At 42.4% G+C, this 72,089-nt stretch overlaps 2 protein-coding genes across 2 annotated transcripts in view; one reads left to right on the top strand and one right to left on the bottom strand.

Annotated features, from left to right (window-relative positions):
- MRPL11 (mitochondrial ribosomal protein L11) overlaps positions 1 to 9,667 on the top strand; it is a 23,710-nt gene extending 14,043 nt beyond the window's left edge. Inside the window, exons 4-6 of the mRNA XM_063437247.1 lie at positions 5,520 to 5,613; positions 7,957 to 8,116; positions 9,354 to 9,667. Of these exons, the coding sequence (XP_063293317.1) occupies positions 5,520 to 5,613; positions 7,957 to 8,116; positions 9,354 to 9,462 (363 nt within the window). The 3' untranslated portion in view covers positions 9,463 to 9,667. The remainder of the gene's footprint in view (positions 1 to 5,519; positions 5,614 to 7,956; positions 8,117 to 9,353) is intronic.
- A 14,463-nt stretch (positions 9,668 to 24,130) lies between these two features.
- Positions 24,131 to 29,837, bottom strand: NPAS4 (neuronal PAS domain protein 4). The gene is made up of 8 exons (XM_063437250.1): positions 29,534 to 29,837; positions 28,830 to 28,981; positions 28,211 to 28,313; positions 27,592 to 27,841; positions 27,374 to 27,483; positions 27,122 to 27,257; positions 25,791 to 27,013; positions 24,131 to 25,177 (listed from the first exon to the last, which is right to left on the bottom strand). The coding sequence occupies exons 1-8, from the start codon at positions 29,706 to 29,708 to the stop codon at positions 25,152 to 25,154; spliced, it is 2,175 nt and encodes a 724-aa protein (XP_063293320.1). The 5' UTR covers positions 29,709 to 29,837; the 3' UTR covers positions 24,131 to 25,151.
- Between the last annotated feature and the right edge of the window lie 42,252 nt (positions 29,838 to 72,089).

The following is a 72,089-nucleotide window of genomic DNA, read 5'->3' as shown; positions in this document are numbered from 1 at the left end:
GGGGCTGTCACGGCACATACTCCCCCAGGAGGGACCCAGGGCCCATACCAACCCGACCCACAACTGGGACCCGGCAAGAAGCGCCCCGTTCTGACCGCGGAGCACCACACCGATCAACTACGCCTCGGTTACCACTTAAATGGGAATGAATCCCAGAACAAGCCTCAGCACTCCCAACACCTGCCCACACTGTCACACCGAGACATGGAGTACCACACCGGGACACCTCTACTGCCTCTTGATACACCAACTGACGAGACCAACACCCAGGACCTGGAGAACTCTTTCCTTCTCTCATGCTCTAACTCTTACGGAACAAGGCCTAAGCACCGGTTACCCCGGGAGACTCTGAACTTACGACTGTCATGCCAAAGATAGTCCATCTACAGTAGTATGTACATAGTTATTGCCCATTTAAATGTCAACTAATCTACTTTTTCAGCCGTTCACACCTCTCAGTCACATAGTCAACATTTGCTTTGGCCTGCTCTATTCTGCAGTAGCTCAGATGAGTCCCAGATATCATGGCGAATATCTGACAGTAAAACGCAGTTGACATACCCACACTCTAAACCACGCTGACACAACTTTCCAACTGCCATGCACTACACCCAGAAAACCTATGCATCCTCTTTAAGTCACTAACCTGGGGAGTTGGGGCCTCCCAGCCTAAACACACACGGCACAGGATACCTGAGTAATACATAGCAACTAGACGAAGATGCTCTATAGAACTCAAGACGTAGCAGACCCAAAGACTACACACCGTACACCTCTCATCATATTGTAATGTACCTTCCCTCCATCCCACTGACACATTTCTTTAGTTAAACTTAGCAACTATATAACAATGGTCAGGCCACTATTTACCTAGTCCCATGCCAATATGTCTAAATTTTTAAATCTGACGGCAGCATTAGGACATAGTTGACTTTGTATGCCTGAGAGGGTCAGGGCAAGTGTGCTCTACATCTAATAGTAGGGTATGCCAGTATTGCCGAAGACCATAACCTATTGTATATTATGTGCTATCACTAGTGTGGAAGGATTTCTGCGTGCCTACACGCCACTTAATACCTGACTGCTCTCGCATAGGTTAACCTAACATGTCAATGGGCAAGCAAGCATATAATTATATAAGCCGGTTTATCTCTCACCCTGTTACATTCTTTGAATATACATATTACACTTAGCAAGCACAGCTCCAACCTTTTGAGTTGACATATTTTTCACTTGCCTAAATGCTGTCCTGTCAGAAAGACTAAGCCATAAAGGAAGCACAGATTTAACCCTTTGGTTATTACATGCAGACGACTGTAACTAACATGCCTAGCTATTTCCTACATTATATTGCATAGTTAGGTTCATTTTTACCAGGCTGTGTAACTCTCATACCATTACTTTCTTGTGCAAAAAAAAAAAGGGGAAAAGTGCAGTGCGCCATGCTCATTCACAAATAAGCTTTGTTCCAGTCTCTAACGCAAAATGTCATAATGGAAAATTGTGTGTTGAATTTTGAAACCGCACTTCAAAAATACTCTTAGATAACGCTCTATGTTTAGGCAATGTTATACCTATCTTATAGCGCATGTTTCGCTTATGCTTTAACGTAACTACTTAACACAACAAGCGCACAATAAGCATAAAAATTAGCAGTAGCATTTCATGCCTAGCTAATATAACACTACGTTAGAATGAATGCTCACCCAAGCCGTATTAGCAATATAAGCCAGATTAGCAAAGTTTTCAGCTTTTGTATTAACTTTATTTCATGTTGTATTGTTCAACCTTACTATATACCACACCTTCTCTAAGAAGCAGAACTGATGAAACTACTAGACAAACGACAATAATACGTATAAAACTGTGCAGTCTCTTCTAATGCCTCACTATTGTAACACTATGTCTGAATAACTGCTTACCATAGCTGTTGTGGCATTGTAAGCCTGATGTGATATAACCCTGCACAAATAAAATAAAGAATTAAAAAAAAAAAAAAAACAGTCCCCACTGTCTGAAAAGTTTCTGGTTTCCCTTAAAAAAATAAGTGCAAGGGGGGCGGGGCCTGACTCTCAAGCAGGCCAGACGTGTTTGCTTGGAGCTCCTGCAAAGAAAAGCGAGAAATAACTAAAATAACGGGAATTAAAACCTGCAAACAGCTTTAAACCAAGCACAGACCACTAGCAATCAAGAGGAGACATTAAGCAGCTCAAATATCTCCGCAGGAACCAGCACAGACGCAAATCTGACCGAGTTACCTACCGGGGCAGCAGGCCTCCGGCCTAGGAGAGGCGGCCGATCTCCAGCCGGGTGCCGAACACCCTGAATAGACCTCCTTGGCGCCCTGTCACCCCCCCCCTTTGGACCGGTGGGGGATATCCCGGTCCCCGCTGGGATCACTACCGCAGCACCAGTGGACCCTCGATACTATACCGGGGCTCAGCTACCCGATACGCGGCCCACACGGATGCACCAAGCCATGGTAAAGCGGCCTAAGATGGCCGCCCAGCAAGGGCCCAAGAAGCGGAGCACACAAGCCCATCCACCCACGGACCCCTTGGGGGACTTCGATAGGCTCTGTGCGGGCCTATGGACTATACTGCATAACCGCGGGATAGCCTTCCACCATGCGGTGAAAATAGTGGCCACGTGGATTCGCCCAGCAAGCAGACGCCGCCATTACAGGTACCCGCCACAGTCGTCCAGAAAAATCACTGGGCCACACACGCATTAGCGTTCCCACAAGCAGGCGAGGAAGCCCTGTAGCCCAGACACCGGGGCTTGCCCCCACACTCCTGAGAACGGGACCGCTGATTCAGCCACACACGAAACAGCCTCGCCTGGAGTGGGAGCTGGCGCCCGGTGCGCTGCACCTCAGCCCCTACACGCTCCAGCCACAATCCAGGGAACCGCGCAGCAGAGCACCGGTGCCCCTCTCCAAACGGCACTCACCAGCTTCCGAACCCCCACTCGAGGAGACAAGACCGACCGGAGTGGTATCGACCACACACGAGTCCCCGGAGGGATCCGACAGCACGAACTACCGCAGATCTTCACCTCTGCAGCACCAGCAATGGAGAGAGCAACCTCACATTTCCCGACACGAACAGTTGACAGCGACGCTCACCAAGATGCAGCACGGACTCCCACTGGGGAGAGAAACGGGAGAAGGGGCCCTCCACGATCCACGGGAGAGAGGCTCACTGGGGCACCGAACCTGCCTACAACCACACAGGACAATACACCGACCTGCCCTGAGCTTTCCATCCCTGGGCATAGGCTGACCGACTGTTTGCATGGCAGAGCTGAATCACCTGGTGCACCATGGACTTACCGGCCTGCGGCTGCAGACGCCCGATCCTATGCAGATTGCATCACTAATGAGTATTTTGTTCTGCCGCATATGTCTAGGTTTATTTTGCCTTTGTTTTTTCACCTCTATCATTTACTATCATCCAACAACTAATCGCTTACCTAATTTTGTAGGAAATGTCGGCACTAAGATATAGCTAAGCTTACGAGTTTACTGTCTGTTAAGCAACTCTGATAGCCCAGTAACCCCTGCTTTACTTTACTTAAGGAAACTCCCGTGGCTAGCGTCTCGGATAACTGTTAGTCAGCTCTGTCCATGGTTTCCAGCCATCTATTACTATGTTGAAAGCTTGTTTATTTTGTACTCTTGGTCTTTTGTAGCTTAATGTACATATTCTGACTAGGCATGCCTCATACAGCTAATCGATATGACCCAACTAATGTACGACTTAACGTAAACCGACATACTCAACACCAGCATGTGAACCATTTAAAACTGAAAAATGCTTAGTCTAACATGTTTATCTTAAATATAAAATGTGCAGTCTTGTTTAAAACAGCCATGAAAATATATAATGTATACTCTTGTTCGTGCTATTGTGGCACACCATGCATGATTGTAATTCCCTGCACGCTATAAATAAAGAATTAAAAATAAAAATAAAAAAAATAAGTGCAAGCACTACAATGGCCGCATTTATAAGTGCCCCTTGGAAGATGTTGCTTTAAAGGTTTACTCAAATTTCTACCCCTACTTGCTGTTACAGAGGGGAATGGAGTGATGACATGTTTTATGTGAGGATCAGAGGCAAGAATCTGCCAATAACGTTTGAGTATACCCATCATTTTTGGCCAGCCAGCATCGTATGTCGCTATACAGCATACTGGATTGGGCTCGGGGGCTGAGATGTGGTCTGTGAGAAGAGAATCCCTATCCACACTGATTGCTCTAAGATAGGCTCTCCTGAAGACCCAATTGGGATAACCCTTCTCTTTGAAGGATTTCCAGAGGTCCCATGCCTTTACTTTGAAGTCCCCTATAGAGATACCAGCCTATAGTGGTTGTGGATGGTAACTGGTCCAATTCAGCAAGCCGTTAGGCTGTTTTTTGCGATGCAGCGTGGTAACAATCTTGCCCTGTGGTTGTATAGAAATCGTGAGGTCCAAGAAATATAAGTTTTTACCCCCAATCTCACTTGTGAATTTCAAGTTATAATCATTAACATTTAGGAGTTTAATAAATTCTTCAGAGTCTCCAATAGACCTTACGAAGATATCATCAATATATCTTTTCCAACAGTATACCTGCTCAAAATAGGTTTGTAGAGAGGTCTGTCATGATGTGGTTTTCCCATGTTCCAAAATATAAGTTTGCATAGGAGGGGGCACACGATGTCCCCATGGCATTGCCCCATATCTGTTGATAGTATCATTGAACAGAAAGCTGTCTAAGAAGTTCTGAGTTGAAATCAATGTAAGGAGTAGGTGCATTAAGTTCGCTTGCTAAGGTAGTTCTTACATTTTTAATCCCCAGTGTGTGAGGTATGGAGCTGTATAGTTTTTCCACGCCTAGACTACCTAGTGTGCCTTGCTCCGGTTCTTTCAGGTTCTTCATAAAGTTCAGCATTTTCTCACACAGGAACATCTGAATGCAATCAAATATGGATTAGCAGGGGTATATTTACTGGGAGTCTAGCCGGCTTTCAAACATTGCAACTGACGTCAGCGTGCCGACCTGCCAAAACGCACGTCTCTCCCCCTTGTGACTTTACTTTTTTTTTTTTTTGTCCTATCATTCCTTAGAATTAATAAAGGTAGGGTTTCCTTTCCTACTTACTTCAGTCGCTCTCCTGTCCAGGACTCCCTATTGAGAGTCCTTATGCAAATAAAGTACAAGTTTAAAAAAAAAATTGTCTCAGCGCCACGTTTTCAGCAGTAGCAATATTAAATTTAACAAATGAAAGCAATATGTATTGGGAAGTTATCTAGAGACTGGCAAATGATGTGCCTGTGTCAGCCATTTGAAAACCTGCTTTGAGACCAATTTTGAGTCCTCCTTGTGTATAAGAACCATGGTTTTAGTATATGTTTTTAATTGTGAAACATACAATTTTTTTTAGTCAATTTGAGCTTTGCTTAAATAGCATACAAGAAATCATATGAAATAAATAGTATTTTTCCATTCTTTTTGTTTTTCACTTTTACAGCCTGATAGGAGTTATGATATGAAGATTGGTCAGCCACCGGTGTCATATTTTCTAAAATCTGCTGCTGGGATAGAAAAAGGAGCATCCCAGACAGGTGAGAAGGGAATCTTAGAAAATGGGAATTTTTATGTTAAAGCAGTTTTTTTTTTCTTTTCACGGAGGTGCATATGTACACTAGCTGCTAGTAATTTTCTGTGTATATGTTACAAGGCACTTGTATGTGTGTTCGGTATTTCTTACAGTGGTTTGCAATACATTCATGTGTACTCGTCATGATAGACGTCACGTTTTATAGGAAAGTCCATATAATGGCACCTATTCATTTTACTACTAGAATTGCTAGTAAATACATATTATTAAAGGAGCGTAAATGAGAAAATATTACCTTCACTAACCGTTCAATCAGTACCCTATAGAATGTACGCTCATTTGAGCAGAGTCCTCTTCAACCTATCGTTCCTGTAAGTTGTCTTGTAATTGTCTTCTTTATAGTTAAATCCCCCCTCTCATAATATTGTAAAGCGCTACGGAATCTGTTGGCGCTATATAAATGGCAACAATAATAATAATAATACTCTATCCGAGGCAATTCTGGGATTTATTGATTACATTCTGGACTGCTATGAAAAACATAGGAATTAACTGAAAGGGAAGAGCATGAGAACCGTTTTACAGGTGGTTTTCCTGATTTACAGGAGCAGCAATGTATAAAACGTTTTTTTATTTTATTTTAAAGCCGAATATGGCTTTAGTTTTGATACGCACTTTGTATACATATCACAACATTTAAATATGAATATTAATATTTTTTTAAAATGGGGGGGGGGGGGGGGAGAGACAAAATATTTTTCTCCTTTTTGAATTTAATAATTTTTGCACAATTGCATCAAATAAAAAAAATAAAAAAACCTCTTAGATTCACTAATTAGTCCTGTATGCCTTGGATTGCAATAATTGTTCTGTAGTTACTGAAAAAAAGTATTGAGTTAAAGGGACTCTCCAGCCAACCCGTTTTGCTCACCTGGTTCCAGCGCCGGGAGCCTCGTGAAGCCGCGCCCCCTATTTAGTTAAAATGACGAAATAGGCCGGCGCGAGCAGGGAGCAATCAGACTCTTCCATTTGCAAGCGTCATTGCTCCCTTGTGCGCATGTGCGGCTTTGCGCACATACTTCATAGGGCGGTATTCATGCCGCCCTATGAAGTCCTGAGCAGAATAACGCGCGGTGTGCGCGGCCGCGAGCTGAGCTGACTGACAGCTCAACTCGCTGTCTTTGCCCGCCCCCTCTCCTCTGCTGACAGGCAGGAGAGAGAAGGCGCGCACACTCTCCTTCTCTCTCCTGCACACGTCAGACGTATTTTAAGACTGCCTTTTTTAGGGCCATGCATGATAGGAAGTCCCTCTGGTGGCCGTCTGAGTGACGGCCACTGAAGGTATTCCTATCAATCAATGTAAATACTGTATTTTCTCTGAAAATACAGTGTTTACATTAGATTGCCTGCAAGGAGCTATAGATCTCACCTGAACAAGTACATTAAGCTGTAGTTGTTCAGGTGACTATAGTGTCCCTTTAACTCTAAACCTTCTCAAAATTTGGCATGCTGAGATTATAACTCTTAATAGTCACAAAATTAATAACGACTACATAAAAGTAGGTCTGCCTCCCAGCATTTTGACACTTTTCTTTTAATTATTTTATCACCAACCACATGTATGTTATTTGACACCACAAGTCCCTCAAACATGACCTAGCATGCCTCTTTGCTTACATAGTTGGGATACTGTTTCACCATACTGAGCAGAGTCAAGCATTGCCTTGCCACTATTTGTAAACCTAACCTTAATTTCAACAGTAACTGTATCTCTGCCTCAGAGGGATTTTCCAGATTGCACAGGACAGAACGATCTGTGCTGTGTTATGCAGAAGGAGAGAGAGAGACCCTGCACTGCATGCTGTCTATCCCGATCACACTGGTACTAGATAGAAGGCACAACCAAGTGCCAATAATTTTGGCAGGGGAGCGTACATGTAGACCTACCAGGTCTTTTTAGACCCCAGGGATCTCACTCTTTCCCATCGAAGCGGAATATAAAGGATACCAAGCTAATCACAGATGCTGAACAGCTGCAGGGACTTAAAGGGCTGTGTACTTGAAGCATTGAGCACAGCTCATCTGTCAGTCTGGGGCCACAGGTACAGAATGATACCTGGTGCTTCATAGTACCAGCAGGGTTCTAGCCCTGCTGATACCTTAAATGTATGTCATGATCTATGCCATCATCGGGCAGTAACCGCTCTGCATTGCATAACGGCATAGACCATCATGCAGACGTTAAGGGTTTAAATTAGGTTTTTACAAACCGTTTATCATGAGCACAGCTTATATAAGGATTATTTACAAATCTATAACATTTTGGTTTCTTCTCTTGTGCCATTAGGTCATGAGGTGGCAGGAATGGTTACACTGAAACAGCTATATGAGATAGCTTTGGTGAAGTCAAAAGATGAGTGTTTTGTGCTGCGGGATTTGCCTTTGAAAGAAGTAGTGAAATGCATTCTGGGAAGTGCCAAATCACTGGGCATCAAAGTGGTTAAAGAGTAAGTGTGTATTTTTGTGTTGTGGACGATTTTTTTGGCTCTAGGAAAACCTCTGCCCTCCCCACTAGCGACCTTCCAAAGCATGGCCCACCAGGTATACAGGGTTGTCCATCTCAACTGAAGAAGCACCAATATATGATAAAGGGTCAGTACCCTCAAACTTACCTTCTCCTGTTTAATTTTCTCTTTCAGAATCTGTACTTTTCTTAGGTACTATTTTGTCTTTTATGTATTTTTCCTAATATTGATAATGGGTGCAGCTAAAAACATGCTCTACTTATTTTTTTAGGTAAGTGGAGCTTTCCCTAGCTCCACCTTTTATGAAGATTGTCAAGCAGAGGAAAATTACATTACAATTAGACAAAGTAGTGAGAAATAGATCAGAAAATAAGAACAGATTCTGGAAGCAGAAGAGAAAAGGAAGCAATATGAGAAACAAAGGCACATTTGAGGTGATGGGGCCACTTTAAAACTAGATCTGACCAGGTTAATGGGTTACTTAATACAATAAAGCTGTAGTGGTTATGATGCCAGTAGTACCCTGGTGGTGTTCTCTTATAAGGGTGGGAACTGTTTTACCCTCTTACTTGGGGCCCACTAGGCTCCAAGCCTCCTTTGAATGTCTGCTAACCAGCACCTGACTTCTGCAGGAGCTGAATGCCAAACAATCTAATAATGCATAGACTTAGCTTTCTCAGCCAATGTAAGCTATGCACAGAATCAACATTAGCATCAGCCATCACCTTTTGTCATAGCTAGCAATGGTTCTGAGAAAGAGGCATCTTCTTATGCAGTGTGCAAGTTTGATCTCTGGAGGATCCAGAAATCCTGACTAGAGACCTCTTGCTTATGCATGAGAATATAGCAGTGACATACTCCTTGTGGATTAAGCGCTAGGAGACAAAGAAAGAACAAGGTGGCACCTACGAGAGAGCTTTAGGATAGTATATCTGCATTTAACTTAATTTTCCTGGCCTCCACACACAAAGCAGAAATGTGTCTTTGCAAAGTGAAATAAGACAAACATGCGGAATTAGGGTAAATACAAAATGTGTTTGAAATCGGATTTAAATAGAAGTACATTTTAAAGTGCCCTGGTCTGCTGTAAAACTTCTGTGCCTGGGGTCCATGCTCCACATTTAATTCATTTTCTATTCTGTTTTGTAAGAGGGGGTCGTGTTTTAGTGAGCAAAAACATCTTACAGGTACATCAGTCTTTTCTTATGTTTCTCTCTAGTTTATCGGCAGAGGAATACGGAAAATTCTTAGAAGAGCGGCGCCTTGTTCTTCAAGCGGCAGCTGAAGCTCAACTTGCAGAAGCAGCGATCACTACGAAAAAGAAATAATTCCAAAATGACATGACTTTGAACTTTATTGCATTTCCCAGGGACACAAAGGGCTCTCTCCTTCTTTGAGGCAAACTACTTTGGGTATAAAAATGGAACTGGCCATTGGAATTGTGGACTTGTGTTCCAGAGACCGCTTAGAATGGAGAATGTTAGTGTTTTCTGTTCCAATAAATAAAAGCTGCCAGCCAGCTGATGCCTTTTTTTCTAATTTTCAGAATTATTTCCTTCTTAAAGTGTTAGTGAGAAGACTAGGGTGGATGTAGTGCAGGGTAAGACTTTATTCTGGAGTCTATTCTACCCCTACAATCTGACCTAAAGACTCTGGAAACATCCCAACAATAGTCACCATTAGAGATAAGGGGTTAAGACTAACTGGTGTAATTTAAGCCATTTGACCATACTATTATGTGATATATTTTTAAAAACATTTTTTTTAACAAAATACTATACTATAACTTTTAAGTTTTTTTTATAAAGATAGTTTTATTTGAAATTCCAAAGGAGACAGATATACCAAACCGTACCGTGCACAAGGTTTAGGCAGGTGTTAATATTTGTATCCATTAACAAAATACGTCAAGTCAAAAGTGGTCTTCATAGAAAACTTTTAGCCAAAAAGTCCACGTGTCTCGACTATGCGTATAGGAGGAATAAAACCCATTAGGACCAGTCAAACACTTACACTGTGAAGCTTCTGACCGCAGTTAAATGTCAAAAGTCATACACCATGGCAAGGCTGAGCCCTGCAACAAGACAAAAGGTGCATCTGCACAGAATTGGTAGAAGTCTGGTACACCCATCTACTCTCTGGAGAACTCGAGTCAGAAGTGGTCTTCATAGAAAACTTTAAGCCAAAAAGTCTCACTTGGAAACAAGTTCACGTGCCTCAACTATGCACAGAAATGCAAGCATTAGGCTTCAGAAATTGTCAGCAGGTGCTCTGGACTGATGAGTTAGTATGAGTATATTTGGCTGTATCACAAGGCAATTTGTTTTCTGAAGGGCTGGACAGCGGTACAAGAATGAGTATCTCCAGGCAACAGTGAAGCAAAAACAAAGAATATGAGAACTCTGAGAATGGACAAAAGCTTAGAGACACTCAGTAGCTTGCCCTTTGGTAAATCTCCACTCAGATCTCAAAATAATTTGTGCTCAAATGTGCCATTACAGAGAGAACATATCTGAAGCATATCCGACTGGTCCCACACTTACGGGCAGTCCAGAAATGCCAGCAAGTTCCCTCTGCATGTGAGCTACAACAACCCCAGACTATCGTCTCAGACTTTTTTGGGGCCTTGTCAGTGAGGTGTAGCGGTTACCTCTCTATGCACAGTGAGCACGGGGTCCATGTCTGGATTAGCCTTTTAACTTGGGGGAGAGCCAAGTTGATGCAATGAAGCAAAAACAAAGAATATCAGAACTCTGAGAGCGGACAAAAGCTTAGAGAAACTCAGTAGCTTGTCCTTTGGTAAATCTATACTCCTGTCTCAAAATAATTTTTGCTTGCTGCAGTGAACAGGGAAGCATAGTAGAGGTTTCTTGCAAGTTTGGAAATGCAGTAGGGGATTTAGTCAGATTTGGTGTTCTCCTCAATACTGAGAATTGCAGACTCATGTCAATGTGCACTTCACTCAACATTAAATCTAGTTAATCTCTGCATAGTATAAATCTGAGCTCTCTTGATCTGTCACTTTTTCTCTTTAGTCTCCACTTTCTCTTCTCTCAAGCTACCTCATACTACAATTATGTCCTATTTACCACTCTAGACGTGGCTGCACGCCTTTAACACTGTCAAGCAAACTCACCCGCTATTTCCAACAATATTCCCAAACTGTAGAATGTCCCGCACCACACCTGACTTCTTACATTATAAATCTATGCTACATTTTTGTACTCCCACCCTTTCCGTTGCCAAGAAAGTATATTTTAATATTCTCCTCTCCACCTACTTTCATGATCGCAAACTCCTTTCTCATATTTTTAATGGCCCACTGCAACCCTACCACTAACTAAACTATGTGCATGTCACAAAACTGGTGAGAATAACCAAATTAAAAATACAGTCCCCACCCTCTTTCCGCCACTCTACTATGCTGCTTTCATTGTGTTTTCTCTAACACTATTAACTCCTTCCTCCCTGTCTGAACAAAAGGTCTCTAAACTTCTGTCCTCTTGCCCCAAAACATGATCTCTTGATCACCCTTCCTTCTTTCCTTATCCAATCTATTTACCTTAGTCTGGTTCCATCCCAAAGTCATATTTTCAGCCTCTTTATGTCTTCTGGCACATCGCTCTCTTTTAAACATGAAACTGTAAATCCCAACCTTTAAAAAAAAAAAGGCCATATCTTGACCCTTCTTCTAACTACCTTTCTCTCTCGCTACTCTCCTTTACTTCTAAGCTTCTTAAATGGCTTGTGTTTATCTAACTCAATACTGCCTCTCTGCTCACTCCATTCTACTGAAACTGCTCTTACAAAATTCACTAATTTTTTTAATCTCTGCTAAATATAGAGGTCATTATTATGTATCCTCCTCCACCTCATACTGCATTTGATACGGTTTGCCAGTTGTGGAGGGTTTCAGCGTTGTGGAAGGTTTGAATAAGAGTGTTCCTGTCCTTTTATGGTTTTATACTACCTTTCTGAATGCTCAATTAGTGTATACTTCTCTGGGGACACCTCCTCTCCATGCCTCTCTGTTGTCCATTTACAATGCCTCCCTCTGTAATCTTATTAACTCTTTGCAATTTAATACCATCTTCATACAGACGATACTCAGATTTACCTCCTCCCTGCCGTCCTGAAATGTGTCACACACTGTGCCTTCCAACTGTAAAGGGATGTCTTTAAAAAAAAAAAATTTTTTTTTTTTTTTTAAATAAAACTCAATATGTCTGTCTAAAACTGAACTCCTCATCTTACTACCCTAACTCCTGAAACTCACTGCCCTGGAATGACTTTTTACTCAGGTTGTTCCATTTCTTTTCACATCCAGTCTGTCTCAAATCCTGTAAATCCCACCTTAAAAATATTGCACGCATTTGCACTTTTTTAACTTAAGATACAACCAGGGCACATGTTCACGCACTTATAATCTCCTGACTTGACTTTTGCAACTCAATAGTCATCGACTTTCCAAGTACCTGCATTGTCTCTCTGCAGTCTGTAATGAATTTCCTGAATGCTTTCTATTACCACACATCACCCTTAAAAGGGACACAATGTGCTGTATCCTCCCCAATGTGCTTAGCACTAAAGAAATCTGGTCTGGATTCCAAATATACACAAAATTAAAAAAAAAAAAAGAATTAGGGGACAAACCCAGAACATTCATTTCTGAAGTGTACACTGTTGGCCAATTTTTTTTTTTACTTTGGTTTGTCTAAATATTTTTTCCCAAAAGGTTTGCATGGACATTCGAATGACTGAAATGCCTAAAAAAAAAAAATTGAGAGCAAACTTGGGGATCGACCGATATTTATTTTATAGAGCCGATACCGATCATCTGTGAACTTTCAGGCCGATAGCTTTACGATATTCTGTATATGCCTGTCAGATTTTTTTAATGTTTTCAAGAATATTTATATATATATATATATATATATATATATGTGTGTGTGTAGTGGATGCAGTGAGAGCATTTGATTAGTAAATGCAGTGTGTGTGTGTTTGTGTAGTGGATGCAGTGTGTGTGGATGCAGTGTGTGTGTTTCTGTGTAAATTTGTGCGGTAGGACCTCCCCATTCCCCTTAATGTTCCTCTCACTTCTCTTTTAGTGCCCCCCCCCACCCCAGTGTTCCTTTTCCCATCCCTCCCTCCCCCTAGTGTTCTTTCCCCCATCCCCTGTCCCATAGTGTTCTTCACCCCCCTTCACTGTCCCATAGTGTTCTTTTCTCCCCTTCCCCTGTCTCATAGTGTTGCATAATGTTCCTCCCCTCCCCAAAGTGTTCCTTACCACCCCTCCTCCTCCATAGTGTTCTACCAGTTCTACCACCCCTGTCCCATAATGGATCTTACCTCCCCCCGTTCCATAATGTGTGTCCCATCCCTCAGTGCCCCTCTCTCTCTTTCTATCTACCCTCCCTGGTCCCCGGTGTGTATCCTGGTAGCGTGGCCGAGCAGAGCAGTGTGCACCACGGTAGAGGAGATTCAGTCTCCTGTACCCGGCTGGACTGACAGGAAGTGCTCTCTCAGTGAGCACTTCCTTTCAGTCTGGCCGGGTACAGGAAACCTAAGTTCCTGTACCGCTGTGTACACTGCTCCGCTCGGCCACGCTACAGAGAGTGCCTGGCAGGAGGGAGCGCAATGCGCCCACCTCCTGCCGGTCACTCCGATCTAGCGCCCCCCAGGCCAGTGCGCCCTAAGGCGGACGCTTGTGTCGCCTTATGGATGCACCGGCCCACCCATTCATTATCGGTATTGCCGGTAGTTATCGTCCAATACCGATACTTAAAAAAAATTTAAATATCGGCAAAAACGATAATCGGTCGATCCCTAGACAAATTGATTTGGACAAACTGAATTATTATAATTTTTTTGCTGTGCGTAAGTCTACTTTGTAGTTCAGATTACTCTTTGCTGTCAGTGGGTGATGTGTAATAAAGAAGTCTTTTCTGGTGTGAGGGGATGTGGCTTAGAAGGAAGGACTACAGTTCAACATTCTGCAAAAAATATATTTTGCACAAAAACTATCAACGTATGAGCTTGCATAAAATACACCGTATTAGTGAGGCCAAACCAATCAAATGCTTTGAAGTTTTAGTGGTGCCCACAGTGTCCCTTTTAAGTATATATACAGGTGATACTCGAAAAATTAGAATATCCTGCAAACGTTCATTTATTTCAGTAATGCAACGTAAAAGGGGAAACTAATATGATAGACGCATAACATGCAAAGCAAGATAGTTCAAGCCGTGATTTGTCATAAGTGCGATGATTATGGCTTACAGCTCATGAAAACCCCAAATCCACAATCTTAGTAAATTAGAATATTGTGAAAAGGTGCAATATTCTAGGCTCACAGTGTCCCACTCTAATCAGCTAAGTAAGCCATAGCACCTGTAAAGGGTTTCTGAGCCTTTAAATGGTATCTCAGTCTGGTTCAGTAGGAAGCACAATCATGGGGAAGATTGCTGACCTGACAGTTGTGCAGAAAATCATCATTGACACCCTCGATAAGGAGGGAAAGCCTCAAAAGGTAATTGCGAAGGAAGTTGGATGTTCCTAAAGTGCTGTATCAAAGCACATTAATAGAAAGTTATGTGGCATGGAAAAGTGTAGAAGAAAAAGGTGCACAAGCAGCAGGGATGACCGCAGCCTGGAGAGGATTGTCAGGAAAAGGCCATTCAAAAGTGTTGGGGACTTTCACAAGGAGTGGACTGAGGCTGGAGTCAGTGCATCAAGAGCCACCACACAGACGGATGCTGGACATGGGCTTTAGATGTCGTATTCCTCTTGTAAAGCCACTCCTGAACAACAAACAACGTCAGAAGCGTCTTACCTGGGCTAAAGAAAAACAGACCTGGTCTGTTGCACAGTGGTCCAAAGTCCTCTTTTCTGATGAGAGCAACTTTTGCATCTCATTTGGAAGCCAAGGACCCAGAGTCTGGAGGAAGAATGGAGAGGCACACACTGCAAGATGCTTGAAGTCCAGTGTGAAGTTTCCATAGTCTGTGTTGATTTGGGAGCCATGTCATCTGCTGGTGTTGGTCCACGGTGCTTCATTAAGTCCAGGGTCAACGCAGCCGTCTACCAGGAGATTTTGGAGCACTTCATGCTTCCTTTCTGCAGACGAGCTTTATGGGGATGCTGACTTCATTTTCCAGCAGGACACATTACCAAAAGCAACGAAGCATGGTTCAATGACTGTGGGATTACTGTGCTTGATTGGCCAGCAAACTCGCCTGACCTGAACCCCATAGAGAATCTATGGGACATTACCAAGAGAAGGATGAGACATGAGACCGAACAATGCAGAAGAGCTCAAGGCCGCTATTGAAGCATTTTGGTCTTCCATAACACCTCAGCAGTGCCACAGGCTCATAGCTTCCATGCCACGCCGCATTGAGGCAGTAATTGCCACAAAAGGGGCCCAAACCAAGTACTGAGTCCATATGCATGCTTATACTTTTCAGAGGTCTGATATTGTTCTATGTACACTCCTTGTTTTATTGATTGCATGTGATATTCTAATTTACTGAGATTGTGGATTTGGGGTTTTCATGAGCTGTAAGCCATAATCATCGCACTTATGACAAATCACAGCTTGAACTATCTTCTCCTCCTTTACGGTGTTGATTCTCTTTATGTATTTAAATGTTTCTATCATATCCCCCCTATCTCATATATTAGTTTCCCCTTTTACGTTGCATTACTGAAATAAATGAACTTTCGCGTGATATTCTAATTTTTCGAGTATCACCTGTACAAGCAATGTGCTATCATAGACACATTCTCTCTGCAACATGCAGATGTAGAGGAAGATTGATGGCTGCTAGGATTGTTAGAAGAATTCAGGACAAGCATTGTAGGAATATTATTGAAGAATATCTCCCATTATTCCAATGTTCGAGGTATTGGCTCTATCATAAAGAGATGGTGACAATTATATATTTTCTTCCTTCAAAAAGAGGTAGGCCTGTTAGAAAAAAGTTAAATCTGCCAGGCTGGTTCATTGCCACGTTGTGCATGCTACATGCAGAGCACCTCTGAAGCAGTAGGCATGGGATGAATGCCCCAACAGATCAAGACAAGCAGGTCTGTTCATGCGCTTGCATTGCATTGATTAGGGACTAACTTGGGATGGCAGGTTAGAACTTCAAATCCTGGACAATCCCAACAGCCTTCACCAGTGATGACTGCACGTAATTGGCCCTGCCTATGGAAGCTAGATTCGTGAGTAATCCTCCATAGACCTCAAAGCTGCACTCTCGTGCATTTGCGATAGGACAGCAGTGACATCAGATCCTGACACTGATGCACCAGGAGAGAAGAGGAGGTGGCACAGGTTCAGGTATGTAAAGTTTACCTTTACCTGACCTCCCTGGCTACCAGACCCCTATCGGAGATGTCACTGTCAGTGTTCTTTGGGAATTTTGCATAGTCCTCAGTCAGATCTACTTTAAGTCTGTTGGCTGGCAGAGTTGTAGCAAATAATAGGAAACTGTTCAAGAAGTGTAAGACCCCTTTTTAACCCCTGAGGACCAGCCCCAAACCATGTAACCATTATATTTTGTTCCATAAATACACTTTAACAGCAAATAATGTCCTATTTAAATACTATAAGCAATCCTATAAAGCCCTGCTGTCAACAGCTTATTAGAATGTCTCAAGTCACAGGTTGAGATTGTGAATATCAGCTGGTTGCAATAATATATGGAGGGATAAGCCAAATGACAAATGATTTAGATAAACTAATAAAATGGTCAGAGTTGTGGAAACTGACATTAAATGTGGATAAGTGCAAGATAATGCATCTTGGACGTAAAAACCCAAGGGCAGAGTACAGAATATTTGAGTCCTAACCTCAACATCTGAGGAAAGGGATTTAGGGGTGATTATTTCTGATGACTTAAAGGTAGGCAGACAATGTAATAGAGCAGCAGGAAATGCTAGCAGAATGCTTGGTTGTATTGGGAAAGGTATTAGCAGTAGAAAGAGGTAAGTGCTCATGCCATTGTACAGAACACTGGTGAGACCTCACTTGGAGTATTGTACGCAGTACTGGAGACCGTATCTCCAGAAGGATATTGATACTTTGGAGAGACTTCAGAGAAGGGCCACTACACTGGTTCATGGAATGCAGGATAAAACTTACAAGAAAAGGTTAAAGGATCTTAACATGGAGGAAAGACGAGACAGGGGGGATATGATAGAAACATTTAAATACATAAAGAGAATCAACACCGTAAAGGAGGAGAATATACTTATATAAAAAAAAAAAAGAGAAACTACCACAACAAAAGGACATAGTCTTAAATTAGAGGGGTAAAGGTTTAAAAATATCAGGAAGTATTACTTTACTGAGAGGGTAGTGAATGCATGGAATAGCCTTCCAGCTGAAGTGGTAGAGGTTAACACAGTAAAGGAGTTTAAGCATGCGTGGGATATGCATAAGGCTATCCTAACTATAAGATAAGGACAGGGGCTAATGAAAGTATTTGGAAAATTGGGCAGACTAGATGGGCCGAATGGTTCTTATCCGCCGTCACATTCTATGTTTCTATACATCCACATCTGTATTTAACAGGTTAAGATAACAACAAAGTAGGAATAAATCTCTCTGGGTTATTCACTAAACAAAATCAGGTGAAAATTGGCAAATTCCAACCATAACAGTAAAGCTTATCATTTAAATTTGACCATCCTGACCATACCTGCACCAATTGTCCAGATGCTTTTTTTTCTGGGATCCACAGGTGTGGGCTAATTATTACATGGGAGGGGGGGGGGGGCCGGGGGGAATCTCTGTGGGCACGCGGCCACAGGTCCGCCATCACTGCAGAATAGGCGCCTGCCTGCCCGAAACGGCAGGCGCCTATTCTGCTTCCGAGGAGGGAGGCAGGGGGAGGGATCTGTGTAGCAGCTCCCCCTGTCCTCCCGTGCGATGCTGTGTGGAGCGTTGCCGAGCGTTACCATGGCAACGCTCCACACAGCATCGCGCGGGAGGACAGGGGGAGCTGCTACACAGATCCCTCCCCCTGCAGTACTTACCACCACCGGACCACCAGGGATGGCTGTGTCCCCCCCCACACACTTCATTGAAGGTAAGAAGGAGGGGGGTGGGATACTAACACACCACCCCTACCCCACCCAGCACCACCCCTACCCACCACAGCACCACCCCTACCCCCCCAGAAGTACCCTTACCCCCCCTGCAGCACACCACCCCTACCCCCCACAGCACCACCCCACCCTCCCAGCAGCACCCTACCCCCCCAGCACCACCCCTACAGCACCACCCCTACCCCCCAGCAGCACCCTCCCTACCCACCACAGCATCACCCCTACCCACCACAGCACCACCCCTACCCCCCACAGCACCCTACCCACCCTCCCAGCAGCACCCTACCCACCACAGCACCACCCCTACCCCCCACAGCACCACCCTACCCCCCCAGCACCACCCCTACCCCCCACAGCAGCACCCTACCCCCCAGCACCCTACCCACCACAGCACCCTACCCACCCCCCCAGCAGCACCCTACCCACCACCGCACCACCCCTACCCCCCACAGCACCACCCTACCCCCCCCAGCACCACCCCTACCTCCCACAGCAGCACCCTACCCCCCCAGCACCCTACCCACCACAGCACCACCCCTACCCACCACAGCACCACCCCTACCCCCCACAGCACCCTACCCACCCCCCAGCAGCACCCTACCCCCCAGCACCCTACCCACCACAGCACCACCCCTACCCCCCACAGCACCACCCTACCCCCCCAGCACCACCCCTACCCCCACAGCAGCACCCTACCCCCCCAGCACCCTACCCACCACAGCACCCTACCCACCCCCCCAGCAGCACCCTACCCCCCAGCACCCTACCCACCACAGCACCACCCCTACCCCCCACAGCACCACCCTACCCCCCCAGCGCCACCCCTACCCCCCACAGCAGCACCCTACCCTACCCACCACAGCACCACCCCTACCCCCCACAGCACCACCCTACGCCCCCAGCACCACCCCTACCCCCCCAGCACCACCCTACCCCCCCAGCACCACCCCTACCCCCCCAGCACCACCCCTACCCCCCCAGCACCACCCTACCCCCCAGCAGCACCCTACCCCCCAGCACCACCCCTACCCACCACAGCACCCTACCCCCCCAGCACCACCCCTACCCACCACAGCACCCAGCACCACCCCACCCCCCAGCACCACCCTACCCCCCAGCACCACCCCACCCCCCCAGCACCAGCGTACCCCCCCAGCAGCACCGTACCCCCCCAGCACCACCCCACCCCCCTCAGCACCACCCCACCCCCCCAGCACCACCCCACCCCCCCGAGCACCACCCCTACCCCCCCCAGCACCACCCCTACCCCCCCAGCACCACCCCTACCCCCCCAGCACCACACCGACCCCACCAGCACCACCCCTACCCCCCCCAGCAGCACCCTACCCCCCAGCACCACCCCTACCCACCACAGCACCCTACCCCCCCAGCACCACCCCTACCCACCACAGAACCCAGCACCCCCCCAGCACCACCCTACCCCTCAGCACCACCGCACCCCCCCTGCAGCACCGTACCACCCAGCACCACCCCACCCCCCCAGCAGCACCCTACCCCCCCAGCACCACCCCACCCCCCTAGCAGCACCCCACCCCACAGCACCACCCCTACCCACCACAGCACCACCCCTACCCACCACAGCACCACCCCTACCCACCACAGCACCACCCCTACCCACCACAGCAGCACCCTACCCCCCAGCAGCACCCTACCCCCCAGCACCACCCCACCCCCCCAGCAGCACCGTACCCCCCCAGCACCACCCCTACCCACCACAGCAACACCCCACCCCACCCCCCCAGCAGCACCCCTACCCACCACAGCACCACCCCACCCCACCCCCCCAGCAGCACCCCACCCCCCCAGCAGCACCCCTACCCCCCAGAAGTACCCCTACCCCCCAGCAGTACCCCTACTCCCCCACAACAGTACCCCTACTCCCCCACAACAGTACCCCTACTCCCCCACACACAGTACCCCTACCCCCCACACAGTACCCCTTACCCCCCACAGCACAGCACCCCTCTCACACACATACAGCACCCCTCTCACACACATACAGCACCCATCCCACACACATACAGCACCCATCCCACACACACACAGCACCCCCCCAAACACACACACAGCACCCCCCCAAACACACACACAGCACCCCCCCAAACACACACACAGCACCCCCCCAAACACACACACAGCACCCCCCAAACACCCAGCACTCCCCCCCAAACACCCAGCACTCCCCCCACACACAGCACCCCCCCCACACACACAGCACTCCCCCCCACACACACACAGCACCCCCCCCACACACACCCAGCACCCCCCCACACACCACCCCCCACACACACACCACCCCCCCACACACACCCAGCACCCCCCCACACAGCACCCCCCACACACACACCACCCCCCCACACACACACACCACCCCCCCCACACACACACACACAGCACCCCCCCACACACACACACACAGCACCCCCCCCCCACACACACAGCACACCCCTCATACACACACACACAGCACCCCTCATTTACACATACAACACGCACCCTCCCCCACACACACGCATCCCCCCCACACACACACACGCAATTGCCGTGTTGGCACTTTAAGGAAAAAAAAGTTGGCATGTATTGCGGTTTGGGCACTCGGGCTCAAAAAGGTTCGCCATCACTGCCCTACACCCTAAAAGGCAGTGTTTACATTAAAATGTATGCAGGGACATACTATACACAGCAGATAAACTACATAAAATTGTAGTTGTTCTGGTGACTATCGTGTCCTTTCAAGTTTTCCTCAGCCCCAAAAAGGCAAAATAAAAAAAAACACAACAAAACAATTTCTGACGCAACTAATGAAAATAAGAAAGGGTCAATTCACCAGTGCAGTACAGAGCAACGCAACATGAAACTTCAATAAAGGCTTTACTGGGATTTGAAATTTCAATGTTGCACTCTGATTGGATGGCAATGGCATGTAGAGCACTTTGATCAGGTTCTCCTCCCCCCCATGATTTCACATTGGATGAGTCCCTTTTAGCACTTGGGCAGCAGTGGCTGCTCAATCACTAGTCGTTTTTAGTAGATATCTCTGCATGGAGGTCACATAGTAATATGAATGTAATACTGACCACCATAGGCTTATTTTTGTAACATTTTGTTTTAATGTGGCGACTTTCTACCAGGTGCTGGTCAGCAATTGAGGGTTAACTATCTACTTGCCCAATGACTGCTAGCACTCCTGTGTTTAAAGCATCTGACCCCAGATTTTAATAATCCAGGTCCAGATTTTAGCGTCTGGCAGCAGTCGGTCTGGCTGAAATACAGACCATATTCAGGCTCATTCAAAACCTCCTCAACAAAATACATACATTTTTAAATAGAGTGAAGAATGTCCAGATTTTGCATTGTGGGGGGCCTCATGCAGGTTTTACCTAATTTGTGGCTGGGCCATTTAGACATAAGTGAATAACCCTTACCATGTTACCCTGTGGTGGGAATAGATGACATGAGTGGGACATATGAATCTGCTCTTCTCAGCACAGATCAACAGAAGCTGTGGGGTGATATATTTATTAATTATTTAAAATCTTCTTGCACTTACATTTGGCTCTGTGCTATATTGAGCAAATTAAAATGTGTAAAGATCTTATCAAAGTTTGAAAAAAATCGATCTTTGCTGTGCTATATGTTTTTTGTGTGTATACATACTTTAAGACACGAGGGCAAGTACAATTATTTATTTTGCTACAAAATGCATCATTCTCAATTTTTACAACCTCCATCAATATGACCTGCGTAGCAAGAGGCATCATTCACATTAAATAAATTATCTCACCCCTCAGCCACTTCCATACACTTCGACATCAGGCAAATCAGTCCAGAAAAATCTCCCAAGAAATATCTCAGTGGACTATTCCAGACCTATAGAGCATTGAGATTGTGGACCACCGGACCAAGCACAAAACCACACAGTGCTTAACAAGCAAATCCCTTGCACAATTCATACATCCTGTCTCAATCATGCAGTATCCTGCTAACAGACAGTCCACAATCCTTGCATGCGTCCGGTATGCTACACACAATAATATATAGCATGCTAGCTGGCAAAATATTCTTCTGCTATAGATTTTTCACTGGCAGTATAATGTATTGGTTTGGAACTTGCTGGCAAATTCTATTGTCCTTATGCTGCAATAATTTTAAGAAGTTGTGCAACCAGCTTATTATTATTTGCAGTGAACAACATAGGTGCATGGGACAACCCCTTAATCATATTATTCTTCATATAAATCCAACCATTTAACTGAAATAGGCAGGATTGGTGATGTAATGAAAAACTTTATATGTGACTCTTGAGTACTGGTCCTGTGGACAGATTCTGATAGTCGTTTCACTAGTTCCATTTTGCTTCTGAAATTGACAAACTAATGTTTGAAGACGTTGCACTAGTTGAGGTGGGATAAGTGTATGTGTATGTTGCAAGTCATCAGATTCTGTTCTTAAAGGTGAAAACTATTCCATAAAAAAAATACACACAATACCCTATATTTCATTTAATTTTTATTCATCTCCATTAAAAAAAAAATCACTTTTTACAAGATCGGGACTTTACATCACCAGCCCAACACAAATCTGTTTCATAGACATTAGAAAAAGTTATATTTATAAATATTTATATTTACAAATGTACAGTTAATGTTTTAATATTTTCACCATTTCTCTCAAACTTTGAAAAATAGCAATTCAGGAAAAAATATCCTTATACTTAATCCGTAGCAAAATCCTACGTCATCTTTTATGGCACTCCATAGCACCATAATTTTGTTAAATATATATTTTTAAATAAGATTTTAAATAAGACAGCTTAGAATTTTAAATAGAGGCAAACATTCTGTTAAAATGTTTTTTTTCTTGAAAAATTTCTGGTTTCAAAGGTGCAGTAATTTCAAAAATATATACGTGTCGATTTCAGTGGAGTTTAAAAGGCACAGTTTAGCTGTGTGTCCCTAAAAATCCTATATTACAAGTTACCATTTTTTTTAAAAGGTACATTGAGACTTGTGGGACAATTGTATCTTCGTGAAATTAACATTAATTTCGTTTAACTGTTATGTCTTACAAATTTTAAACAATCCAAAAAGTTACATAATTTGTATTATTTTACAAAATATCTAGGTGTACATTCAGTTTACATTTCCAATGCACCTAGTGGACTCTCATACAATGAAGACCAGATACCCACATATTATATTAATTAAGCCCTCTTGTGATTTTTCTGTGATCGTTTACTTTCTTCTAATTTATGAGAAGCAGCTTTGCACAGTGATGACAAACATTGGCACTTCTTTATATAAAAAGTGCAGTATTTATGCCTCTGTAGTGCCAAAACGTGCAATCACTTTATTAACACATCTGTGGGTGCCTGGATATATAACGTATGACTTCCTATCATACATGTCTTGCCATGAGGAATGTTAGACATACCAAATTATGGATTTATTTTTTTGGACAGTGATACATTCAAATAGAGAATTCCAAGTTCCCATTGGACCAACTCACAGGTTAAATCCATGGTATATCTTGACAAGAGATCAATCTAATTGAGACAGGTAAATGTGAGAGTTTACTCTTTCCTCATACACATTGCACCTTCAACATAAGGAGAGAAAGACGTCGAACAGTGCAATATCAATATACTTCTCTTTATAAACCTTTATACTTTCTTTACAACATATTTTTCTGAGATTAATGTAATCCCAGTCATTTGGCAATTATTTAATATTAATTTTTTTTTGTTATTTTGTAGAAATATCTTTTATATATTTTAAATAAATTGAGTTACAATATAATAATTATGATATAAAAAGCAACATGAATGAAAGGTTCAATTTTGCTTTTTGTATGCTTGAATACTTTAAAATTATATTGTCACCAATCTTGCTCTTAAAAGATACAGAGGTTTATTCAATAAGCACCGCATGGTAGTGAAGTAACATCTGAAATGCAAAATTTTGGCAAAAAAGTATTGATTTGGAAAATTCTTCCTCTTAACTATACTTACAGCTTAGTTATTTTAACCTAAATTTGGCAGTTTGGTTTTTCACTACAACTCAGTGTTCCATGATCACAACCTGAAGATTTGGGATACTTTTAAATAGTAAGTCAATTTCCATCTATAAGACCGTGATTGACTCACTGTTGTTTTTAAATGCCTAAATTCTGGTTTGCAAATTCCTACTGTAAATTCTGCAAAACACATAAGTAATACTCTGAAAGAAAAAAAAAAAGATAAATAATATACGCATATCATTTTTTAGTTTCACTACGAGTGAATACATTTTTTTCATATGTAAGACTACTTACAACTTTCTTACGTAACCACCTTTTCTCTCTGTTCAATTCTTCAAACCCCTTTTTTTTTTATAAAATAGACATATTTGTTGTACAAAAGTTGTTCTTTTAACAATGGCTCATTCTGTTGTTTTGAAATTTAAAAAAGATTTAACAGTTTAAACAGAAACTCAATATACACTTTTAAAGTGAGACTGATTGTCTGAGACTTATAATCAATTTATGTTATAATAGCTGTTGAATTTTAAAATTGTAACCTGATTTTGGATGTAATCAGGTTACATAACGCTAGTTACATAAGGATGGGCCATTGCTTTTCATTTATTTCAAGTGAAAAAAAGAAGATATATCTATCTGAATCATGTTAAACGTGCACAAAATCCAGAAAAAGAGAACAGAAGAATGAAAGAGATAAAAGGAACAAAACATTTAGCGAGGAACAGGAGAGATGTACGACGCAGAAAGTCGTTTTCCTCCCCTTTCTTGTGCGTTTTGTTATTTTGTTCTATATAATGCAGAAAAAAATCTGCTTGAGATATGACAATATGCCATACATATCGAAGTAAGTCACAGACTTATTTCAAAACGAAGGTTTTCCACTTCCATCTGTAGAAGAAAAAAAAGATAAAAGAGAATTAGTATATTTTATCTACTTGCAGACAAAAGCATTGTCACTAAATCACCAAACTTTAGATTACACTTGTTAATGCATTTTATATTTCTATTCATTAACCACCTTACTTTTAGGGTCATATTTCAATTTTGAACTATAATAGTTAAAGCCGATCTGTCAATTTTAGAGGCCTTTTCATATTTTGCAAAGAGGCCTAAACGTGACAGATCTGATATGGGTCCGCAGGCCATGGGATGCAGAGAAAGGTAGGTTTTACTTGTGGCCTCCACCATTGTCTTCCTTATGGTGTTCTTCATCTCCTAGTGCTTCATTTGCTGGGAGCCACGTCAGGGCTGTACTCTTGCTTAATCATGAGAGCACAACACTGAGATCTTTGGAGGACCCCACGAAACAATGGGAGCCTCCATGGATTAATGGCTGAACCCACAGCCATCACTTGTGAAGGCTGTTGTGATTGGAAAAAACAATCACTGGTCATAAATTATTCTAGACATTTTATAGTTCACTATCGTAATAATCATAGCTCATGATAATGTTTCATAACAGTACATATCAAGAAAAAGTCCACCCGCAGTGGTGTCTCACCTTGCTGGAAGTCGTCTTGCAGCTGAATGTGGAGTTGATACAACTCATCATTAAACCGGTCACATGGAATCTCTGAGGCACCTGCCTCAAGGTCTGTTTTGTAGGACATCAGTTCCTCTAAGAAGTTACATTCTTCTGGCGACAGATCAGTCGTCACATTCGAAGTCATGGATGGAGATGTGGAGAGGTTCCCTCCTACTTCATCTTCATCCAGGGTTATGCAGGGAGACCCCTGGGCTACAAAAGGTGGTGAATCAGGATAGTCTTTAAAAAGGCTGCAGACCGGGTGGCTACCGGCTGGGAGGGATTGCTCTTGACATGCCAAGAAGAGAGACAGGTCTATACTCTTCCAGGATCGAGGTAACTGAGGTGAAACATCGGCATCTGGTAGACTATTAGGGAGGGATACACTTCGGCATGCCAGTCCATGGCCACTCAACATCATGCTATCTGTACAAGGAATTTCCTTGGTGATAACATTACTAAAAACATTAGCCAATGAACCTATCTGCTTGACTAACAGATCAATCTCACTTTTCTCTTGTTCTGAATAGTTGAAGATTGCCTGGTTAATGGGAGAGGTCTCTGGTGTCATTAAACCTTCTGGAAGCATTGGCAAGTCCACAAATAATGGGCCTGAGATTTCAGGTACTGTCATGACAGTGCAGTCACCACCATCCCCAGGACTGTCTGGGGTTGGGGGCAGCTTCTCATAGAGGGAGCTGCAGTAAGAATAATACAGTTCTGGTGTAAGGGTGGTGGAGTCTTGATCAGATGTTGTTTGAGGGGCACTTTCTGAAGCCCCAAAGAGGAAAGAGAAATTTTGGTGTGGTGTATAAGGAGGAGTGCAGGTAAAGTCTTTGGGAGCAGGTGTTCCAAGTTGATCTCTTCTGAAACTCTGTTCATATGGTGTTGATTGGAAGAGAGTAAAGAGTGATTGATTTTCTAATTGTGTTTCAGTGGCAGCCGTGTCTTTTACAAGTGGGGCACTACTCTGACCCATCATTGGATCTTCTGGGCTTACTGGCACAGTCTCAGAAAACTCAAAAGATTGTCCAATGCTTGTAGGCGTATTTGCAAGGGGAGTAAACACCTGGTCTGGGCTTGAAATGTCTCCTGGAGAAAGAATGGTGTCCTGGTAAGAGGGAGGACCACCAGTAGAGAACGAAATTGGTGTCTCCTCTGATGTCAGTTGCTGTCTTAGGCACCAGGCTTCAGTCTCACTATGGAAAAGAAAACATTTTTTACATTAAAACATATGAATAAAAATGAGTAATGATTTTAATTTTGCATGTTAGACATTTACAATATTGGGTTATATAAAGGCTTACCTTATTATATAATTATATGATATAATAGGGGCCTCAGTGTTCTCCAGTAATAGGAGGGAATACACCCAGGTCCACTGATGATCTCGTCTCTGCAGACGTACAACAACTTCTGCTTTTGATTCCCCAGACTCATTCACTGCAGGAAAATTAAAAAAAAATTAATAACATTGATTAAGGTGTTTACATGTTTACATGTTATACATTTATAGAATGCATATTGACCCCCACCCATTTTCAGCACAAGAAACTTACATAATCTGTAATGTTGCGTGGAGAGGTGGGTGAGATCTTCAGGATGAATTAGATTGTACCATGACTTGCAGAGCAGCTCATTTTTTTCATAACCCAAGTGAAGCAAGGCACTAAAAGAAGAAAACATTATTATATTATTGAAAATTCTTTAGAACAATATAATGGAGTACAATTACAGAAGTCATAGATTAATATGAATATTTAGATTTAGTCTTTACCTGTCTTGCACATCAATCACTGAAAGGTCCTTTGCATGTCGACTTTCAAAGAAATCCACCAGGAAATGATTATGAGTTACTCTTGGCTTTGGGTCAAGAGGAATGCAGAAAGCTGTGAAGACTGGATTAGATGACCAGTAGGTACCAGCCGGTGATGGTTGAAATCTTCCTCTGATTAAGACTAGCTTGTTTCCAGCACTCTGCCTTCTTGCTGTCTTTGACGTATTGAATCGGCATCTGAACATTCGCTCTGTGAGGGACACATTTAATTGTAAAAATTAACATTAAAATAATTGAATTTTTTTTTCACACACGTTTTCCCTTTTACACTATTTCTTCTAAGCTGCTATAGTCGAATAAAATTAAAATAAATGTTGTTGTTTTTTTTTTAGCTTTGTATTTCTCCAAATTAACTGACTAGAGAATTTCCAAGATTTTTTAGTACTCTCGTGCTCTAGTTTAATAATATTATTAACAAAAATATTGCTACTGTAAGTTACACACTTAAAGAACATTAAAAGGGGGCACTGTCTGCATTATGTTATCTATGAAAGTCTGAATCCTGAATAGTAGGTTGGTACACAGCAAAGCTACACATATCATACATTAGATTACTTACCATTATCAAGAGCGGATGGCATGGCAAGCTGGTTCCTCATGACAAAATGATCAGAAGGGTCTATGATATCATAAATGCTGTCTCCCTGTGCCACCAAATCAACCTGGGAAAGAAATATCAAGAGTATATTGAACAATCTGTTGTAACAAGATTTTATTTCATGACTATGGAATTATGCAGATGGTCAATCTCCCCAACTCAATGTTACTAATTTTGTAAAGCTCAAAAGTGTAAAAAAAAATTAACTGAACTTAACCTCTTAAACAAGCCCCCCTCAGGTTTGAAGAGGTACTACAGTTGATTTATCTACAGTTGATTTATTAAGTAACTAGTTGTTCTAGATAATTAACTACAAATTACATATGACATCTAAATGAAAAAAAAAAAAACGAAAAAACAGGAGGACAGTATTTAATATTAGTGTACTGAAACAATATATTTTTTAAAAACTTATTAAACTTCTCTACTAATGGCAGGATTATAATTCCTGTAGCTATCACTAACAGACAATTGTTGTCTTCACACAATCATCAACTCAAGATGTTTTGATATGCTACTAACAGTTGCATTAAATAGAACGCTGATAAGTGCGATGTAAAATAGAGAATGGGTGACTCACCATTGAATGTCCTAAATGATCAGTCACGTTTTCTGACACATAGATTAGTTTTCCTTCACTCGTATATGTGAGCAGGAACCCAGGGAGGCTGTGAATAAAATCCTGTAAGTCTTCGCTGGAGAGGAGACCTTCCAGTTCTTTTGCCTGTTCACCTGTTAGGTAAACAAAAAAAGATCATAAATGTATTTAATTGCTTGGTCATATTGTTAACATGACAACAGTGTATATAATTCATTCCTATCTTTGCGCACATAATTCTAAAGCATGAATGCATATCTCTACGTTATTACATAATCTAGAGTTTTCAGAACCTTGGAGAGAGATTGAACATGAGTAAGAAATACTAGGTTTCAGCACCATGGACAGCAAGTAGAAGCAGCAAAAACTGACTCATGGATACCTATCAATATTTAGAAGAGGAAAGGTAGTTTCCTGCACCCATGTACTCACACCAATTTTATTTCTATGACAAATTGCATGTTTGTGAAAATGTCTAGCAAACAAGAAGTCGGTAAACCTATAGGGGAAAGAATAACTGGTAGCAACAGGTGGAAAGGACACCAAGGATAAAGAACATTGCACTCATGATGATCTATGGTAACTTATTCTTTTGCCATGACTGATATTACAATCTTATTCTAAGGAGTTATATTCAATTGAGTGCATTCCCAAGACATTGCAATAATACTTTACTGAGTCCTTACCTTGTGAGAAGAACACAGATTTCCTGGTGTATATACATGCTAGGGACATGATGTGCAGGTACGAAAGTCGGACTTTATCACTTTCAGAGATAGGAAGAAGATCTTTCAAGTTTCGTATCTCTGCATTGATCTGGTCTCTTCTGGCTTTGGAGGCACCTTTCGTAGACCGATACATTTTGGATGGGGTCTCTGGGTTGCTGAGGATAAGCCAGTCCAGAGATCCCCTTTCTTGTCTTCGGTGTCCGTCTAACTATCTCTATTTTCTTCCCCACCAGTGTGGTGTCCCTTTTTTCCCCCTGATGCCTGTCTCTCGATTCTGGTTTAAAGAACTGTAGCTTGTGGCTCTCTTTATATAGTAACTGAAGAGTGTGTGGGCAGGTGAGACGCAAGGGGAGGGGGGAGAAGAGTGGAGTTTAGCATCAATGGGTTGCATGGTTAGGGAACTGCCTTTCTCTGCTATTACAGGCGGGCGTCATCATCTCTTACAGATGACGCTGAGCCACGGGAGAGGAAAGAGAGAGAGGAGGGGGGTAGTGTGAGGGAAAGGGGGGCGAGGGTAGGAGGTTAGAAGGAGAGACTTGAGCAAAGAGCCAAATATCACATTTTGTACCCAATTTAGGGAGAATTGCAGAGAAACATGAAAATGCTTCTTTTTCTAAGAAGATATATATGTGCTTTTTCAGGTTTAACATACAGGCTATCTAGGGATGTCTTCTGAAGCTATGCGGACATTTGCAGAGCCATCTATACAAATCACTGTATATATTATTATACAATGCTAATTTTGATATGATTGTATAATGATAGAACATTATAGAATGTCACACATCGTGCTATCAAGCTATACCCTTCTCATTATATAAGAAATGGCAAAAGGATTTGCGATCACTAGAATTCTGATGTCACATGCACATTCAATCATTTTATTTTAAATGAATGTAGTGGTTGAAACAAAATGGGTCTACAGTGAGAGCGAGGATTTGGATAGAGGAGGTGTGAGCGGTTTTCTGAAATCACTGCAGAATATAAAAAAAGAATGAAAGATGGGGAAAAAAAGCTCTCTCATTTAAATAAAACTGCTGTTGACTTCCTTCTTCTTCTACAACCCACACACCCGAGATATGGTTAAATAAAAGCTATTTTAGTGGGATATGATTAATTTAGCAGCATTTTGCTCCCCCCTCTATTCCACACCAGCTGTAAATAGCTATCTGATTCTGATTTTCTTGTCTTTTTATATATTTATGTTTCAATCTCTCCCCCTCTCTCTCTTTTTATTGTTGAAAGGATAATTAGATGTAGGATGAAGTGACGTGCAGTGTTTTGTGAATGACGGCTGCTGATTTGCATACTCTCTGTGTTTTCTCCATATTTGGTCAGAGCTTTGTATACACCAGTTAACTCTATGTGCTGCCTCGTCTCTTGCTAGCTGCGTTCTGAAATGCTTCAAAGCTGAGCTATTTTTAAACTCTACTTGCTATGGTGTGTGTCTTGTTGATAAACAGCTTTCAGCTTCACAGTTCAAGTTCATGATAAGAACCCTTTTATTTGGGTTACTGTCATTGTGCTTTATTAGAAATTATTGATACTGGGGCCATAAATGTGTATCTGTTAAATCTAAAATTAAAGCTTTTACTGATTAGGTCACTAGACAGTGCATACATTTTCCAATCATGTTATGACCAGCCCCAAATCTTGCAGTTGCTGTGTATATCCATCGTTTATGAATCTGTTAATAAGCGCTCTCATTATACCTCCATTGCAGTCTTTTATTCTTTTCCTATCAATCAATATATCTGCTCATTCTGAGAACTATTGCTATGTCTCTAGAAAGATAACCCAACCCTCACATAATGGAAATCACAGCTGTTTAAGTACTCAGTTCCAATCAAGGATGCATTAAGTTTTCACTACAGCACTTTCTGCTTTTTACCCCTGTTTGATTAAGTGATGATTCTTTAGTGATACATACTTTGGCGATCCAATGAACCATTTTTAAATCCCAATTAAAGCTCACCTAAAACCCCTTTTTAAAATCAATTTGTTTTCATGGATCTTAATAAAGTGGTCTGGGTGCCAGGTCCATTTAGGGTTAACCCTGCAGCTGTAAACTGCTATGTTTACATTAGGGTTAATCCAACCTCTAGTGGCTGTCTCATTGACAGCCGCTAGAGGCGCTTTCGCACTTCTCACTGTGATTTTCACAGTGAAGAGAAGCCATTGTCCATAGGAAAGCATTGAGAAATGCTTTCCTATGGACTGACTGAATGCGCGCGCGGCTCTTGCCATACATACGCATTCTGCGGATGACGTCGGAAGAGGGAGGAGAGTCCCCAGCTCTGAAAGGTAAGTGATTAACCCCTTTCTCCCCCTTCAGCCCGGCACTATAGTGGTCCTTTAACCCATGGACTGACCTTTGACTTCAGATTGTTTAGTTCCTGTCTGAAGAAACCTTAAAGGACAACTATCACCTTGATACATTTTGTTTTTAATATAATGATCCTTTCATCAAGTTGTGAAAGGACAGATTATTTGTTAAATTATGTATTTGTAAACAAAATGAGAAAAACCCATCCCTACCTTTAGTATATAAGAGGATCCATCAGCCATTTACCTACACCTTTGGTTGACAGAATTTGAAAAGCTCTACATAGTCTCTATGGTCTTCCCTGCTTCACTCACTGCACAGTGCTATGACAACATCAGACCGACTGTCAAATTCAAACATTGTCTGACCCAAGGTGTATGCATATGGCTTAAAGGTAGCGATGAGTTTCTCTCATCTTTTTACATATACTTTTTTTTTTTTTTTTTAACAAAGAATCTAATTCCTTTCAAAAATTGATGAAAGGGTCATTATATTTAAAAATGGTGTTGAGGTGACATTTGTCCTTGAAAGTTTTTTTCCAACAAGGCTCTAGTGCTAACTCTCCAAAGTCAGATCATATATCATGGTTGTTTTTTTTTTATATCACATAGTATTGAACATCTGTTTGCTTTCTACTACATTTTTGAGTGGGCACTCAATTTTTGATGCAACCTTTCGCTAAGATATGATGAGAAGGGACAACCTAGGTGGTAGTAACCCATCTAAGTCGAGGGTAACCACCACAAGATACCAGCAAGGCAAGGTACTGGCAAGGATGAAACAAAAACATAGTCAGGATAGTGAGAGGTCAGCTCGGGCAGCACAGGTTCATAAACAGATAACAGGCCAAAGGTCAAATAACATGTAATCAGCAGGAGCAAAAATGAACAACTTGACTGAACAAGAAGCACAATATCCCTGAGCAGGGAGAACTGGGAGAGTCCTCTATAAAACACACCATGATGCTTTCTGAATGAATTTAATCTTCTATTGCCAGGCCTCTGCTCTGCACTGAATGCACTTCTTGGTCTCACGCAGGATGCAAGGCTGTGGAGCATCCGCGAAAGCTGGTTCAGTCATGACTCTCCCCAAAGTCTATTCTTATGACGGCCAGCCACATTTGTATGGCATTCGCCAGGATCCAACCCAGTCGATGTCCAAGTTTAGAAAACCGGGATCCGATCTTCATGCCACCATGTTCCCTATGCATCTGTGCACCTAGCCATGTGTGTTTTAAAGACAATGGGTATGTTTATGTCACAGGGGGAGTGTTAGTGATGTGAGCATGACGTTGGGACGGTATACTTCCTCCTCTCCATAAGTAGACTGCTCTCATATTCCTCAGGGATATTGAGCTTCTTGTACCTTGTGGTGGTATACCCTCGAAAAGATGGGTTACCTAAGGTACCGCTGTCTCATCCAAGCAGTAGTCAAGACTTAGTGAAGAAGAACTGGTTTTATTAGGGCAAAACACAAGAATTTATACACAGACCCCCAGGTTTTATAGTAACTCAAGTCTGCCCAGGCGTCTCTGTGTCTGGGAGATAAGAGAGTCAGCTCTTGGTTAAACTAATTATCTCCAGGACACAGAAAGTGAAAGACACAAAATACACCAAAACACATGTAATAATGTAGAGCACCCCACAAGTCATATATTCATGAAAAGGTCACTCTGGATCGCCCATTCTGTCCAAAAAGCTCCCATACTTGATGCAGCTATCCCCATTCAATTTAAGTACAAAGTTCAGCGGGACGTGGTTAGCCTCCGATCCAGAGTGCTGAGTAGAGTTTCCTGGTAAACTTAAAAACATGTTGCTTTTCGTGGGTACATGGAGCTCCCCCAAGCAGGAATAATGGTTTCTATGACTGTGCTGGCATGAAAAAAAAGGGTTACACTGCCTGGCCTAATGGATATGAAATATCAGCCATTTTTGCAATTCCAATTCTGAGTTTCCAAAATGAGATTATTATATATCTGGATTAAAAAAAAAAACATGAAATGAGAGAAATCTATAATATTTGAATGTGGTATTTTTCTTTTTGCTACCTTCTATTAATGAAAATGGGGAGAAGCAGTCATTTTTAAGTTGAAAATAGAGGGTTTATCGAAAAATGAAACAAAGTCAGTGAGCAATGATAATGATACCTCAAGTTTCATAGTGAAGAATAGGGTGGCCCAACATAGGGAAATTGAGGGGACGTGTGTGGGGATTCAACATGTTCTCTGTAAGGTAAGCACTTACTTACTTTAGACAATAGTCTGTGGACATAATAACAGCTGCTAGGTTTATGTTGCCAGCAACGTCGAAGGATGTAGTAGACATTGGAAAGATGGTAGGTTCAATGTGAACATCCCAGCAATACAATACATATGGTTTAGGACTTCCTCAACCAACAGGCTGGTTGAGGAAGTCCTAAACCATATGTATTGTTATTGTGGCTGATACTGCATAGTAAAATTGTAGGGTTGCAAGGCCAGGCTTCACCGTAATAGTCTGGTGTTGTCTCCGGTCACTCGATTCAGCCTGATCGGGGGGTTATGGTCGGTCATCAGCGTGAAGGGCTGACTGTACAGATAAGGTTAAAGCTTTTTGAGTGCCCACATTTTTCTCAATGCCTCATGCCGTCGTACCTCACCTGGCTTAATATTGCTCCCAAGCCGTACATGGAGGCATAAGTATGGACCACAAATCATTTGGAATGATCAGGAGCAGCTAACACTTGCCCATTGGTTAGGGCTTGCTTCAACAATTGAATAGACCCCTCACACTCCGTGGACCACAGGACTTGTCGGGGCAGTTTCTATTTGGTCAGGGCGGTCAGGGGTTTGGCTATAGTCGGGTACAAATCTGTGGTAGTAACTGGCCGTTCCCAAGAAGGCCATAACCTGGGTTTTCATTTGTGGTTGTGGCTAATTAGCTACTACTTCTACTTTGGTGTGTTCAGGCCGCTGTTTCCCGGACTCCACTCAATAACCCAGGTACTGCACCTCGGCCATTCCTACATGACATTTGTCTGGTCAGAGGGTTAATACTGCGACGCAGATTCTATATAGCACATCCGAAATGTGCGAAAGATGTTATTCCCACGTGTGGCTGTAGATGGTTATGTCATCTAGGTATAGACATGCAAAGTACTGGGGACCCCCCCCAAAAACCGGTCGGCCATCTGCTGAAAGGTAGCCAGAGCATTCTTCATCCCAATTGGCATGACCATTAACCGGTATATGCTGAATCGGTGACAAATGCCTTTGGGATGGGCTCCGGGTCCAGAGGGATCTGACAGTATCCCTTGCACAGATCAATGGTGGTTAGGTAGTTCCCTCCAGCTATACCCCGGACCATGGGGTAGGCGTCCATCACTGTTCTGTCATTAAGCTTTCTGTAGTCAATACCTGCCTGGGTACTAACAGTACAGGAGAGGCCCATGGGCTCTTGGGGGGCTTCACTCACCCCCAGTGCTAGCATATCCCAGATTTCTTTAAAAATGTTTTCCCACACTGCCCCGGGGATGTGGTATAGTTGCTGCCTTAGGCGTGTGTGTCCTGGGGACTGGTGGACAGCTAGGGTGGTGTATCCTGGTACGACAGAAAACATACTTTGGCGATCTCTTATTAGGGGAGTGGCATGTTCCCTTTCCTCTGGGTTGAGTTCAGTCCCTAGACTGATCTGGTCTATCGACACTGGGTCATCACTGAGGAAGTCGGGTAGCGGAAGGTTCTCACTATGTTCCAAATTGGGCGCACATACGGCCGCCACTTCCTCCAGTTTGTCTAGGTATAGTTTGAACATGTTTACATGGAAGGCCTTTCGCACACTCTCATCTTTACATTGGGCTACTATGTAGCGTTAATACATTCTACCACCCAAGTAAGGTCTCCGCCAGGCTGCCTGCAGCTTATCCTGTTGGGTCGGCTTAAGTACCAGGACTTTTTGTCCTATTTCAAACAGGCAATCCCTAGCACCCCAGTGCCCCACTTGGTATGTTCCCATGCAGTCGGGAAATTGTGAATAGCTACTCCAACAACTCTTATGGACAGTCTATTTCATATCACTGACACAGTGGGGTTAAACTAAAGTTAGGGTGACCCCGATATCCCTTAATCCATGGCCCTTGCTACTGTCCAGCTGACAATCTGCCGGTGGTATTCACGGTTGTCCCTTGCAGCTTGTACCAAGTCAACTTCGTGGAGTACTGTCCAATATAAACAGAAATAGGGTGAGCTTGAGGCAAAAGATAGGGGTTACCCCAGGGTTGGTCTCCTTCCAGGCAGTATGCTGCCACTCTTGGGGAATTAGATGGGGGTCTGCTCCATTCTGTTCGGTTCCTGAAGAGACAATTGTTTTTAAACCCAGATTTACCTAGTCTCATACCTCCAGGATTGTGTAGGAGGATCAGTTGCATGGCGTCTACGAGGGTTAATGCCTGGCATCCTTGCATCCAGTTTTGGGCTGCTTGTTGCACGCAAAATACCCATTCAGTATACAAATACTTTGGTCCTTTCTGAATCCCCCTGAACTCCGATACGCTTCAGGGGTTACCACGTACTTGTCCAGAAGTTTCTCGTACACATTTATTTCAGAGTCGGGAACTGCTCGGTACGCTTAGGCGGCTCTTCTGGACAACTTGTTGCTTAGAATGGCGGCCCATACCTTCTAGAATGCATTGCCGCTTGAAATCCTGTAGGTATGTATCAATGTCCTCCTCTCCGTCTAGGAAGGCCTTAAATGTGGCATAATTCAATTTCTTAGGGTCCCTCCATTAATCTAAGGAGGGAGGCCACGTCTCAGACTGAACATCCTTGTCGCTGCGCTCTTGCTTTCAGCAGCTCGGTTGCTTGGGGTATCCTCTGGAGTATTATTTCCTGGGATAGGCTGGTTTGCTTAGTTTGCTTAGCCTCCAGCGCACATCCTTATGAAATTCGGTTTCCTTTGAACTCCCTGTCGTTCTTCATCAGTTCATCGAATGAGGGTGGCTTTCTGTTGGTTGCTGGCCACAAGTGCTCTGGCTTTCAGCAGTACCTTCAGCGGACTTCTTTTTAGAAGGTGGTATCACTAGTTCATTCACTCTCTGCTCTGTTCAGGTTCTTTGTTGTTGTAGGGAGAGCATCCCGCTGCTGTCACCAAATGTAATGGAGCTCCTGTACTCCAACTTTCCAGCCATTGGCCGAAACCCTGGAACACTTCCGCCCCAGTCACCAAAGCTTGACTGTGGTCTCTTCAGAACACTTCCACCCGACCAGACTCTTCTTCGAGGCAGGTATTGTCAAGATCTTACCTGGTGTGGAGTCTGACATGCAGTTATATGCTCACCCTTGCAAATAAAAAAAAAGACCAAGGTAACCAGGTAAGAAGCCACCTGGGCTATGAGTCTATGCACAGGGGCTGTGCAGGAATAGTGCTCCAAGTCGGAGTACAGGCAAGGACAAGCAGAAGAGTAGTCAAGGAAAGCCAAAGTCAGGGGAAGCCAGAATAAACAAAGAAATAAGCCAAGGTTGGAAGCCATAATCAGTCTGGAGAACACAGGATCAGGATACACATTAACAGGAACCAAACAGGGAACCAGGGTCAATGAACTGACACTGCCCTCAGGGAGAGGCAGTGTTTTATACCTGGCTAATTAACTATATGCTTCAGGTGGTCTTAAAGTGACCGGAGCAGCCACAGGTCGAGTACAGCCCACTACTGCTGGAGACAAGGCAAGGTTTAACATCAAACTGAGACATGAGCTGAAGTGTGGCTCAGAGGCAAGACAGCAGGATTAGGACACAGAAGGACCACAGTTCAAATCCCCTTAGATATTCCCTTCCTGGCAGGTATTGTCCCCCTATTCCTATGCAACTCTGTTCATAATGATTGCTACTGCCTTTACAAAATCACTTTTGGCTCTCAGGTCTAACTCTCTTGATTTATCCCAGGGCTAGAAGACTCTGTTACTGGGATCCCTAAAAATCCAAAGGAACTGACATGCAAAACTTTATTTTTGGACAAGGACTAGCCTGTGAGGACTAGTCTTTAAATATTTCGTGACAAATATTTTAAATACAAATACATAGAACATTAGAAAACAAGCAGTTAAAATGAATACATAAATTATCTATAAAAATATAATTTCCAAACACAATAAAAAGCAATAATATATACATTTAATCACATATGTGGTTACACGTATTTGCATACCAGCATTATGCAAATCTCCACACTTTTTTTCAGAGACTCCTGGGACCAGGTCCATAGACTGTGAGTCTGTGGCCTCTCCAGAAAGCCATAACATGAGAGCATCTGTCGCAGAGATTAAAGTCTTTTAGACACAATTCTTTACAGTGCGCTATCAGTTGTATCTCTGTTACTATTTTGATTACCTGATATCTGACCTTTGACTTGACCTCCATCTATAAACCTGTGCTGCCTGACCTGTCCATTTACTAGTCTGTCCCTGCCTTTTCCTTCTCATTATTGGTACCTCACTTTGGATTTTCTTAAGCCTATTACTGCATATTGGACTCTGTCTACTAAACTGTGACAGATGGGCAATCAGGTGGGTGATTTTGTCCATAGGATGTCCATAGGATGATGTGAGCTCGGAATCTATTTAACCCTATCAACTAGTTGCAGTAGGCTAAACGTTGCCCCTGTATTAGTGAAGGAGGTACCGATGCTGGTAGTTGGTTGCACAGAATCATATACAGCACCAGTGGACCTGCTACCTTACCTAGTACTTTCTCTTTCTGCTTCTTCTCTCAGCAAAGACTTGTGATGTCTTTCCAGATGTTCGTTTGTATCGGCACTAATGAGATGACCCATCACTCTCCTTCTACTCACCAATTTGCAGGTACCATTCTGGAAGACTTTTGGGGGGCTATCAAAATAATGGCAGTAATGATGAGGATAATATAACTTTTCTTTTGCATTATATATTATCCTCATCCTTTTGCCTTGTTGCTGATGAAGATGCAGGTGGATTTGTTTCGGTGCCAGTGGAAGTTCTCACAACACTAACTTGGAGGTAGCAGATGACACTCCAACTGGTTTCTTTAAATCAGGTGATTTTTCTTAGACAGAGTGGCAAGTGCGCAGTAGGTGCAGAAAATAGTGGACTGCTGTCCCTCTTCCTGGACTCTCCTATTGTACTTCCTCTGTCCTGAGATCGACTTAAATAAATGGCTAGATTGCTGGGTAAAAGAGTGATGTCATCTTAACTAGATTCCTTGTCAACACCACCACCACCATTAAACCAGACATAAAGAACACTCCTTGGGTACTCTACTCTATCTGTTAAGTAAAGACTGGCGCTGAGAGAGTCTTTGCTGAGCTACCCTTTAGTTGCTTCTTAAGGGGCTTCTAGAAACATATGGTAACATAGGAAATGGCACTTGTGTCACTGATTCCTTGCTCTAAACATTATAAAGTACAGTAGCTGTAATGCTTGAATATTAGTAGTAGAAGGAACTGCAGTGCCAGTGGAAGTGTTGGCACAAGTTATTGCAGCATTAACAGGCTGAGAAATATCCAATTGCTACCTGACTGGTGAGTTGGATGTAATGGGCTTGCTGCTAATTCTCCTGTCCTGAGGCTGAATACTAATAGTGGTGGTAGAGGAGATGGTGGTTGGGGCAGTGGTAGATGAGGTGTCAGCAGCTCTTATAGCCAAGGAAGAGATGTTCAGACTCTTAGAGGGCATGGAACTACTGCTGATGGTGGATTGTGAAACTCAATCCCTTCCACTTTTCTTCCTCAATTTATTCTTGGGATAAGATTGCAACATGTATGATGGTTGGTTGTTTTTGTTATTACAATACATTTGGGTTAAAATGACTGTGTATTGTGTAAACTAACTAAAAATAGATTTTTGTTGTTTGGTGGATCAACTACGGCAAAATTGAGTTTGACTTTAACAAATACTACACAGCACACACTGAACTGAACACACTTCTGCAAAAACTTAACAAAAGAAACTGCCAAACTGTAAATTGGTGGTTCCAACTTGGTTTTAAGTGGCAGTTTCTAGCAGTGTGACTCTGCACTGATTGTTAGCAACAGTATCACACTAGGATGAATGAAGCAAACCATCTACCACTAAATGTTTGTTTGAGTGCCAATGTGGGGGTAGCTAGTCAAGAGGAACTTTTCTTTCTTTTTTTATTGCACAACAAACTACCCATCAAAAATGATTTTCATTCTACAAACAGTTAACAAAGAAGATAAATTAACAACTGTAAATTGGTGATTTCAAGTTGGGGTTAAGTGGCAGAGGCAAAGCAGTGAGACCTCTTGATAGTGATACCGGAGAAATTGACGGAAGCCAAGCACAGAGAGATGGACACAGGTTTCTTCAGGAAGGAAGAGATTCTTTATTCGGTTCACCGATCGGGACTCAGATTCCACCAAAATACAACAAGTTCTGAGCCCCGGACAATAGTGCAGGCTCCTTATATAGGCACATAACTCCTCCCATATTAAGCTCCACCGGCACATTCTCTTAACCAATCAAAACGAACAAGAACTAACTTCCTGCTTGACCGCATGGCTTGTCCAGCACAATGGAGGAGGGGAATACTATATCCGGTATTCTTGCACATGCTCTGTACACTACTGATCGTATCTTCGCCACGTGCAACCAACCGACCGATACGTCAGCATATGCACGTACACATGCCACGTGGTAATCTCGGCCTACTAAATTTATTTTTACCGAGATTCCACCACAATAGGACAGAAGATGCAGCCCATATAAATGGGTAAACCTCTTGTCCATCGTGTCAAACTAAGCTAATTATTTGCCTCAAAAAAAAAAAAGACTTCTCTATTTCAATCCTCTTTTTACTGGTGCCAGGAAAGGTACTCAGACTCCTAAATAAAAATGTGCAGGTTAGATCTTGCGAGATTCAGTTCCAGCGAGATACTGGTGCATGGTGGCTCGAGGATTAGAATATTTGCCCAGAATATTACCCATTCAACCCAAACTTCGCTGAATTGCAGTTCAACCTGAAACACATACATTTTCTTTTTAATTTAGTTCACTATAATCTATAATGAATATTGCTGCAGGGAGTCTCTTTATTATGCCCCATTGTTCTCCATGCTTTTCATGCCTCTGTCAGTCCTGCATTTTATTTTTAACATCCATTAATCATCACCTTCAAGGCTCTTAACAAATATACCACAAACTACTTATTACCTACAACTTGTTAGTACAACTTTGCCAACAACCTTTGTTTGTCTTCTGGTCGCCAACCATTTCCATACCATCTTGCTTAGAGGACTGTTGCATAGAATTGCTCTGTTCTTATAGAATGCTACACTCTCAGGAATAAGATTATATTATTGGTAAAAAAAAATTAAATTAGAAAGTAGCTTGCTCACCAAGCCTTTGTGGTATTTTCAAGAGCCAGGTGATGACTAATAATTGCATTATTTCCTTAAGCTCCACAGGAATTTAGTCTTACAGAACCTTCCTTTGTGGTTGTCTTCTGTCTTTGCTGTTGACTACCAGAAACTCAGACTGGAAGTTATCATTACCAGGAACTAAAGAAAGTGTTTCCTTGTGGAAATAATGAAGTCCAGTTGCAAGGGGCAACTGCAAGTTGCAAGTATTGCAAGTTTCCTTTTGTTTGTCTTCCAATATACATTGCCACCACTTTATTTCTGTCTGTGTAAACATGACTGACACAGATTACTATAGGCTCACTCTAGATGAGTGCATTGTGAGAAAATTCAGCTCAGGCTGAAAGATTTCTCCCCAATAATAGAAAATTTTGAATTTTGGCCAAATGTTGGTTTAGCTCAAAAGGATTTCGGTAACTGAAAAACTAATTTAGGAACTGAATCAAACAAACCAAAAGGATAAATTAATGTTTACGTCATGCAACTTATGCAAAGTTTATTTTTTGCTCTACTTCACCTCCTAGAAGGCCATTATATCTTACATAGAACACACATGCACACATGATAGGAGTAAATATAGTAGTTATTTTCTTTAATTATTTTCAGGGCCAACTTCTACTGAAAATTTGCTATTATCAAAATATGCTTATATGTGTTAAGGTGATATTTATCTGTGGTCAAAGTGGACTTATCCAGGGAGAGGACTTAAATCATTGTAACTACTCACAAAATGGGGAACTTGCCGAAATTTTATTTTGGTGTTGTTCCAAGTTTCACAACAAGCCTTAATAGGCCATGCCAGCGTTGATGATGATGGCGAGGTCAGTTTCACTTTGGCAGCCTGGAAGGACACTAAAAGATCCTGGTCCCTCCTAGGTTTAAATATTTTAAAATATGATGAGCTGCTGAGTTCAGCAAAACTTGATGGGAATCCATCATTACTAAGTTTGCAACAATCAAATAGTGAGTTGAGCTGAATGTACTTTTGTGTATTGATACTACTCAATCTAGGTTCTTTGGAATGGTATTTTATCCAATGTAGTGCATTCACTTACACCTATTCCTGCCAGGCATATTTTGTTATTTTACTATGTTACAATATGTGGTCTATTCATCTTCTGGAACATAATGCCTTTTGATTTTTCCCTGAGCTACCATCTCAATCTCATTGCTTGTTATGTTTTTCCCATATCTAAGTATTTAGAGCACACAATAGTATAACTTTTACAAATACCTATGAATCAGCCCAGTTTGATTAGTAATGGATTCATCAATGTCTCATTGATTTTAATGAAACCACCTGTACTGGTAAAGAGGTCTATAAAACCTTCACTATTGAGAGTCTCAAGAAATTAAAGTTGAGAAAAACCGGTTTGATCCTTACTCTTATTCACTCATTTATCTTGTTTGTTCTCCCTGTTCTCTCACAACCATTTTATTCTTGAACAAAATAGAGCTTGAACACTGATTACATGTGGGGATCAGACAATTTCTCAAACTAAACAGAGTAATCTAAACACTATTCCATTTACAATATAGTTTAAAACTGCATTGTGAAGATTGAGCTCTTTCAGGGAAATATGTGTATGCGCGTTTTGTTTGAACCATATCAAAACTATATTGGCTGCACACAATCCCAAATCCCTATACACATATAATATAGGAGGTATTTAGTTTCACTCCACTGGCTATTAAAGTGTAATCTCACCTGGCAACATTAAGGTAAACCTCTTTAATAAGTACTACACTATCAACTCACCTTACTGCTTTTAAATAAAAAGCTAAATCTCTGAGTATATGAATATTAGAAAAATATTAGTTTACCTTCCAATCATTGCATCTGAACATATTCTTTATCTATACCATCAAGGTTATTTACTAAACTGTGAATTATCATTATTCACTAGAGAATTGCAAAATTATTAGTTCCGTTATTAATACAATTCATGATTTAGTGACTAGTAGAAGACATACACCTCTTAATTACTGTTTTACCTTATTCTAGATACATATTTCTACATATTTGCTTGCACACATCTACTCTCAGTTTGTCCTTTAACCCAATTTCTTAGATGCTGACATAGGCACTAATATAGAACCATGTGTTGTCTAAAAATGTAATATGACACTCCTAGTGGCATGCATCGGTGGGGCAGCCTTTACAGAACATTGTTTTCTTAGAATGGAAAGACACAATTTAGGCCTCTGGCCCTCCCCCCCCCCCCACCCCACCCTCTTGTCCTCCATGAAAACGGTAGTTTACTTACCCTTTTCCAGTGCCGCATGGGTCTCTTCGCAACTGGCACAACCTAAGAACCGCTTGGCTGAGATCATCAATTTTAATGATCCCAGCCAATCCGATGCTTTCCAGTAGGAAACCATTGGTAGGCAACTGCGCATGTGCGACAAACTGCCCCCAATCAGCATCTCCTCATACAGATGTATTGAATCTATGCATCCCTATGAGGTACTTTCAGTGTCTCCATGCAGAACATGGAACCACTGAACGTCAGTGCTACACATTGTGCAGCACTGGCCCAGGAAGCACCTCTAGTGGCCATCTCAGTGAATGCCACTAGAGATGTTACTAGGCAGTAATTTAAACACTCTTTCTCTGAAAAGGAAGTGTTTACATTAAAATGCCTGCAGGGACATGCCATAGATACCAGAACAATTACATTAAGTTGACTATAGATTATAGTGTCCCTTTAAGCATAGTTTGCCAAGATACCAACTAATGATTTGCAGATGACTTTGGTGCTATTTACATACTCTTTCTGGACATCCAGTTCTTCTGGCCATAATTTGTTCCACAACATGTTATGTCTTGACTTTAGTTGTCATGGTGATTTCTGGGAAAATTCCTATCACATAATCTTACTGAGCAACTGGCATTGGTATTTTTCATAACAGAAAAATCTAAACATAATGCAGCTTTCTCTAATGATTGAATATAAACGTGTGGTATCATGGTATCGTTTTGGCTTTGTAGAAACAGCTTGGACTGTTTATTTTGGAGCAAGGTATAGCACTGTTTTGGGTCACCCTCTCACAGCCTGCACCCCCATGTCTCCCTCTCACATCATGCAGCCCCATGTCCCCCTCTCACATTGTGCAGATTATGTCCCCTTCTCACACTCTATAGCCCCATGACCCCTCCTCATGCTCTGCAGCCCCATGTCCCCCTTCACATTCTAGAACTCCTACACCCTCCACACACAGCCTCCCCTATCCACACATACTGTATCCCCTATTCCCTCACACTACACATGGATCACCCTGAGGGGCGTCAACCAGATATTCCCAGTTTGGGGAGGCATGCATGTGATAGATGATGACACAACATGCACCTTTTAGGGCCGTGCCCCTCCTAGGGCTGCTCTGCCTTTTACATGCCTGGGCTGGCCCTGCTCTTGAGGATACCTCCAATCTATCGTCCTCCAAAAGAGAGCAAGTTTCTGGTGTCCATACTATAATTGAAAAACTGTCATAGAAAACTTGATCTTGTGGGCAAAACCAAAATAACAAACCTGTGCTGTATCTCTAGAATGAAGATACAATTGCAAAAGTGGAAAAAATGAAAACACCTAAGATCAAGATGTATCTTACAGAACAAGATATTGCATTCTTAAAAGCCCAGCCATCTGCTCTCACATGAATACATAGGCAAGGCTTAGTCAAACCTTCAAAAATTATAGTTATCTGAGAATTCTGGATGATCTGGGATTGTTCCCAGAGATGACTCTTAACTCCCACAAACCCTGAGTGTTTTTTATATTTAGAAAGACAATATGTTCATCTTTACTTGGAATTGTTTTGTATCTAATGTGGAGGCATCTTAATTAATTAGATGACACATCAAGATGTTGCGTAATTCAAGCCTATTCAACAATCTTTTGTACAGAGAGACAGGTGGTGATATTTCTCCATGTACAAAGAGGATCCTGTGAATTGCGAATTGTAGAGGCTACAGGTAATATGTATTACACGTAACAAATTTAGTAAGACATTGATTGTTCTAAATAAACATTATACCTGTGCAAGACAAAAGATTTTGTTTCTTCTCACTTCATGTTGCTGTTATTTTCAGCCAAATTTGGTCATTTTGACCAGGCTGACATGGGAAAATGGCTATGCCATAACAGCCATTCTTGCAATCCGAATTCTGAATTGCCAAAATTACATTATTATATAACTGGATTAATAAAAAAAAAAAAAAAAAAAAAAAGAAGAAGAAGAAGTGAGAGGAAGTGTAATGAAAAGGTGTGATTGTAATGAAAAGTGAGGAGCAGAAGTCAAGCTCAACATAAGGTATTGTATCAAAAATGGAAATGAAAAGGTCAGTGGGCTTTTGACCACCCTCTCACCCTTCCACCCTGATAAGAACAAAGCTTTCCCATACACCCAGTCTGTGGCATCAGTAACCGTACTTCAGTATAGAAAAAAATACAATGCCCTAGCAGCAGTAGGAGTCATCAAATTTGGAAAAAGGAGATTTAGAAAAAAAATGAAAGGATGTAGTGGGTGAATGGGTCATCAATTGCTAACTCACTTTTCCTTTAATTATTTTGAAAGTCTCCTGTTTGCAAAATTAAAGGAACACTATAGTCACCCAAACAACTTTAGCTTAATGAAGCGGTTTTAATGTATAGAATAGATCATGCTTCTCAGGTTTCACTGCTCAATTCACTGCCATTTAGGAGTTAAATCACTTTGTTTCTGTTTATGCAGCCCTTGTCATACCTCCCCTGACTGATTGACAGAGCCTACATGAAAAAAAAAACTGGTTTCACTTTCAAACAGATGTAATTTACATTAGACAATTGTATCTCTTTCTCTGTAAATTTAACTTTAATCACATACAGGAGGCTCTTGCAGGGTGTAGCAAGCTATTAACATAGCAGGGGATAAGACAATCTAAATTAAACAGAACTTGCAATAAAGGGAGAATAAACTTTAGATTACGCTTTACAGGAAGTGTTTAGGAAGGCTGTGCAAGTCACATGCAGGGAGGTTCATAAACAAAATGATTTAACTCCTAAACGGCAGAGAATTGAGCAGTGAGACTGCAGGGACATGATCTATACACCAAAACTGCTTCATTAAGCTAAAGTTGTTTTGGTGACTATAGTGTCCTTTTAAATTACTGCTGCAGATGCTTCCCTTTTTAAAATGCCTTTCATTGTAGTGTTTTTGCCCTCCGTCTTGCATTGAGACTATGCTGGCTACCTCCGCAGATGCCGTTGGTATAGGCTAATAGGGCACTGGTTTATTCCACACTGTAGAACAGTCACTCATGTGTGGCAGAGGTGGTGGAGATATCAAAAGTCCTCATGGTTGACGTATTCCAACCCTCAAGATGTATCTTGCTGATGGTGGATTCAGTAATAGTATCCCCTTCCCCTACCCTCCTTCAGTTTGGCTTTGAAAATATTATGTGACATTAATGATGTCAGATTTGTTTTTATTATTAAAATATAATGGGATTTGAATGACCATGTATTGTGTAAACTAACACAACTTTATTTAGCAAAAATAGTAGTCGGTGTTGCAAAAGGGGTTGGTTTAGTGTGTTAGTGTGTGTATGACATTAGGAAACACTGCACAGCACACAGTGGACTGAACACAGTCAGAAAGAAATTCAAATTGGATTTTCTTTCTTCAAACCGTTAGTTTAAAAAAAAACAAAAAAAAAACTCTGTTTCATCTCATTAAACTGGGTATAGTGTCTGGAGTCCACTGGTAACGTCATTTAGTTCAGCATTAAACAGCTTTTAAAATTGCCCCTTATTTTATATTTATTTAGAACTTTACCAATTGTGTTAACAAATGCTCTTCTAAAAAGGTTTCAAACTACGATTAATGCACACATTTGGAAAAGGAAACCACCGCGTATTGCACATAACTGGCTTTGGAAACCATATATGAAAGGCGGTCTAAATATACCGAATATCTCCTTTTACTATAAAGCAGTTTTCCTTGCACAGGGCATGTCTATTCTTGAGCAGGGTGTAGCCCCAATTTGGTTGGGGTTAGAGAATGCTTGCATTCAGGATGGTACAGTGGAACAGTTTCTCTGGCTTGGTCCAGGGAAACAAGAATAATTATGCAATATGTTACCTTCCACAAAGGAATGACAAAAATTTGGGGACAAGCTATTTCAAAGCTAAAAATATCTAAGGCTTTGGCGTTGGAAGCTCCTTTCAAAATGAATGACACTCTTTAGCCCTGATCTATTTTTAGATACATGGTCGGAGCGAGGGGTAAGACAGATAGGTGATTTATATAATGCAAGTGGAATAAACCCATTCCCGGAGCTTCAGAAGCAATATGTTCTGCCGTCACATGAATTATTTACTTATTTACGCATCAAACATATTTTGAATAAAGTAAGATGTACTTTAAAAGATAGGATAAATAGCTCCCCCTTTTTATTTAAATGCGCAGGGAAAATTCCAAACAAAAAAGCTCTTTCATTTTGTTATAACACTTTAGTATCTATGGATGTGGATACTATAGGTTACATGCAAAAATGGGAAAGGGATTTAGATAATCAAATACCGCAGGTAAGTTGGTACAAGGCCTTAAAAATCATGAAACAAGCTTCCAGAAGCTTATCACATTGGGAGGCATTCAGCAAATTAAATATGAGATGGTATATGGTGGTGAGTGAGGCGGGTATATCTAGTGTTATCCCAATGGGACACTTAAGCAGTGTTGGGACCCTGGTACAGGGTGTGGACTCATAAAATGCCTGGCCCTGTACATGGCTTGAGTTATGTTGGGTTTAGTAGCGAGTGAAGTACTAGGCATCTATGTTTCGTCTATGTGAGAATATAATATGATACGGAGCTTAGGCGTCTGTGCCTTTATAGGGTTTAGTCTATTTCGGTTGCTGGGCTGAATGGCTATTTTGTGATGGTGCTCCTTGGTATACCATGCCTTTTAACCTCAGGCATTAAGGGGGGGGGGGGGGGGAGGCCCGTATTTTGGTCTATAAGTAACTTTCCTATTGCTATGTGACTGTGTAACTAATGCCCACCAGAATGGTTGGGACTAGGTTCCTTGAGGTCGTGAGTGACTTAGCGTGGCCGTAAACAAATGAAGCCAAACAAAACAAACAATGGTAATGACATTACTGTTAAGCTAGTATTATAGTCCGTATGGGTGTCAGGGCGGGGACCCCGGGTGGGCAGTGGTTGGCACTGTGGCATCGGTGGATATTCCCAGTGTGGTCAGTAAGGCTGGGCCTTCTTTCAGAGTGGAGATCTTGTAGTGTTGGTCACTCCTGGTCACCCACAGTGTTCTGGGGATTGCCCATTTGTACGTGATGCCCGCTGTTTTCAGGGTGGCAGTGAGGGGTTGTAAGCTCTTGTGCCACAAGAGAGTGTCTCTGCTCAAGTCCTGGAAAAAGGTAAGTTGGTGCGTTTACTTTGATGGCTGTCATTAGGGCAATTTTATACGTCAAGGATTGGCATCTCAAGATGATGTTGCGTGGGGCTGCCTTTGGTGCTTGCTGGGGTTTGGCGATGCGGTATACACTGTCAAATGTGAAGTATTTCACCTGCTTGTTGGGGAGGAGTGAGGTCACTAAGCGCCTTATAAAGTGAGGCAATTCGTCCAGTGGTACAGCTTCTGCTATTCCCCTGATTTTAATGTTTTTTCTCCTGCCCCTGTCGTCTTCTATGGAAATTTGTCTGCTGGTGGTAGCTTGCGCCGTTTGCATCTGAGTGACCGTTTTTTTAAGGGAGGTGAGGTCTTGGCGTAGTTCTCTCACCTCCTGTTCTGCGGCTTGGGTGCGGGCTGACACCACTTGTAGCTCCGCTGCTAGCCCCTTCAGGTCAGCTTGCCACATCAGTTGCAGGTTCTGTTGGAGTCCGGCCAGCATGTTCTGTATGTTGTGATTCAGTAGTGGTTTGTGTGTGTGCAGGGTCAGTGACTGCCGCTGCCATGCTAAGTGTGGAGACCCCTGTTTCTGACCTCTCAGGGGACACGCCTCGGCGGCTCTGGTCCGTGCAGGAGGGGGGGGATTGAAGCATGCTGCCTATGTCCCGGTGAGGTTTGGGGGCGCTCGAGGTCTGTTTGAGGGATCTCCGTCCCATTTCTTCTGGAGTGTAGAAGTCCTCCTCGGAGTATTGGGAGCTTGCCCCGAGCCACGACGACAGCTCCCTGGTCTGGTACTGGTCGCATGTGCGATAGGCCACAGATCCTTTGGTGCGGCGTTTCGTGCCCGATGTCTGAAAGAAAGGCATCTGCGGGTACCGCCGGGCGTCGGAAATTAGTTCCGTTAACTTTTTTTTGCTGATGGTCTGTTTGCGCGATTATTTTCGCTTGTTTTTGCGCTAGTATATCGGAGCGTGTGTAGATGGTGACCGCCGCGTTGCTCCGCCGTGGAATCCTTTTTTAAAATGGGATTAAATGTAGATATTAAGTGGCAACCAGAAAGCTATCTGTTTCACATGTTCCAGATAACACCTCAGGAGGAAGTATTAACAATAATGATACATTGTTTATTAGCAACTAAAATAGCTATAGCTTATAGGTGGAAACAAACTCAGCCACCTTTGTTCAAAGAGGTTATGTTATGCTTAGACTCTTCAAGTTGCTATGAGAGAATGGCAAGTCGTTTGGAAGGAGTGGAAGGAAAATATATAAAAATTTGGCAAAAATGGTTTAATGTCAGAAATATGTATTTACAGGAGTTAGGTTATGGTTAAGAAGTTGTTATATAAATTAATTTAATTTAAATAAAATAATTTATTAGCTAGATGCGATATAAAGGGGAATTATGTTCTCAAATAAGCTTGATATATTGGTTTATGTAATTTATAAAAGTATACATTAGAGTATCAGAGTACTAGATAAATGTAAAAAATGTAAAATATGATAGCACTTACGTGCAAGAACGGATTATGGATTTATTAGAGATTAGGTTTATTAGGTTTATACACCACTAAATAATGTTGGTTAGTGATGTGATTTGCTTTTTTGTCTTGTTTTGTCTTTTGTGCCTTTTTCTTGGTTTTTGTCTATGTGAATGTTTAAGTATGTATATATACTGAAATAAAAAGAAATATATGAAAAAACAAACAAACAGCTTTTAATGTTGTCATGTTTTAATGCTAAACGAGAGTCCCCAGCAGCCCCTATGAGGAAGTATTACCTTGAGCTGTTATAAGCAGCTGTGATTAGTTGAGTGTGTCAGGTGACTGCTTTAAGCCTATCAGAGCTCCAACTGATGACTGAATGTATCAATGGGTATGACAATCACTGTCTTAGCCACACCTCCATAGGGGGCTGTACTGTGGGTGGCTATAGACTTGTATTTAGTGTTAAACTGCTCTAAAATAGTTAAAGGGACACTCCAGGCACCCAGACCACTTCATCCCATTGGAGTGGTCTGGGTGCCAACTCCCACTACCCTTAACCCTGCAACTGTAAATTGTAAATCTACTAGACAGCCACTAGAGGGCACTTCTGGGTTTATAGCACGCATTACGTGTGTTATAGCGTCGCTGGACGTCCTCACGCTATGTGAGGACCTCCAGCAACGCTACAATTCCCATAGGAAAGCAGTGAAAGCATTTTTTAATGCTTTCCTATGGGGAGGTCTAATGCGCGTGTGCGGCATTGCTGCGCATGCGCATTAGGTCTCCCCCCGCCGCCGGCCGCGCATACGCAATAGGTCTCCCCCGCTGGATTACATCGGCGAGGGAGAAGTGTGGGCGAAACCTGAACCAGCGCAGAGGGACATCGACGCTGTATACAGGTAAGTCACTGAAGGGGTTTTAACACTGTGACGAGACCAATCTCTCCACATTGCATTGGAGGAGCCTGGTTGCCCGCCTGCTGCCTTTGGACTATGGACCAGACTTTAAAAGACTTATTTTCCCTGCAGAAAGGCTTATTCGTGCCTTTTCTGCCGGGGTGTTCGGTAGATTTTATCTACCGAACAAACTAACGATTGCACGACCACCTGGGAGCTGGAGTGTGCCGCCAATTGACCACCCTGAAGTTGCGGTTAACCGCAGCTTAATTGACAAAGGCAGGGTGGTCTTTGTTCGTCGACCGAACACGTGGCGGCGGCCATTTTACAAGTCCCGTACGGCCAGCGGTGATCGGCACCTAAACTATGGAACCATAAACGGACACTTATTTGCACGAACACCGCTGAGCTGTCCGTCTCCTGGTTCCTATTCGTGGGGATGTAGCCGAACAGCCGTTCATTCAGTATTTTTGTTTCATGTGAATTTGTGGTAACCCAGATAGCTATGCCATGGAGCCTATTCGTGTGATTAAAGACTTTGGCTCCATGGCGATTAAACTGCATTCATGGGGTCTGAGTGCCATTCACCTAATAATGTCCACTCAGACCTGAGCTATCTGGGGATATGTAACATGTCTATGTTTAATGTATAAAAAGTAACTTTATATATTTTAAAGCATAATACTGTATTTGGGTCCCCACGTGTGTAATGGAGTTTTGCCTTTGTCCTGGTAGATAATTGAATTACTTCTCCAATTATCTCCAGGGCAGAAGGGAGGAAACCAGGATGCATTGTGGGGATGTTTTGCTTCTGTGAGTCTGTAATGTGATACATGTCTGTCTGTGTTACAGTCTTCCATTTGGTCCCCTAGGGGAGTGTCCACCAGGTGGGAGACCTGCATAAATACAGGGGCAGGTAGCCCTCAATAAACTGCTTGACCCTCAACACGGAGCCTTGTGTAAGCCGCTTGGGAGCTTTTCCTGTTCGTCTGCTAGCAGCTATTCGTGAGGTTCCAGTTTGGAGTGCTATTTTGTATCCAGTTCGGGAGTTTGTGTTCTGCAGTAGCTGTGCCTGTCTCTCAGAAAGGGGCATATCACCTAAACGGATTTTAACCCCTTGTCTGCTGAAACGGTCTGTTACATTGGTGGCAAGCGGCGGGATCGTTCCTACAGCCAGAAGGACAGCTACAGGAGACACCATTGCTTTGGATTTTTACAAATTGAGGGCAACGCATGTCTGAGTACAGCGACCCTGACAGCACCAGCATGGAACCAGCAGTGGAGTTCGATGAGGGTGCCATGGATGACCGAAATGCAGTCCGTAAAGGCATCTGGTACCAGGCACTGGGCATTGTGGAGTACCAGCAGGGTGAGAGACTCCCCAAGGAAGACCAGCGGTTGCAGAAGCGAGTAGCCCTGCGGATGCCCTTCCTGGGAGAGCAGCCCCGGGAGGAATGGGTAAAAGAATTGGAGCTCCGGGTATGGCCGGAGATGTGGCTGGAGGATTCGTGAGGTTCCAGTTTGGAGTGCTATTTTGTATCCAGTTCGGGAGTTTGTGTTCTGCAGTAGCTGTGCCTGTCTCTCAGAAAGGGGCATATCACCTAAACGGATTTTAACCCCTTGTCTGCTGAAACAGTCCATTACAAACACCTTCAGCAACTTGGGATGGGGGGTGGGAGGGAAAGGGGACCTGCAGTGCCAGGAAAACGGTTTGTTTTCCTGGCACTGGAGAGTCCCTTTAAATACTGAATAGAGGGACAGTGCCAATGAACCCCAGGAACTATAACCAACTCAATGGGATGAAATGGGTATAGTGACTATAGTGTCCCTTTAACAATTGTCTATTGGTTAGCTACTATCACACTGACATCAATGATCCATGCTTGTCAAAATAATTATTTTTTTTTCCTAACATTGCAGTTCCTCAAACAAGGATTTTCTAGCCTCTAAAATATTACCAAAAAACAAAAAAACTTTTAACAATTGTATATTGGCAAAATATTCTCACACTCGGCTGAATGACATAATTCTTGTCAAGTGCCAAACTCTTATATCCCAGTGTCTTCTACTACCTGATAGGTACAGCATAAATCTAAAACTAGAATCAATGACCCAGGGTATCTCCCACTCCAACACACTGCGTCACTGCTGGTCTGTCTCCCTTTATAGATGAAGACAAACTAAATCCATTGTGGAACTGTAGCAGTTATATGTTTTCTACTTTTTTCACCTCTATTGGTCAGATTATTAGATCTGTGAAAGCAATTAATATTTAGTGGCTGATAATCAATCATCTTCTTGTCACTTTCTCTTGATTGGACAGATCTCTTGTCCATCATGAAAAATTAAGCTGCTTCTTGGCCCACACACCAAAAGAATTGACAATTCTTCTGATCACCACATCGGCGTCATTCGGCTGGATTGCAGTTCGTTCCGTTAAAAATCTCTAAAAATATTAAATAGACAATACTAAGTTATGGGATATAAAAAAGGGTGTAGAAAAATCAAAAGCCCTAAAGTAAAATTTAAACAGAAATAAAGATACAGGTGCTATTTGTTAAAGAGTATGAAGCCATCGGTTAGAAGTCAGAGTTGTTTTAGGACTTACAAAATATACTGACTTGACGTCTATGAAAATCATCTTTAGTTCCCACTTCTATCATTATGACAAATAACGTTTGGGGAAACTAAGGAAATATCACTGTTTAATAGACTACTTAGATTTGTTTAGGCATGGTATACCATTCTATTGCATCCTGCATATGAGTAGACATTGAACTTATTCAATTAGTAAAATCAATAAACATGTTTGTAAACCCAGAGAAAAGCTAAGAGTGGTTTGTTTTCTTCCTATGAAACCGGGTTAATAAGCATTAAAAAATCAGTAACATATCTTCTACATAGGCATTAGGTAATTGAAGTGTATTAGAAATTAGAGAGGATTAGGTGGAATGGACAAGGAGATGCAGTCAAATATTTTCTGTCATATAAATATTGATATAGATCAGTTTTAATCTGCAAATAATTTCGAATTACAATGTGTATACAGCATTGTAGTATGTACAAAGGCACTGATATATGTAAATGACCTTCACAGTTGGAGTAAGAACCAAACGAAAATAGATGGGCAGCCTTTTATTTATTTTTTTAAATTCTTTATTTATAACAAGGTTGAACACCATCAATACAAACAAAATCAATACAAACATCGCATATCGGACAAATTCACAAGCTTGGACACGTAAAGCTTACATCTTGTAGGGTAAAACCCGCAAGTGCGGCTGTATCAATGGCATCGTTAGTAAATCGTCTCTAAAGTGTCCAGATATGTAGATGGTGATCTTCCAATTTTTAATATATGTAAAATCCAAAGAGATCTAAAATGGTTATCATGCCTGAAATTGAGGATCAAGTGTCAAAAAATACACATACATGGTGGCATAACCTTCATGCTATCTGAGATCCCCCTCCAACCCCGGTATCAGGGGCACCCAGCGGTATGACGACACGCAGCTATAAACATTCCATGCCGTAGTGCCCCTTACCTAGCATAACAGAGTCGGGGTTCAGGAGACGTTGGATTATAATATGAAGCCATTCAGATGAAAAGAAAATGAAATAGAAAAGAGAGAGAAAAGGGAAGAGTAAGAAAGATATAAGAAAGTGGGGCTAGAAAAGAGATCAGGGATAGGGGTCGTAAGATCTTAGCCAATATTTTAGAATCATGATTTATCAGTGAGATCGGGCGGAAGTTTTCAGGAATCGAGTCGTCTCTGCCTGGTTTCGGCAAAAGGACTATGTCGGCCAGCGACATGTCCTTGTCCGGCATCCCCCCCTCCATGAGATCGTTAAACAATGTCTCCAGATGAGGCGTTAACGTTTCCCGAAAGATTTTGTAATAACCACCCTCGAATCCATCCGGTCCAGGGGCCCTATTGCCTTTCAAGATGGAGATTGACGCGTCTATTTCATCAGCTGTGATTCGCGCTCCCAGAATAGCGGCGTCCCCGGAACCCAACTTTGGCAGCGCCAGGAGCTCCAAGAATTTTCTAGTTTCGTCAGTCTCGCGACGTTGTTGGTCACTGCCGCCTGTCCCGGAGTGATTATATAATGCTGCGTAGTAGTCCGAGAAAACTTTTGCGATGTCAGTGGGATCAGTGCGGTACGCACCAGCGGTGTCTTTGATTCTAGTGACATGGGAATTACCCTGTCTCGGGCGGAGTGATCGGGCCAGCAGCGTGTCCATTTTATTGGACTTTTCGTAGTACGTCCTCCTGGACCAAACCATTGCTCTGGCCGTGTCGTCGATAAGTGTCTCACGCACTGAGGTACGCTTCTGTACATCCGCCAATGTGTCGGCGGATGGGGCAGTTTTATGTCTCTCCTCAGCCTTGCCCAAAGCTTCCAAGAGAGACGACAGTAACTGCGTTTTGCGTTTTTTCTTTAATGTGGCTTCGCGGATAAATATGCCCCGTATAACCGCTTTATGAGCGGCCCACACTGTAGCCGGGCGGATGTCAGGGGCCACATTCCTATCGAAATAATCGGACAGTTCCGTGCGGATCGTCTCCACCACGACCGGATCTTGTAGCAAAGAAGTATTTAACTTCCAGGACCACGGAGATGCTGTGCACAAACTGTCTAAAGATAGTGTGATCTCAGCATGGTCCGACCACGTGATAGATCCGATCGTGGATTCCGAAATTTGGGTTAACCAGGAATAAGTCAATCCTAGAGTACGTACCGTGAGGAGCAGAGTAAAACGTATAGTCGCGATCATCAGGATGGTGAGCTCTCCAGATGTCCAATAGGCCAGTGCGTTGGATGAATGAACAAAGCAATTTATCCTGTCCCCCCCTCCTGTGTGATCTCGGCAACCCGCCCCACTGGCTCCGGTCTACGGCTGGACATGGGGTGGCGTTAAGATCCCCTCCCACAACAATCATGCCATGCGGTAGGTCATTAACAGTTTGGGCCATAGTGTCCCATAATTCAGCAGAGGGGTCATTAGGTGCATAAATGTTAAGGATGTGGATTGTATGGGAGTACAAACTCCCCGAAACCACTAAGAAGCGTCCCGCCGGATCCGCTGTCACAGTCCCTATCCGGAGGGGGCACCTATGATGCACAAGTACCGCCACACCATTTCTTTTGTTTAAAGCCCTCGCCTCGTGCACCGTTCTAAACGTGTGGTCTCTCAAGGCAAACTTTGCGGCCTTTGGTATATGCGTCTCCTGCAGGAATGCTATGTCGGGATTAAGGCGCTTGAGTTCCTTAAACATAAGGCGTCTTTTACTTGTAGCATTAAGTCCTTTAACATTTAAAGATAGTATCTTTAGCGGCATATCGGTGAGTCAGAGGGCAAGCTAATTCTCTCAGTCAAGCCCGCTGAGGGTCGAGATAATAGCTGCGTAACGGGCACAACGACAACCCCTCCCAATAGGGCATAAGTAGGGTAACGGGGTAAGGGGAGGACTGAACTAGGGGAAACAGAATAGGGTGAGAGAAGAAAGATTGAAGAGAGTAACAGTGAAAAGAACTTTTGCCTGGTCTTACCTGTTGCCAGGACAATACGGGGTATATGTTGACGCCCCTCCAGGGCACCAAATGGACCCCAGATCGGCATGAACATAGACCAATCAAGATAAGCACCTCAAGGGTGCCAAGTACAATCAATATGGAGACAGGACAGCAACTTGTAATCAGTGGGAGGTATAAGAACTGCTTTAAAACGGCAGGGGGGTTACAGTTAGGTCGCTTCTGGGTGGGTCCCGAATTCACGACCCAGCCCAAAGAGGCGCCGATCCAGGCAACCAGGGGAAGGTAGTGGGACAGCGTCTCCTCCCCCCGGCCTATGGCAGCGTATATAATCAGGGGGAGGCCAAACGTGTCAACTGTAGAAAACTTATTCATGCTTCATTGGGTATGCATAACAATCAACATCAGTAATACGGATAACTATTTATTAATCATAGAGTAAGTGATCCATATTGTCATTTGTTCCATTCCGGTTCCCCACATGGTAATTGCGAGAAATGCTATCTGAATATAGGGCTACCTTTAGGGGTACATAGATATAGGTACTTATGTAGCTTGCGGGGGGACCGGAAAAGGAGGGCAGAGAACGTGCAAAGGTATACATATCGTGTACCTCAATATAGCTAAGCGGAGAGATAGATCTTTCAACTCCGGATTACCGGACGGGGCAGTCACCACCGCCTCCCCCGCCCCCAAGCAAACCCTCCTGAATCGATGGGCCCCGGAGCAAAAATAAGATATAACAAAAAGGGTAAACATAACGTAAGGCCCAGGGAGACAGTAGCTCACCTGAAAACCCGTCAGGGCTGTAAAACCAAATGGGATGGGGGACTTACAATTAAGAGGTGCAAAAACACTGGCATTGGTGGTATTCACCCCAAAGGTCGGCCCACGAACCCCAAATCGGGGAGGGGGGGGGGGCAAATCCCAGCCCAGCATAGAAATACACGTAGCAATATGCAGTCAAAAATGAAACATCCATATATCGTACCCGCCGCCCGCCGCCCCGCAGCGATCCCGCCTACCCTCCATTACAAAACGATAATATACATTTGACCCCAGCCCCCAACAGCCCAGCAAAGAAAAATAATAATAATCGGGTGGCGGAGCTTGTCAAAATCTTAGGCAAAAAGGGGGCCTATCCAGCCTGTTAAAGTGGTCACAAGGCCAGGATTGAGGGGAGCGAGGATCCCCATCGCTCCCCAGTATCAATAATCCCGCCCGCATCAAAGGCAGCCCACCCCCCAAAGAAGGCCTCCTAGGAGATCCCGGTTACAAGGGGCCCAGCCTCCTTCAGCCACATGCCCCTCACTTAGTGATACACCAAAAACGCAACTTAACTCAAGATAAATATACGTGCGAGACAGGTTAATAAAAAACATACAAAAACGATAACCACCTTGAGCGACCCTGAACAACCCCCGCCGCCCGCCGCCCCATCCCGATCCCGTATCCCGGCCATAACATACACAAAGTACATAATAGTCCACAATCCACTGAGATTCAGCACAAAACGCAAAAGTTGAGCGGTGGGGCTCATCATACAGTGGGCAAGTAAGAGGCCATGTTTACATAGCAAAAAAGAAATCAAGGCCAGGATCGGGAAAAACGGACAACCCTAACCCTCCCCAACATCAGCAGACCCACCCGTGAAAAAAGCACCCCATAGGCCCAAGAAGGCCTCATCTAAGATCCCGGATGCCGGTGCCCCCAATAAAAAGGGGAGAAACCCCCCCCCCCCAATGTAGGGCCCAACATCCCCCTCCCAAACAAGGCATCCCACCCGCAAGGCCTTACCATCCGGAACATCAACTAGCCGCCTGGTAATGGAGACTGGGGCAGCAAATCACCTCAATCCTCTGTTGAATACCATTCGCGGGGAAGAGCATTCAGGACCTCCGCCTGCACCATCGGGATCACGAAGTCGTCGGGGGATCGGATCCCCAGCTCACTCAAGAACTTTGCTGGATCGCAGTCTGGAAACAAAACTTTCGTACGCCCATCTTTGAAGGCCAGCAACCTAAAGGGATGCCCCCAAGCATACTTAACAGAGTGATGCTGCAACAGTTCGGTAATGGGGCGCCATTCCCGCCGTCTCTGCAGGGTCTGAGGGGTCAAGTCCTGGTAGAGAGCAAGGACTGCCCCATTATGAGTAATCGGGTGGTCTCTGCCATACCGCATCAAGGCCTCTTTCGTTTGAAATGACAGGAACTTAATGATTACATCTCTGGGGCGCCGGTCATCCGCCCTTTTAGCACGGAGCGCTCTATGCGCCCATTCAATATGCCAGAGATGATCCGGGATACCGGGGAGAAGTGGCTTGAAAATACCCAAGACCACCTCATTTAGGGCTCCTTCCCCTGCCTGTTCCGGCAACCCCCGGAGGCGGACATTATTGCGCCGCGATCGATTCCCCAGATCATCTATTGCAGAGTGTGCAAATGACAGTTGGGAGGTTAAATGATTAATCTGGGCTGCGGCTGCATTGTGGGCCACGACTGTGGACTCCACCCGCTGCTCGAGGGCCGCCGTCCTTACCCCCAAAGCTTGAATCTCGGCCTTAACTTCGGTCGTGGTGCGGACAATCTCCGTGGCCAAATAACTGCGAACTTCAGCCAGTTTAGTCAAGATCTGACTGATGTCGGATTCCGGAGACCCCACAGCCCCTCCGCTCGCTGGGCTCGAAGGCGAACGGGGTGTGCCTTCTCGTCCGCCATCTTGCGTGCTCAATCGCACGGCGCGAGAGGCCGCGAACATATCAGGTACAGAAACCGACTCCGTTACCTTGGGCAGCCTTTTATTAAGAAAATACAATGCCCCCCTTGCTGTAAGAGCATACATGTAGTATGTACATGTGGTCACAAAGGTTTGTACAGGAGAGAAAGAGAATATATGATTATATTTTCTAGTATGCAATTTTTTAATTGAAATAACGAGCTACAGGTTTTTCCGTTAAACATCATGAATCTGTCATTGATTATTCTATATACTCTTTTGCCCCTCTTGCCATTTTTCATACTTTATGCCATTTGTCATCCTTTATGTTTATACACATCATCCAATATGTCATTACACAATTTGACAATTAATCATCAATACTATTTCACCAAATTTTCCATCTTTCAACCTATATGTAATTCACCGCTTATGACATCATTCACACTACATGGGATAGGTCACACAGACCCCCATTATTGTCAGTCACTAGTACTATTTATACAGAGTATGCCACCTCTTAAACACGTGTGCTTATACAGAGCATTTCACCTCTAGGACTGCTGCAGTTTACGCAGAGCATGCCACCTTTAGGACTGCTGCAGTTTACACAGAGCATGTCACCTCTAGGACTACTGCAGTTTACATAGAGCATGTCACCTCTAGGACTACTGCAGTTTATATGTAAATGAGGTACTTAACCTTTTGGACAGGTACCCAAATAGTGTACATGACATTCTTTGGTGATCCATTTTTCACTATTAAAATTAATTCAGTGAGCAATTCTTCAAGTGTTTCACTATTAACATTAAAGTGAGAGCCAGAAAGGCAATGCCAGTACATCTTATGGTAGTAGTTGCTTGTGTGTGCTATATAGGATATGCCTGTTGCAACCACTGTAAATCCCCACATGTGCGTCCAGACCCAGTGGCTAAGAACTATGGATACAGGACATCTCAACTCTACAAATAGTCCAGATTATACAGGGGAATTCAGTAGCAAATAATAAGCAACCCACCCCTAATACTCACACACAAACTGTGTCATATACAAAGATGGGTGTACCTTTTTTCCCCCTGCCATCCACAATGCTCTCTCCCCCTTTTTACCTTTCCCATATTACCGCCGTCCTACTGTCCCTTTGCTGTGAGAGGGTGAATTACCCGGTGTCTAGCGGAGTTTCCCCTTATTTGTTACATGCACATATAATGTTGCATGGAAGATAACAGTGGGTAAATCCCAATGTGTTCCATAGTTAGATATTGACTTTAATAAAATTGTGACCTATTGATAATAAGTTTCAAAGAATACAAAGTGAGACAGTACAATGACAAAAAGACATATCTATGCAATATACAGAAGGTTTGATGGTATGGCCCAGCACCTTGGAGAGAGACAGAGATCGGATTAGAAAAAGGGATTGAATTACATTTGCAGCAAACCGAAAGAAACAATGCATTGATCAGTACCATGGACAGTGACAGAAGCAAAATATAGACTCTAATCCACATATTGAAATGCCCACACTTTGCTCTCTCCAGTGGGGATAAAATCTAGATTAGAGGATGAAAAATAGGGGTTTTAAGAGAAGGAATCCAGGTAACAAACAGAATCTGTATAACGTTTTATTAAAATGGTCTACTAAATGATATTTTAAATCTTTAAGTAACATAATCATACCTTTATCACAACAAATATAATCCAGTCCTATATACCATGTGTGGACAGTCTTTGGCACTCCAGATGTTGTAGACTACATCTCCCTTGATGCTTTACCAATATTATGGGTGTAAGAGCATTATGGGAGATGTAGTCCACAACATCTGGAGTGCCTGTCCCTGCTACATACGAATATGAGGTCATGGGTACCATATGGAGGCAATTGTGTATTAATTAGCAAAAACAGTTAATTCGTTTCTAACTTAAGCACCAACTCAGAGTGAATTTACACTGTAATGTTGATTTTAGCTATTTTAGTGGCTAAATAACATGAAGGTGCCACCTAAACAGAGTACAATGGGCATGTACCGAATGGTGATTAAAGAGCTGGCTATCAGTGGTTCACAAATGCCAGGATTTAGTTAATTTTAGATTTTAGAATCTCTCTGCAGGATGCAGTCAGTGACTGCTGGTGGCCAGTTGATGTTGGAGCATTGTTATTATTAACATGTGTATAGTGCCAACTTATTCTGCAGCATTTTCAAAATTTCAAAATGATAACTCAGGGCATCATAACAACTCTTGCCTAATGGGTTTAATGAACAGTTTAAGCTCAAACTCTGGCAGATGACGCCTGATCACACAGCTCCTCTTCTTACTATGAAGGTCTGAGGCTTCAACAAGGAAACTTCAAATTAGGTGCTAGCCGATATTTTAAGCTTATCACTAACTCTCCATTTAGAAAATTGAGTGAAATAGATTCTAATTGAAGCCTTGGACCTTAGTGGGCCAGAGGGATTTGGCAACGTCTTCCAGATTTGTGGGTTAATCAGTTCGTTAATAGTTTAATCGCTTAAGGTAGGTGATGAAGTTGCAAAGTTTTTGTGGTGCCTGCAGTGTCCCTTTAACAGTAAATGAGACAAATCAGTTCACGTGGTGACAGGAACAAGAGATTAATGATGACTATACTGATAAACTGTGATAAATTGACATGAATGAAAACAACCCTACCACCTCTCAAACCTACCACCTCTCTACCACCTCTCAGACAAAATGAATTCCATTTGCCTATGTGTCTGTTAAGAAAAAAACACAAAATGCTGGTTGACACTTTAAGTGATGCATCAGTTGTGTTTTGATAAATAAGAAGCATGTTAAAGCAATAATATCATAAAATGTCAATACAAATATATCTTCAAATTTTTTCAAACTCTACCCAATTACTCTCAACCAGCCTGCATTTAGTAAAATAACAGGGGTTATAAATTATACAAAGCATGTAGCCTGTCTGTGGATCTTGCAGAGGACATTCATGTATGTCTGTACTGACGCCAAGCAGATCACCCCCAATTTCACCCTCCCTTTTCTTCTCTCCTCTCCCCTTCACTCTTTTTCTGTGTCCCTCTGCCCCCATGTCCCCAGCAGTGGACTACAATGCCGCCTAAATCTGTTGCTAAAAATATCTTAGGTGACTCAGACTAGCAGGCGGTGACTCAGAGGCATGTGGGGAAGAGAGAGAATTGTAGATAGACAGAGGAAGACTGGTAGAGAATTGGAAATGAAAAAAATGTGAAAGACAAAAAAATAGTCACTAGAAAAAAAGGTTTAATATTGTTTCGGAATTAGCACTGCAACAAAGAAGAGTTATAAGAGAGGATTAATCTATTTTCTTTTTTTGTCTTTTTCTGCACTTTTCGATCTAGTAAAACCCCATTCAGCAAAAAACTATTTTCTAAATTTAGTGAGAATAAAATTGGTCTAAAATCCTGATCTTCTCTCTATAACAACACTTACACAACATAGTGGTAGCCGTGATTAACAGGAGAACAATGATCAGAGGATAAACTGGATATTAAATTAGGTGATTCTACAGGAGAGTATAGTAAATTCTGGTTCCGTAGTGAGTTGACCCAGTGTAAAATGACTATATGAAACTTTGGGGGTAGGCTCTGTTTACATCAATCTCACCTCATAAATAAACCATAAATCAAGGTTCAATGCTGCAATATATACCATCTAGCATGTCAATATCACTGATTTGTTCATTTGTCTTTTTAATGTTTTGGGGAAAAAATTCCTAAATATAAATAAAACCCACATAGTATGACGTACCTATGTTCTATGGGTGACTGTCAGGCCCTTTAAAGACAGATGGAAGTATTTGTGTATTGTGTACAAGATAGAGGGGAAACTCAATATCTCGTACCCTATGTAGCCTATGGGCCAAGCAATTCAAAAAGTCTAAAAGAAGAAGTCGATACCCATGATTGGCTTATGAACATCATACCCCCTAGACAGTACAACAACGAAGGTCTATCATAAGGACAGAAATTGAAGAAATTGTTCTATGACATCTCTTTTTTCCTTCAGCACTAACTGGGGGAAGGCTGGCAACTTCTGTCTTGTAGGCAAGTACAGTGGGATGGCTTATTTGGTGGCCCAATCAACCCATTGTCCCAACCAAGACCACACAATCCCAAACTGGCAATTCTGACACATTTCTTGCCTGCTCCCTTTCTCATGCCTTATTCAACAGATGAGTGGTTATGTGAGAATGCATACAAAACCTCCTTTGTGCAGGAAGCATGCCGGCCTGTTGCCCCATACCACCTTTGCCAACCCAGGCCTGGCACTAATTTTTTATTTCAGTGCTCATCAATGCCTTAACCTCTAACACTGTTTTATCAAGATGTTTTTTTGTTGTTATTTTTATTTAGGGTTTTCAAGAAGCAGGACTTGCTCTGTCTAACCTAATCAACTATAGAAATCCATCAATATATAGATAGATAAAATAATAAAAAGAACTGAGCAATAAAGTAAAGGTTCCTGTAATGCCCCTGATGATCTATGGTTGAAATTGGCTCTTCAAGGTGAACCCTAGAAAATGTGACACGTCTCCAGTGGAGCATGTTGAATTATAAGTAGGTTCAATAAGGCTGTAGATTCCCATTTTTGCTTTCTCACTACTAGTAAAAGATGGAATTATTGCCCATCGCATTTAAAAAACAAGATTTCCTGAGTATTTTTAGGTTTAGGGATTGCTTGTTTTGAATTATCTGCTTATACAGATTTTAGATGATTTATGAGCCCTACAAATGACAATAGATCTTTCTGCCCAAATCTGTCCCCTGTAGTTCCAGAGCTTAATACATTTTCCTGCCCTGTTCCCCAAATTGATGTAATCCAAATTTCCACATTTTTAGGAAGGGAATCAGATAAAATTTCATATGTTAAGTAATAATAAATATGGAATAATAATCCATCAATAGGCTTCACGTAAACCGATATGCATTAGTGTTATTATTTCTGCAATTATTAATTCCAATAGCACATCATTTGTCTGCATTTATTATCTGAGTGGATGTCTGCAGAATATGGATGAGACTGAGCTGGTTTTAGTAAAATGGCAAGCCCAAGGGTGAGGTAGAGGGGAGAAAACATGAGAATTGCAGAATTCTGCTTTAGTTATACACAGCTAGAGAGAGTCAGAGAGAAGAATGAAAAACCGGACAAAGAGAGAACAGGGATATTGATCTGAAAACAATGAATGATAAAAAGAAAAAAAACAGAAGGAAAAATACTAACTAAAATGGGGGATTAGCAATGCAGCAAGGAGAGAGAAGGATATACAAACTGATCATTGAAAAAGTGAGAGACATGAGTAAATAAAAGATAAGGTAAGTGGACTATAGAAAGGGAGGTAGGGAGAATAAGTGAGCTAGCGAGAAACAAGGGGAGGGCGAAAGAGTGATAAAAAAAAGGAGGGGGCAAGAATGAGAGAGAAAGGGAGGGATGCAGGGGAGAAACGGAGGAGTTTTAATCATCACAGAAACTCTAAATTTAGCTCTAGATGCTATTTATATAACAGGACAAATGTATACTGAAGATAAAAACATGCACATTGTGTACAAGCTATTTATAGCCCATACAGAATTCCTTTATACACTATATAATGTTACTGCATGTATACAGTATGCATTTATATATATATATATATATATATATATATATATATGTGTGTGTGTGTGTGTGTGTGTGTGTGTGTATTGAATTATTATTTATAAAGCACCAACACACTCTGCAACATTGTTTAATGTATTTTCATATCAGTTATAAAATAATCAGTGCATGTTAACTGAGCTGTATATGCCAGCCATAACGGAAAAGATGGTCAGGCTATCATCTGCCGCAGCAAAAATTAGAATACACAGATATTTTATTGAACAGATCTCCCACTGCTGTACTGTATCTCTGAATCTGCAGTCAACAAAACCAGGAACCATGTAACACAGGCAGTGCAAACAGGTTCTTTTTGAGTAGATTACAGTGTCCTATATTGCTAATAAATATTTGGGGTCCCTTTTGGTGCCAGAAGCTGATAATTCTGTTATCAGGGCCCCATCTGCCTTCTGAACAGAAATGTGTGAGACAGACTATCTCAATCTACCATTCTCAGAGGCAAGACTAGCATACATGACATAGTGTGGCACAGCCGTTGTGTTAATTGCATGAATTCTGTATTTACAGTTCTCTTTGCTTCTCTCTATATTCTGGGTACCAGTATGAAAATCTGTTACAGTACATGGGCTGTGTATGCATGTTGTGATAGGAGGAGAGGGGGAGGCTGATAATGCACAATACACTGCGTTCAAGCTCAGTACGTGCATGTACGTGTGTATGTAGATATGTATAAATTTCCTTATAAGGTGCACACTGTGAAAAGTACTTTAAAAGGTTTCAATTCTGGTTACAGCACAATTTAGGGGTGTGTAGTGTTGAATGACAAAATCATAGGGGCTCCCAGTATTTTAATTTTAAGGGTACCAGGATGAGAAGGAGGGAGGATGGCACTGCATTGCCAGCTAGGAGTTATTAATAGAACAGCTAAAATAAGGAATTCATTATAAGGAGGGGTGAAAAAAGAGGGAGTGTGTGGGAGACAGTGCGTGGGCGGAAGTAAAGAGGGAGAGCAAGGACAGAGAGAGGTGTAAAGAAAAAGCATCAGAATTAAAGGAAAAAAGATAGATAGATAGATAGATAGACAGACAGATAGATAGATAGACAGATAGACAGATAGATATATATATAGATAGATAGATAGATAGATAGATAGATAGATAGATAGATAGATAGATAGATAGATAAAATAATGTACAGGCAGATGGACAGACAGACAAACAGGTAGACAGATAGATAGATAGATAGATAGATAGATAGATAAAAGAATGTAAAGGCGGATTGACAGACAGACAGACAGACAGACAGACAGATAGATAGATAGATAGATAGATAGATAGATAAAAGTATGTAAAGGCGGATTGACACACACACAGATAGATAGATAGATAGATAGATAGATAGATAGACAGATAGATAGATAGAACTAAACAACAGTATACATTACAGAATAAATTATATTAATTATAAGCTACTGTAACACTATAACCTATACCCACACTATAATATACACCCATTTTAACCCAAATCACACTATGACCTAGACCAGGCCTGCACAATCTCCACCACCCCCAGATGTTGTGAACTACAACTCCCATGATCCCCTTGTTATCAGCCATGATTAAATGGCTATCTGTTTCATTCAAAAAAACATGGGCGTTGGCTACCTATTTCATTAAATAAATCATGGACGTTGAAGTATAAAAACATCTGGGGGCCGCAGGTTGTCCAGGCCTGAGCTAGACCTAACCCAAACTACATTAGAAACACCAGACTGTTACTTGTCATAAACGTTGCCCATTTTGTAACCCATACTTATAATAAAGCCAATCTGTAACTAATATACAGTATAACACCACACTGAAAACTATACTCACATTACAACTCATACCAACGCCACCAGGGATGCATTAAGTCAATGGATCTTTATGAGGAGATGCTGACTGGCGCAGCACGGGATTTTGCCGATCATGTGTAATAGCCTCTCAATGCTTTCCCATAGGAAAGCATTGGATTGGCTGAGATTGTCAATTCTGATGATCTAGGGGGTAAATCAGGGGATGGACTCACGCAGAGCTTGAAAAAAGGTATGTTTTCTGCTTATTTCAAGGGGTAAGAGGGGTAGGAGGGGAACAGGCAGCCAAATAGTGTTTTTATCACTATAGGGTCAGGAATACACATTTGTGTTTCTGACCGTACAGTGTTCCTTTCATTTTGATCTTTCAACTGTTTAGCAGATAACTCCCCTATTTGCTATTTGTATGTGGGACACCCATTTAAGGACACCAAATAACACCAAATAACACCAAATAAGGGTGTTTTCTACTAAACAGTGCCCTGATTTGGTATCTTAAATATCTACTAAACATCTGGAAGATGAAAAATAAGAAAAGCCATTTTCTTAATTTTGATCTTATATGCTATCCTTATGTCAGATTGCCATATTTAATCATACCAAATTAGGAAGCCATCTACTGAATACATATACATTTTCACACACACACACAGACACACACACACACATACACACACAGACATATACACACAATCATAGACATATACAAACACAATCACAGACAAGGCTGGGCAGAGGTGGCTGGGCCGATGGGAGCAATAGAATCGTACTTATTAGAAAATCTTTGCCTAAAAAGCAGACTTTGAGAAGCAGCTGTCAAGCTCTAGTCAATTTCAAGACATCTTGCAACACAAGAGACCACTACATGATTGGGTATTGTATATTAATAAAGAAGTATATATACCTATTTTTCATTGTCCATTATAGGTTATATTATGCCAGCCTCTGACTTTTTCCAGTTCCTGCTACTCAGTAACAGGAGTCTTTTCTCCTGATAGCTAATGATAGCTAATGCATAGTTGCACAAAGACATTGTTACCCTTGGTTCCACAGACTGTTATTACATGAACTTTTACTTGATGGGAACCAATACCCATTTTTTGAGTGACATTTGATATAGCATTTTATGTATTTTTATTATCTGCTATACTGCACGTTTTTATTTTTATTTTTATCAGTTCACTGCTTAGGCATCCGTGCCCCCCCTTTAGAGCTAGGGGCAGCACTTTTCCTGGATACTTCTGCTATAGCATTTTATGTATTTTTATTATCTACTACTTTGCTAAGTTTTTTTTAATGTTATCAGTTCACTGTTTAGTTACCAGTGCCTCTCTTTTACACTGGGGGTAGCACTCTTCCTAGATATCCCTTCAGCAAAACTACAAGTTTTAATTATCACAGCTTTCTCACATGTGATTTCCTGGTACGTTTAGGATCTAGTATCCTTACTTTATACTGTATCTCTTAAGCCTGTATGGTTTTTTTTTTAATACTATTTGAGATTCATTGTGAGTTTGTGTTTAATTCATTTAACGGTTGTTAACCTCCAGTAATTTGGAGGAAGTAATTCGTCCCCAACTTTCCACTCTATCTGGACAGTTTTTTTCTGTCCGTACTTATCTTATTTTACGATCACAGACATACACACATAACCACACACACAATCACAGCTGCTATACTTTGAAAATGCCTTTTTATGAGTTATATCTATAATGACCCACGGAAGCTCTGAGGATTGAGCAGTATGTAAAGATTAAATTGGGGATTGTACCACTGAACAGCATATTATAAAATAGCCCTGATCTCCTTTTTCAATTTGGGGCATGTTATATGCCTGACACTATAGCATGCTCTTTCCATTTGACATGGCCGCACCTTTGGTTTTAAAGGAACACTGTATTCCTAATACTATAATATCCTTCTGCCCCCCCCCCCCCCTCTCCACTGCAGCAGATAAACAGTTAAAAAAAACTTTAAACAATCACTAATATGCCACTCGTGCATTAGGAATTCCCCATAGAAAAGCATTGAATGGAGGTTCCTGGAGGTCCTCCTGCAAACTGTGAGGACTTCCAGCATCGTTTTACAGAGTTAAACTCTGTGAAACTACAGAAAGCGCCTCTAGTGGCTTGTGAACCTGCCGCTTGGAGAGGAAGGGTCCCAGGACATAAGGCACTGACTCCCATTATGGTGGGCCTTGAGGTGGTGAGAAAGCCTGGCATAACAGACTGAACTTGTTGCATATGTATGGAGCTTTCCCGTTTTTTTTTTTTTTTAAATTCTTTATTTTTGCTGTACATGCAGTAACAACAGGCTTGCAGAGCCACAACAGCAACTGCAGGCTTTTTCATAGCATTTTACAGTGTGGCAGATTAAACAGCACATTTTTTTTTAAGAACAAGAAAGTATCTGACTTTTGAACATCTGTAGATTGTTTTAAACATGCTAAACTAGACAGGCTTATGGTTGATTTCGTTACGTTAAGATTATGTGGAGTATATGGCATTACATTCTTGAGGAGTACAAACATTTATACATATGCCAGGATTATAATTGTTTGAATTCTTGCTTTAGTGAATAATCAAAATGAGCTTGACCGGTAGGAGAAGTCAGAGGAGAGACACAGTGGGAAGACATTGCATTTGCGGACATCATAGCATTGTTTTTTAACGTTGTGTGTCATATACGGCAGCTAGCGAAACTATGCTGTAAGTTTACATGCGATATACATTTATATTGCTAACTGGGATGGTCAGGTAGGTGAGTTGGTTCATCGGCATCTGCCAGTGTCACTATTCCTAGGACATCATGCTAGGGTGTATATTTTTAAATCAGTGTTAGTTGGGCAGTGCTAGCTAGCTTCACAATACGGTTTAAGGATACACCTATAGGCAACGGTAAAAGCTCTGCAAGGGGTGACATGGTGGCAGTGCAAGGATTAGTACATTACGATTATTAAGAATGCAGGGAGCAGTTCATGTGTAAAGAGGCCCCATTCTGCTGCCCGTGCCTATCCGATCCCCTCTGGGTGCCAGGTGCATTCCTCATGGGCTCTCTCGGGTATCCTGCTTTTCTGCGTCACAGCGGGGCAGTGTGAGCTTCTGTGCCCGAGCCTCAGCTGGGGTGACATGTTTGTTTGTCGGGCTCGTCTCCGCCTTGGGGCTGAGTTCCGTAGCACTCTGTACGTCGTTGTCGGGCAGGGTAAAAGGGCTTAAAGGATCTTGACTCTCTGTTGTGCCCTGTGTCTGCTGTGATGTCTCATGTCTGTATTCGCCCTCTTGCGCTGGGGTCGTTGTTGTAGCTTTGCCCGCCATGTTGGTGAGGTCTGTCCTGCAATCATGGCCTGCTGAGTTTGCTTTTTGGCTGGGAGCAGTTTCCCAGTCGGGAGGCTGCTGAACTGTGTGGAGACGGGTGGTCGTGTTTTGGCCTCCAGTTTGCGCCAGTAGTTGGTGAAGATTGCGTCCAGTCTCTGTATGACCCCTTGTTGTGGGTCTTTAGGCTCGGATTGACACATGGCATCCGCCATTTTGTGTGCCGCGTTGTGTAGCATGCTTGGCGGTGCTATTCCCCATTGCGCTCTCCCTGTTCCAGGTTTGCCTCCCTGGTGTGGACCGCGATCACCCCCGACGGTCCAGGGGGGGAGTAACGGGGCTCCTGTCCATGACGTGTTGGCATTCCGTGGCACCGGACCGGGAGGTCGGCCGCCTCTCCGGCTCGACGGGCCCCAGGCCTCAAAGCCACAAGCCAGATGGCCAGCCGGCCCCAGACGAGCTGCAGACCCCATTGTCTTTTGTGTGCCCTTTCGTGGATCAGGTGGGGCTGTTTGGGTTGCCCCTTTCGGGGTGTTTAGGGTCAGATATAGCTTGTTTTTGCCTTGATGTCTGGGGAGCTCTGCTGCTGCACGTCCGTCTTCCAGGGGCCAGGCCCCGCCCCCGAGCTTTCCCATTTTTACATCATTTGTAGGGGCAATGGGAGAAGAAGTATCAGGCACAGAGATTAACTCTCTAAAGTGGCCTATCTCTGGCATAGAATGACTGAAGCTGGCATCCTTTCATCATCATCGTTATACTCTATTTGACCTATCATGCATTCTATAAAAATATGCAACTTTGACACTGTTCTATGCTAGTTTGACTCTCTCTCTCAATATATATATATATATATGTAAGATTATGTTCCATTTGTCATACTCTGTAGCTATCAGCAAAAATGACCTGCAGGTTGCACTTAAAATGTGACAAATATCTTTTTCACAGTAGCACAGAGAATCATTCTTCTTAACAATCACCATGTTGTATATCTATTTAGTTGGTACAATATTTGCATCTCCCTAATCCTTGTCTACCTATTTGTAAGCCACGGGTGCATTATTGTGAATATTGAACTGGATTGACACTTACATCAAGTTTAAAGTTGACCACGTCTGCAACATATTCTATTGGTCAATTAAGAATATTTGAAATTAACGAAATTTGCAGCCAACATTCCCAGAAATAAATAGAGAATCTGTTATTTATAAAACATCCATTGTATTGGTGCAGTTAGTTAAAAAATAACATTTCAAATTACCATTTCCAAAATGACAACCATTACCCATGGCTCATGAGTATGTTTGAGCTGTGCTATTACTCTGATTTTACCCTGGAGTTTATAATAAATGCTGTTTTCTGATGAAAATTGAATTCTTCGTCCATCTCATGTTCCTTCGATGTGAGTGGCATACACCCGATTCGTAAATGTCTACTAAGTTGCAACAGTGTGTTGGAGCACCATGAACCATACCACTGGAGGGCCATTATCGATTAACCACACCAAGACTATGTATCATAAGTCCACGTCTCAGCCCAAGGTATGAACCAGTGACTTATGCTATTACAGTACCCATAGACTAAACACGCTTGATGTCAAACTTTTTTTCCTTCCTTTTTCCCTGTAATTATTCACTATTAAATATTTTTAGATTTATTGTATGATTGTCATTACAATGTACAATTTCCAATTTTTCCCTTCTCTTGCTAAAACTTCAAAGCTAGTAGCCAAGCAGCATAAATTAGTAGCCAAGAAGAGGGATACAGTGACAACAATCTTCATGGAACTTTTCTCTAATTAGAAAAAGTTGGTCTACCACTATCTATAACACTAAAGCACGATGTAAAGAACTATGTACTACCTTTCAGTTATATAAGTAACATTGTCCTCGACTCCTTAAGGGGAAATATAGTGTCTCTAGACCTATAAACTACTAAATTTTTTATTATGTAGCTACAAAGACAACAGAGACATAAAGATAAATATCTAGATGAACATATATTTCA

The sequence above is a fragment of the Pelobates fuscus genome, chromosome 12, assembly GCF_036172605.1.
Source record: "Pelobates fuscus isolate aPelFus1 chromosome 12, aPelFus1.pri, whole genome shotgun sequence".
Taxonomy (NCBI): domain Eukaryota; kingdom Metazoa; phylum Chordata; class Amphibia; order Anura; family Pelobatidae; genus Pelobates; species Pelobates fuscus.
This window is presented reverse-complemented; position numbering and strand designations above follow the sequence as displayed.

Excerpts from the sequence above, each read along its gene's own strand:
- NPAS4 (XM_063437250.1), bottom strand. The coding sequence starts at position 29,708 with ATGTATCGGTCTACGAAAGGTGCCTCCAAAGCCAGAAGAGACCAGATC. Across the intron at positions 27,014-27,121 it reads TCATATAATTATATAATAAG|TGAGACTGAAGCCTGGTGCC; the intron begins GTAAGCCTTTAT and ends TCTTTTCCATAG. Across the intron at positions 25,178-25,790 it reads GCAAGACGACTTCCAGCAAG|ATGGAAGTGGAAAACCTTCG; the intron begins GTGAGACACCAC and ends TTTCTTCTACAG.